We start from the raw sequence: 72,089 nt of genomic DNA, 5'->3' as shown, positions 1-72,089 counted from the left end.
TGGCCTTCAGGGCTTCTTACCATTCCTCTGAGGACAACGGGGCATCCAAAGCAGTCCAGTTGCTTGTAGATAAAGCGGTAGGGCTATATTTGCTAAGAAAGTCTCCTATCAGTTCCGAGCGAGCCCTGTTATCTGTAGGATTAGAATCATTCACGTTAAGATTAAATAGTTTGCTGTAAAAGCAGAGGAAATGTTGAGCAATATCCTAATTTTTGGAGTGGGTTATCCCAGATCCATCAATCACATGATGGACTGTGGAGGCGAGGGTACGTTTTTGTGTAAACCTGGCTAAGGCCGCGTACACACGGGCGGACTGTTCGCCCAACCTTGTCCGCTGAACAGTGTTTGGGCGGACAGTCCGCTCGTGTGTGGGCTTTCAGCGGACAGTTTCAGCGGACAGTTGGACGGACAAAGTCTTTCGGAAATTCCGAAAAACTGTCCGCTGAAACTGTGTTTGAGCGAACAGTCCGCCCGTGTGTGGGCCTGTCCGCTGTACTTTCGAAATGAGCGGACTGTTCCCGCTCGGAAAGTCCGCCCATTTCGAGCGCGTGTACAGGTAGGCGGGGCCCGCGAAGGAGACGTCGCGGGCTCCGCCGCCTGGAATGGGCTTAAAGGGGAACCCCAACGCCGAAAAAAATCGGCGTGGGGGTTCCCCCCAAGTCCACACCAGACCCTTGTCCGAGCACGCTACCCGGCCGGCCAGGAAAGGGGGGCGAGCGAGCGCGCCCCCCCTCCTGAGCCGTACCAGGCCGCGTGCCCTCAACATGGGGGGTGCCTTGGGGAAGGGGGGGGCCGCGCGGCCCCCCCACCCCAAAGCACCTTGTCCCCATGTTGATGAGGACAAGGGCCTCTTCCCGACAACCCTGGCCGTTGGTTGTCGGGGTCTGCGGGCGGGGGGCTTATCGGAATCCGGGAGCCCCCTTTAAGAAGGGGGCCCCCGGATACCGGCCCCCCACCCTATGTGAATGAGTATGGGGTACAATGTACCCCTACCCATTCACCTGTGAAATAAAGTACAAATAAAAACACAACACAGGGGGAAAAAATATTTTATTGCACAGCCGGGGGTCTTCCGTCTTCGGGGGTCTTCTCGCCGGACTCCTCCGCTATGTGTGTGTAGCTCTTTTGCCAGCGGAGGAGTCCGGCTTTCTTCCTCCCCGCCGCCGGCCTCTTCTCCCGACTTCGGGGGTCTTGTCCCCCTCTTCGGTTCTTCTGCCGGGCCACCGCGCCTGGTCCGGTGGCCCGGTCTTCTGTCGCCGTCTTCCGTTCTTCTGTCGCCGCCTTCGGTTCTTCTGCCGGGCCACCGCGCCTTCTTGTAGCTCTTTTACAGGCGGTGGCCCGGTCTTCTGTCGCCGTCGCCGCCTTCCGTTCTTGTTCTTCTTCTTGTTCTTCTTGTTCTTCTCCAGGCGATGTTGACTCGACGAGCTCTCCGGCCGGAATGCCGGGGACGCGCTGTGCGGTCACTTATATAGTGACAATGGGGCGGGGGTCACATGGTATATGTCACATGGGTTGGTCACATGGGTTGATGTCACATGGGGACTATGACATCGTAAGGGGGCGGGGTCACCATGTGACATCAACCCATGTGACATATACCATGTGACCCCGCCCCATTGTCACTATATAAGTCACAGCGCAGGGCGGCTCTGGCATTCCGGCCGGAGGGAGCGACGTGTCAACATCGCCTGGAGAAGAACAAGAAGAACAAGAAGAAGAACACGAACGGAAGGCGGCGACGGCGACAGAAGACCGGGCCACCGCCTGTAAAAGAGCTACAAGAAGGCGCGGTGGCCCGGCAGAAGAACCGAAGGCGGCGACAGAAGAACGGAAGACGGCGACAGAAGACCGGGCCACCGGACCAGGCGCGGTGGCCCGGCAGAAGAACCGAAGAGGGGGACAAGACCCCCGAAGTCGGGAGAAGAGGCCGGCGGCGGGGAGGAAGAAAGCCGGACTCCTCCGCTGGCAAAAGAGCTACACACACATAGCGGAGGAGTCCGGCGAGAAGACCCCCGAAGACGGAAGACCCCCGGCTGTGCAATAAAATATTTTTTCCCCCTGTGTTGTGTTTTTATTTGTACTTTATTTCACAGGTGAATGGGTAGGGGTACATTGTACCCCATACTCATTCACATAGGGTGGGGGGCCGGTATCCGGGGGCCCCCTTCTTAAAGGGGGCTCCCGGATTCCGATAAGCCCCCCGCCCGCAGACCCCGACAACCAACGGCCAGGGTTGTCGGGAAGAGGCCCTTGTCCTCATCAACATGGGGACAAGGTGCTTTGGGGTGGGGGGGCCGCGCGGCCCCCCCTTCCCCAAGGCACCCCCCCATGTTGAGGGCACGCGGCCTGGTACGGCTCAGGAGGGGGGGGCGCGCTCGCTCGCCCCCCTTTCCTGGCCGGCCGGGTAGCGTGCTCGGACAAGGGTCTGGTGTGGACTTGGGGGGAACCCCCACGCCGATTTTTTTCGGCGTTGGGGTTCCCCTTTAAGCCCATTCCAGGCGGCGGAGCCCGCGACGTCTCCTTCGCGGGCCCCGCCTACCTGTACACGCGCTCGAAATGGGCGGATTTGCCTCCTCCTTACGTGGGCGAGTCCGTTCATTTCAAAAGTTGAGCGAACTGTTTGCCCAACCTTGTTCGTCAAACAGTCCGCTCGTGTGTGGGCAAGTCCGCTCATGCAAATTTTGAGCGGACTGTTTGACAAACTGTTTGCCGAACAAGGTTGGGCGAACAGTCCGCGCGTGTGTACGCGGCCTAAGAGTCTCCCAGGCTTGTTGCCTTGCTCATAAAACAATTTTTGCAATAGTACGTGATGTCTCCTTGCCCTTTTAAAGAGTTCTTCTAACAAAAGTGATTGTGTATCCGCTAATTCTTTTGCTAATTGGGTAGCTAGGGAACATTTATGCTGATCTTCCAGTTTAGTTATCTTGTCCGAAAAGGTCAACACTAAAGCTTGGTGTTCCTTTTTTTCCTAGCCGCTATAGCAAGCAGGTGTCCCCGTACCACGCACTTATGTGCCTCCCATTGAGTCATGGGAGATACATCTGGCGTGTCATTATGGTTAAAGTAATCACGGAGTTTCTGTCTGATGGTTTCCGCATCTCCAAGATTGGCCAGAAGGGAAGCATCTAATCTCAAGAGCTTAGTAGACATCTCCCTCTAAAGGGAATCGTAAGGTTCACGCAGTATGATTTAGTTTGTTCCGCTGATGAGAGGCAAAACAGAAGCTCTAGGTGGCAGAGCCCTCTGTCTGTTATTAAAGCAGGAGTCCGCCGGGACTCCACGGTTTTTTTTTTTTTTAAAGCCAGCAGCTACAAATACTGCAGCTGCTGACTTTTAAAATAGTGACACTTACCTGTCCAGCGCGCCAGCGATGTCGGCACACGAAGCCGATCTCTTGATCGTCTCTCGGGTGCTGCCGCCGCCATCTTGGGTATGGGAATCAGGAAGTGGAGCCTTTCGGCTTCATTTCCCGGTTCCCTACTGCGCATGTGCGAGTCGCGCTGCACAATAAGGATGGACCCGCTGCCTCTGGGATCTGTGTGTTTCCCAGCAGGCAGCGGGGGACTTTCGGAAAGGGGCGTAATCTACGCCCCTTTCTGCAGAGAGCTATCCCGGAAGTGGGTGCAGATACCTGTACTGTACAGGTACCTGCACCCCCCTCCCCCCTGAAAGGTGCCAATTGTGGCGCCGGAGGGGGGGAGGGTTCCGATGAGCGGAAGGTCCACTTTAGGATGGACCTCCGCTTTAACCGGTGCAACCAGAAATGTGTGGACTGCAATAGGGACAACCAAAACGCATGTAAAGTAATAATAGTAAGATTTATTAAAAGGATAAGTCATAAACAATAAAGCAAACCAGCAAACAACCACTGTGACACACAATAATAGCTCTCTAAACCAAACGTGACTACAGAAGTAAGATATAATCATAATTGTAATCAAGCCAGGGTCATACACGAGAGATCAATCAGATAAAACAGGGAGCAGGATGAGACAAAGAGAGGACAACAGGAGGAAGGAATAAGTCTGCAAGACAGGGGTCCAGGGATGGTCCAGGGATGGATGCAGGGTTCAGAAATACAGGACACAAGGTACAGATTCAGAATTCAGGAATACTGGTCTCAGAATAGCAAACACAGGTCAGGGCTCAAGGAAAATACCAATGCAAATGTGTGAGCATCTGCCGGGTATATACAGTGCCTTGCGAAAGTATTTGGCCCCCTTGAACTTTTCAACCTTTTGCCACATTTCAGGCTTCAAACATAAAGATATAACATTTTTATTTTTTGTGAAGAATCACGAACAAGTGGGACACAATTGTGAAGTGGAACGAAATCTATTGGATTTTTGAAACTTTTTTAACTAATAAAAAAATGAAAAGTGGGGCGTGCAAAATTATTCGGCCCCCTTGCGTTAATACTTTGTAGAGCCACCTTTTGCTGCGATTACAGCTGTAAGTCGCTTGGGGTATGTCTCTATCAGTTTTGCACATTGAGAGACTGTAATTCTTCCCCATTTTTCCTTGCAAAACAGCTCAAGCTCAGTGAGGTTGGATGGAGAGCGTTTGTGAACAGCAGTTTTCAGCTCTTTCCACAGATTCTCGATTGGATTCAGGTCTGGACTTTGACTTGGCCATTCTAACACCTGGATACGTTTATTTGTGAACCATTCCTTTGTAGATTTTGCTGTATGTTGGGGATCATTGTCTTGTTGGAAGATAAATCTCCGTCCCAGTTTCAGGTCTTTTGCAGACTCCAACAAGTTTTCATCCAGAATGGTCCTGTATTTGGCTCCATCTTCCCCTCAATTTTAACCATCTTCCCTGTCCTTGCTAAAGAAAAGCAGGCCCAAACCATGATGCTGCCACCACCATGTTTGACAGTGGGGATGGTGTGTTGAGGGTGATGAGCTGTGTTGCTTTTACGCCAAACATATTGTTTTGCATTGTGGGCAAAAAGTTCGATTTTGGTTTCATCTGACCAGAGCACCTTCTTCCACATGTTTGGTGTGTCTCCCAGGTGGCTTGTGGCAAACTTTAGATGAGACTTTTTATGGATATCTTTGAGAAATGGCTTTCTTCTTGCCACTCTTCCATAAAGGCCAGATTTGTGCAGTGTATGACTGATTGTTGTCCTATGGACAGACTCTCCCACCTCAGCTGTAGTTCTCTGCAGTTCATCCAGAGTGATCATGGGCCTCTTGGCTGCATCAGTCTTCTCCTTGTCTGAGCTGAAAGTTTAGAGGGACGGCCAGGTCTTGGTAGATTTGCAGTGGTCTGATACTCCTTCCATTTAAAAATGATCACTTGCACAGTGCTCCTTGGGATGTTTAAAGCTTGGGAAATCTTTTTGTATCCAAATCCGGCTTTAAACTTCTCCACAACAGTATTACGGACCTGCCTGGTGTGTTCCTTGGTCTTCATGATGCTCTCAGCGCTTTCAACAGAACCCTGAGACTATCACAGAGCAGGTGCATTTATACAGAGACTTGATTACACACAGGTGGATTCTATTTATCACCATCAGTCATTTAGGACAACATTGGATCATTCAGAGATCCTCGCTGAACTTCTGGAGTGAGTTTGCTGCACTGAAAGTAAAAGGGGCCGAATAATTTTGCACGCACCACTTTTCAGTTTTTTATTTGCTAAAAAAGTTTAAAATATCCAATCGATTTCGTTCCACTTCACAATTGTGTCCCACTTGTTGGTGATTCTTCACAAAAAATTAAAATTTTATATCTTCATGTTTGAAGCCTGAAATGTGGCAAAAGGTTGAAAAGTTCAAGGGGGCCGAATACTTTCGCAAGGCACTGTATACACACCTCCTGCAATCAGTCTCAGGTGAGCTGATTGCAGAAGATGATGTTGGCTCCAGACTGCTGGGAGACACCAGTAGATCTGACAGCGCCACCAGCAGGTGAATCCTTTCCTGACATGCCATGTCCCGCTACAAAATAAATGAATGCTTGCTTTTAAATTTAATGCCACTTTAATTGAAGAAAAAATGTTAGTTGAAAACATTAGAGTGGTTGGGGTGGTATGGTATACTCCAAAAATGCTGCTCAGTAACAGGTGGACACGCTTTCCTAGGCTAAACTTCTTTGAACAGTCCAAAAATGGTGAGCAGTGGTGTTCATAATAAATCCCCTTGTTTTTGACCTGCACCATATGGAGCCTCTCCATTTTTTTCTTATTTGCATCCCGGTTTGACTGAGCCTATTCCTTCACCTACCGCTGGCCTTCAGACATCTCTCCCATTGGGTGATGATCCCATTTTTCCTGGAGATTTAGCCGAATCCTGGGATTTTGGCTACATCTATACTGCTGATGTGTGGACCTACCCCGTTTGGAGTAACCATCTTCCAGGTTCCAACCATATTTGAGTCGGTACAACTCTTAATTTCGAGGTGTTCGGCCTATACAGGCCTGACTGACCCACTGCCGCTGGCAAATGGGTACACCTTATCTGGTAAGAGTACCCATCTACATCTTTTTAAACCAGAAGAGCTTCCTGTTCTAACAGTCCCACAGACAGATTCACTTTATTGTACCATCAGCATCTTTATAGAGGACTCACAAGTCATTTATTTGATGGGCACACTTCTTAGGAAAGAAAAAAGAAAGTGGGCTGCGCTAAAAAAATGTGATAAAGTATTCAATCTATAAAGTAATACCTTAAACATAAGAAATGTGAAAAACAGAAAAAGTTATTGATAATCTCCCAATACTGAAAAATGTGCAAAAAACAATTCATATATGAATACTTTCCCCAAACTAAAAAAGTAAAAATGTGCAAAAAATTATTTAATAAATGATTTCCCCAATATTGCAAAGGAAAATTATACAAATAGACATATAAAAATGTGCAAAAATTTCATACACATATAAACATAAACCCAAATACCTAATCTGAACACATATACCCAAATATGCGTGAAGGATAAATGAATAAGTGAACAAAATAAATGAATGAGTCCGTCAACTTAAATCATAATTAGTCCATAGCAACTGTCTTAAAAAGTCCAATAGAAATACGTCCCAAAGAAAAATAATAATAATTCCCACAGTGAAGACAATGGTGAAATAAATCCAAAAAACAGATTGCGCACTTACATCAAGCCAATGTAAAACAGCTAGTATCAATCGAGCCGGCCGGACTCGATAAACGCCCGATACTTCCGGGACATCTGCGTGAGCGGTGACGTCAGTGCGTTGCTCCTCCATCCTACGCGTTTTGTCACTAACAGGACGTTGTCACAGAGACGAAAGGTCCTGTTAATGAGGATGCGTGCAGGGAGGAGGAGCGACGCACTGACATCACCGCTCACGCAGATGTCCCGGAAGTATCGGGCGTTTATCAAGTCCGGCCGGCTCGATTGATACTAGCTGTTTTACATTGGCTTGATGTAAGTGTTCAATCTGTTTTTATTTACTATGAAACTTTATGGTTTTACACTATGGCGAGTTCTATTTTTTATATACGCTGACGCTTGGGATCTATGCTTGGTCTGAACTGGGGGAGACTGATCGCATCATTCCGTTGTTCCAAGTACCCAGGCTGGAGGAGACAGCCATCTGTGCTTTTTGGTTCTCTAACAAGGAACCATTAGCTTCCGGTAAGAGGCAGTGTGTACTGTGGTGGAGGCGTTCACAACCCACGTTTTTTGGATTTATTTCACCACTTTCTTCACTGTGGGAATTATTATTATTATTTTTCTTTGGGACTTATTTCTATTGGACTTTTTAACACAGTTTCTATGGACTAATTATGATTTAAGTTGATGGACTCATTCATTTCTTTTCTTCACTTATTCATTTATCGTTCATGCATATTTGGGTATATGTGTTCAGATTAGGTATTTGGGTTTATGTTTATATGTGTATGAAATTTTTGCACATTTTTATATGTCTATTTGTATAATTTTCCTTTGCAATATTGGGGAAATCATTTATTGATTAATTTTTTGCACATTTTTCCTTTTTTCGTTTGGGGAAAGTATTCATATATGAATTGTTTTTTTGCACATTTTTCAGTATTGGGAGATTATCAATAACTTTTTCTGTTTTTCACATTTCTTATGTTTAAGGTATTACTTTATAGATTGAATACTTTATCACATTTTTTAGCGCAGCCCACTTTCTTTTTTCTTTTCTGTGAATGTAGTATAACATTTGGGCATTGCTGCTTGTTTTGGTTTTGTTTTACTTGATTTGGCTAGCGCAATTTTTTCTTTTTTATACACTTCTTAGGAAGTTTATTCATTTTGTGTATTTTCATTAGAATCTTATCCTCACCAATTTGCCTTTTTTTGCATGTGTGAATATTGTATGTGTATTTTGCATGTTTGCATTATATGTCCACACACTAACAAATTCAGTTCACCACTGTTGTATTGTTTTATATTTAGCGCTACACTTTGTTTTACACATATAAACCAGGGATAAAAGGGGAAAGGCCAGGACTGAGACCATGTAAGAGCTGTCTCAGTGAGGAAGAGCTATACTGGCACTTATCACCCAAAAAGTAAAACAGCACACACTCACCAAGATCATGGGATCAGTTCAGTACTTACAATATCATAGGACACATAGCTGAACACTTCCCAGTTTCCACCGGACACTCTTCATTTAGAGAGAGAGGTTAATATTCATGATGCCGCAAGGCAGCTACCCACTTTTCAGCTTTCACCAGGAACTCTTCAATGAGTTCTCCAGACCAGATACTTAGGTGAACTCACTTAATTAGCTCTAAACATACTTAGGAATAGGCCCCCAGCTCTGCTATAGCTAGGACCTCGAACATCAGAAAATTCTATCAGAACTGCCTCAAAGGGGTAGAAGCACCTGAGGCTGTGGAACTTCTCCAACAGTACAAGAACATGGCTGCTCTAGACCCCAGGCTTTTTATGTTCTCTCCAGCCACCTACTGAGCACACCTCCTCAAGGATTGGCCAAAGCACAATAATATTCAAGCTCCCCATTTGACTCTCCCAGCCCCTATGTTCCAGAAGGCAGGTGGAAATAGTCAAACCTGAAACCTATGAGATCCAGAACAGACCAAAGAAATCAATAACTGATCCAATAAATACATAGGGGCCAAACAGAACTAAAATGTAGTAACGTAGTAGCGTCTGATCTGAATTACTTGTGAAGAGAGTGAGATTGTGCTCCTACAGTGAATGGGAATGAGGAATGTAGTGTAAACATTCATCATGTTGGGTAGTGAAGAGAGAGAAGTAAAGGGAAGGGGGAACAGCCAGCTTATGAGAGGAGGCAGTGTTGGTCAGGAGATGGAGGTTCTGTAGCAAGGGTCAACTGGTGGCTGTGTGGTTTGCACTTCTGAGCTGCAGGTTTCCTGCCTTAAGGTCTGCTGCAAAACAGAACTGTCCTAGGGACTTGGTCTGGACCATGGTGTGCAAGGCCTTACAAACTATACAGCAGCTTCTCTCCATGTTTTTGGGTTAGGGTTATTTAGAGAGTAAAGTGTGTGGGGAAACATGTGTAAAAGAGCTGGTAGAGAGAAACTGCACTTAACACAGTATTTCTCAAAATGTCTCTGTAGTTGGTGCAGGAACAGGTGTCACTAGTAAGTGAAAGTAAAGCAAATCTGGTTCGAGCCGTGTGGAAATATGGCCTCCGGTGGTGAGGGCACTAACTCACACATGTGACAATACCATCATGCCAACACTCTGTGAAAGTAATTATAAAAGTTCATAGTGTGCAATTTCCCCATGCCTTACGTGGTAATTCTTTTACTGAATCAAATCAACATCATATACACATCTCCAACTCTAGCAGGCTCCTGCATGACAGCATTGTTGAAGCCATAGACCTTGTAACTTGTGTCACCTAACATTAGAGTGAAATTCAAGCATATTACAAAATACACACATCAGATCTTATGATACAGCAGAAATTTTCTGATGTGTGTCTAACCAGCCAGTAGACTTAAATACATTTTGTGGTGACAAGCTATCATCAGTGCTAGGGTGTCACACTATATTCATACCTGACAAGAAATTTGGAATTCTGTTCTGCCAGACAGACATACCTGTATGCCTTCTAGACAAGGTCCACGTTTACATTAAAGCAGTAATAACGTTTTTTTTATTTATACCTACAGGTACAGTGCATCCGGAAAGTATTCACAGCGCTTCACTTTCTCCACATTTTGTTATATTACAGCCTTATTCCAAAATGGATTAAATTCATTATTTTCTTCAAAATGCTACAAACAATACCCCATAATGACAAGATGAAAGAAGTTTGTGTAAAATCTTTGCAAATTTATTAAAAATAGAGAAAAGAAAAGAAAAATCACATGTACATAAGTATTCACAGCCTTTGCTCAATACCTTGTTGAAGCACCCTTTGCACCAATTCTTTTTGAGTATGATGCTACAAGCTTGGCACACCTATTTTTGTAAGTTTCTCTCATTCTTTTTTGCAGGACCTCTCAAGCTCCTTCAGGTGGAATGAGGAGCTTCGGTGCACAGCCATTTTCAGATCTCTCCAGAGATGTTCAATCGGGTTCAAGTCTGGGCTCTGGCTGGGCCACTCAAGGACATTCACAGAGTTGTCCCATAGCCATTCCTTTGTTATCTTGGCTTTGTGTTTAGGGTCGTTGTCCTGTTGGAAGATGAAGCTTCACCCCAGTCTGAGATTCAGAGCACTTTGGAGCAGGTTTTCATCAAGGATGTCTCTGCACATTGCTGCATTCATCTTTCCCTCGACCCTGATTAGTCTCCCAGTTCTTGTTGCTGAAAAACCTCCCCACAGCATGACGCTGCCACCACCATGCTTCATTGTAGGGATGGTATTGGCCAGGTTATAAGTGCTGCCTGTTTTTTTCCTGACATGACCCTTGCCATTTAGCCCAAATAGTTTTATATTTGTTTCAGCAGACCAGATTTAGTTTCTCGTGGTCTGAGGTTCCTTCAGGTGCCTTTTGGAGGTGGGCTGTCATGTTCCTTTTACTGAGGAGTGGATTCCTCTGGCCACTCTACCATAGAGGCCTGATTGGTGGAGTGCTGCAGGGGCGTTTGTTCTTCTGGAAGGTTCTCCTCTGTCCACAAAGAAATGCTGGAGCTCTGTTAGAGCTCCTGGCCTTAGTCCCTTCAGGTCTGGTATGGATTTTAAGGGGAACCCCGCACCAAAATGTAAAAAAGAAAATGGCGCGGGGGCCCCCCAAAAATCCATACCAGACCCTTATCAGAGCATGCAACCTGGAAAGCCGCAGGAAAAGATGGGGGAACGAGAGAGCACCCCCCTGAACAGTACCAGGCCACATGCCCTCAACATTGGGAGGGTGCTTTGAGGTAGCCCCTCAAAGCACCTTGTCCCCATGTCGATGGGGAGAAGGGCCTTATACCCACAACCCTTGCCCAGTGGTTGTGGGGGTCTGCGGGCGGGGGCTTATCTGAATCTGGAAGCCCCCTTTAACAAAGGGACCCTCAGATCCCACCCCCCAGTGTGAATTGGTAATGGGATACAACTGTACCCCTACCATTTCACACAAAAAGTGCCAAAAAAGTAAAAAAAACAAAAGACAGTTTTTGACAAGTTCTTTATTAAATTCTTCTTCTTTGCGCTTCTTCTTTCATCTTCTTCTTTCTTCTGGTCTTCCTTCGGTGTTGTTCTTCTTCATCTTCTTCTTCATTTTCTTCTTCATCTTCTTCTTCCTCCACTCTTCCTGTCCTGCATTTTGCTCCGGCTTCTTCACCGTGCCGTCTGCACGATCCGCCTCTGTGGGAGACTTCAGCAGTTTGACGCTCTGCTTCTTCTGACACTTCTTAAATAACGGAGGGCGGGGCCACCCGGTGACCCCACCCTCTTGATGCACAGGGACTTCCCTATGACTTTCCTGTGTTGTCAGAGGGGGCGGGGTCACTCGTTTACATAAACGGGTGACCCTGCCCTCCTCTGACATCATGGGATTTCTCCCATAGACTTTTAAAGGGTGTTCTGCGGCTTTCGAATTTGCTGTGAACACGCAAAATTGTTCGATGTTTGGCTAACTGGTGAATAGCCAACGTTTGAGTCGAACATGAGTTTAACTCGAACATAAAACTCATCCCTGGCTATGACATGCACTGTTAACTGTGGGGCCTTAAATAGACAGGTGTGTGTCTTTCCAAATCATGTCCAATCAACTGCATTTACCACAGGTGGACTCCAATCAAGTTGTAGAAACATCTCAAGGATGATCAGGCAAACAGGATGCACCTGAGCTTAATTTTGAGTGGCATGCCAAAGGCTGTGAATACTTATGTACATGGGATTTTTTGATTTTTGATTTTTATTAAATTTGCAACATTTTCAAACAAACTTCTTTCACATTGCCATTATGTGGTATTGTTTGTCGAATTTTGAGGAAATTTATGAATTTAATCCATCTTGGAATATGGCTGTAACATAACACAATGTGGGAAAAGTGATGCGATGTGAATACTTTCCAGATGCACTATTAATCTTTATTAAAGGCTTACCCGTAGGTACAGTAAATATCTCCTAAAATGTGCACTGCTTAGGAGATATTTGCTTTGGTAGAAGGCGGTGACATCACCGGTGCATGTGCACTGCGCTCTGAATGAATGGTGCTGTTTATTCAGAGCTCTGTGCTATGGCCATGACTTCCGCGAGCATGCAGTGATGTCAACGCAGCTTGGCCATGCAAACAGCCGAAGCCCCCAAACCTCACAAGAAGAACAGGTGAAGATGGAAGCCCCAGCAGCAGTGATAGAATGCCACTGGAGGGCTTTGGTTCAGTCTGTCATAATGTGCTAGTATGCGGTGCATACTAGTACAATATAACATTATCCTGCTGGGGCCCAATTTTGTTTTATTTTTTTTGCAGTTTACCACCGCTTTAAGGTCTCATGCACATTGGGTGTTTGCCCAGCTCTTCTGATTACCTATTCTCCTGGCAGGAGAAAAGTAGTGTTAAAAACAAGTTTAGGCATATTCAGCTGAACCAGATTATTCTGGCCGTTGAAATAAATGAATGCGCAGGCACTAAATGCGTCTAGCGATTAGGCATGTTTACATGCTTTTATGCTCGGTCGGCAATTTTTGTGCCGGAATACTCCTCTCCTGAACATGCAAATGGTGTTTTTTTTCTCTGCCTCTTATGTGCTTATGTGTGCAAGGACATATATGCTAACATGGAGGGGCATTCAGAGGCAGAAGAAAAATAGTCAAACATCTTTAAAAGTGGTGTTTTTGACGCCCAGTGTGCATGAGGCCTTTTACCACTGCAGTCAGAGCAATAGAGCTTGTGACTGTATATTTAAAGGGTAACTCCACTTTCATGGGGAAAAAAAAATTGCAAATAAAGAAAAAAATAATATAGCATATACAATTGGGACACAAATCATAATGTAGTTTAATAGTAATTAAAATGACTTTCCCTTTTCAATCTGTAGCCACTGTCATTTTCTGAGAATGCATTGCAATATGGCTACCTGGAATTGTTCTGTAAACAGAGTGTGTACTGAACACACCTCAGAAACATAATTTCCTGCTTGTGTGATTTTCCCAGAAGTCTGCCTATGATATAAGTCAGATTTCAGGCATCCCCTGCAACAAAAATTTCATTTTTGGTGAGCTACTCCCTGTAGGAACACATCTAAAGGGATGCAGACCCAGCAGACTTCTTCATTAGTGCTGTGCAGGTGCACACCTGATAATTATGAAACCACTCCCATTAGACCCATTCAGAACAAAGGCAGAGAGGAACACACAAGGATTTCTTCAGAATAACAAAAAGGTAGGATTATGCAACAAATGTTGTTATAATCCTTGCAATGTACATAGATCACCCAGAGGGTAATGTATTTTTCTCAACAAAAGTGGAGTTACACTTTAGGGAACAGCAGCATAATAATATGGTCACCTCTGTGCCCTCTTCTCCAATCAGCAAAATCCACTTGTTAGGTGTATTGCCCTTTGCAGTGCAGTAAAGCCCTATTGGCAAATGGCACCTCTTTTCAACCAGAGTGCCCAGGCACCCGGGGTGCTTTGAGGTTTCTTCTTGACAAAATACCTAAAAATTTCCCTGACATTGTATATAAGCTGGTGGGTGGATGTAACCTTCCTTTTAGTTACACATAGCCACTGGTTTTCATTGTGCACCATTAGAGTTTTCTAGCTGCCTAATGACAAATTACATCATCAGTTGATAAGGAGGATGTCAGTTGCCTGCATATCATCCTTGTTTGAGCATCCCTCGAGACTGTCCGTAGTTTTTAGAGGGTACCTTTAAGATTTTTAATAATTTTAAAGGGTGCCTTGACTGAAAAGTTTAAAGCGGGGTTCCACCCTAAAGTGGAACTTCCGCTCATCGGAACCCTCTCCCCCTGCGGTGTCACATTTGGCACCTTTCAGGGGAGAAGGGGTGCAGATACCTGTCTTAGACAGGTATTTGCACCCACCTCCGGGCATAGACTGTGGGAGTCTATGCCGTTTCCTGTCTGCTGGGACACACATGGGTCCCAGAGATAGCGCGGACCATTCCTAGTGCGCTGCGCGACTCGCGCATGCGCAGTAGGGAACGCTTCACTTCCTGATTCCCTCACCTAGAATGGCGGCGGCAGCAGCCGAGACCCGAGCGATCGATCGGTCTCGGCTGCCAACATCGCTGGACCCTGGGACAGGTGAGTGGCTATTTATTAAAAGTCAGCAGCTGTCGTATTTATAGCTGCTGGCTTTTAATAATTTTTTTTAGGTAGAATCCCTCTTTAAAAAACACAGGCATGGTTTTACCCTTTCTTCTCCCAGTAGGTTATTACCAACACAAGTTCCTGACTGTCTGCCGTCGTTATATGTCGGTACTTTGACGTTGAATACTGTTGTTAAAGTAACAGATAGCTACCATAACCCCAGTATTTTTAAAATAGTGGTCTGCTTTCAGATAAAAGTGATCACTTTTATCGGGGGCGGGAGAGGTGCCCACCCCCCTTCCGCTACGTCCCAGTCATCACCGCCGATTACCAGAGCCACCAGTAGCGAAGACGATCCGATTCTTTCCCCTCAGAGGCATGAAGTCAAGTGAGGGAATGATGGCCCCCACTCGACTCCATACCATTGGATGACGGAAGCGACATCAAAAGTCACTCCCGCCCAATGGTCTTAAAAGGGGAATTTATTTTTTATGAAAAGGACAATTTTTTTTATTTAATTGTTTTTATTGCATTTAAGTATAAATGTGACAACTGAGGTCTTTTTGACTCCAAATCTCATATTAAAGAGGCCCTGTCATGCTTTTTTTTTATTATTACATTTCTTGTAATAGGAATAAAAGTGATCTGATTTTTTTTTTAAAAGGGCCAGTGTAAAAATAAAAAGTAAAATAAATAAGATTTTTTTTAAAGTGCCCCATCCCACTGTGCTCGCATGCAGAAAACGAATGCATACGTAAGTCACCCTGTAAACAGTGTTCAAACCGCACATGTGAGGTATCGCCGCAATCATTCTAGCAAAAGACCTCCTCTGTAACTCAAAACTGGTAACCTGTATACATTTATAAACTTCACCTATGGAGATTTTTTAAGTTTGTAGCCATTCCACAAGCGGGCACAATTTTGAAGCATGGCATGTTGGGTATAAATTTACTCAGCGTAACATTATATTTCACAATATAAAAAAAAAAGTTGGGCTAACTTTACTGTTTTCTTTTTTTTTTATTAAAAAATTAATTTTTTCCCAAAAAATTGTGTTTGTAAGACTGCTGCGCAAATACGGTGTGACATAAAGTATTGAAACGACCGCCATTTTATTCTATAGGGTGTCTAAAAATATATATAATGTTTGGTGGTTCTAAGTAATTTTCTAGCAAAAAAAACCCTGATTTTAACTTGTAAACACCAAGTGTAAAAAATAGGCCGGTCCTTAAATGGTTGAAAAAATTGTATTTTATTATTTTTAATGGATCGAAACTGGAATCAATGAGGGGATTTTATATTTAACTACACTTAGAAAAACCATCACTGTGAAATGCATAGACCAGGATATTTTGTGATCTTTTAATTAATATATGCAGGGAAAATGTTAGAATAAGGCTGCAGAGGACACATGAATGGTGCACTGCTTTTACTGAGAACTTTCTCATGAGATTAAAATCTGCAGTATTTTATTAACACCAATTTAAAAACACTCATACACTGTGTGTCCAATGCTGCAGAGTGCTGTCAGACATATTAATGTGTTTCCTCGTCTCTCATTATATATCACTTTTAGTGCAGACACAGGAAGCGTCATGTGTCACTTGTTATAATACATTTCCCTTTCCCTGTTTCCTGGTCTTAACCTACTCTCTTCCTGTCAGCTTGTTAGACTTCTGCCTCTTGACTTGTACGTTGTACAGTATATTATTTTTGTCATGTCTGGTGCGTCTGCAATAATCCTGTGCATACTATGAACCACTTCTATTAATAGCCTCTTTGAATGCAATAAAACCTTATTATAAAAGGCTATGGTGGCTGTAAAACTGAGAAAACGAATTGGAAGTGTTGCTGCATATTTAATATGGGCTAACATGGAATCAAAGAGAATCTGATAAAACAACACTAATACCTAATTATAATTTTTGTGATATTCAACAAAAATCTTAAGTAAATTAATTTGGCCAGAGTTTGAATTATTTTTTGAGATAAGACTATTTTTTAACCACTTAAGGACCGGAAGGATTTACGCCCTTAATGACCAGGCCATTTTTTGCGATAAGGCACTGTGTCGCTTTAACTGACAATTGCTCGGTCGTGCAACGATGTACCCAAACAAAATTTATTTTGGTGGTATTTAATCACCTCTGCGGTTTTTATTTTTTGCGCTATAAACAAAAAAAGAACAACAATTAAAAAAAAAAAACAATATGTTTTACTTTTTGCTATAATAAATATCCAAAAAAAAAAAAAAAAAAATCTTCCTCAGTTTAGGCCAATATGTATTCTGCTACATATTTTTGGTAGAATAAATAGCAATAAGCGTATATTGATTGGTTTGCACAAAAGTTTTAGCATCTACATACTATGGGATAGATTTATGGCATTTTTATTAGTATTTTTATTTTTTTTACTAGTAATGGCGGTGATATGCGATTTTTAGCAGGACTGCAACAGATCGGACACTTTTTTGGGACCATTGACATTTATACAGCGATCAGACCTAAAAATAGCCACTGATTACTGTATAAATGTCACTGGCAGGGAAGGGGTTAACACTAGGGGCGATCAAGGGGTTAAATGTGTTCCCTTGGAGGTGTTTCTAACTGTATTGGGGCTGGGCTGACTGGAGGAGGAGAGGGATCATCTGTTCCTAATCACTAGGAAAAGACAATCTCTCTCTCCTCCCCTGACAGAAAGTGGATCTGTTTGTCTACATCAAGTCTGCCAGACCTGCTGGTTGGCTCCCATGCCCACAAATAGGCACACAGGCATGCCTCCAGCGCTGCGCATGTGCCCACAAATCGCTGTGTACGTGCTTGACATACAATGATGGCGATACGCGCAGGGGAGCCAACCTGCAACTGCGGCGAGTGTTCCGTAACTAGTTAATGATCACGGAGCAACATAGACAATAACATTTTATAGCAATACCCTGTGAAAAAACGGATTACAGATCGTTTCTACTTTTTAGATATTTTCAGTCTGGAGCTGTAGTGCTGCTATAGTTGCCACCTCGTCCCTTTGAACCCGAACACATATTAATTACACAGGTTCTGTGGCTGATTAAGGTGGTAATTAAACTCACTTGGTGCCTTATCTGCATTTTATTAACCTCAGAACCTGAGTCATTTAAAGGTGTTTGGGTTTAAAGGGATGAGGTAGCAACTCTAAGTGCTGCCCTTTTCTCTAAGTGCTGCCCCTTTCTATTACGTTTAGTTTTGGAGTGTTTGCTTTTTTTGCCAAGCTCTATGATTTAAATTAAAAGCCGACCTTCTATTCAAGAACCCCATACAGGTGCCATCCTGTTATGTGGCTTCCACTATGAGAAGGCATAAAGGAATGTTCCTGTAATGTTGCTAAATAGTAACAGGCCTCTGTATGGCACTTTCTCTGAATGACCCCTTGTCATACATGTTCAAGCTTTGCTGTATTTTAGAGTGCATTTTGGTGTCATGCTAATTAACACATTAAACATATTGAATATGTGCCAAAAGCTTTCAAAAATGTACATAAAAATTACGTTTTTCTTTTGAAGTGGGTAGGGTGTTGGGAGTCCAGGATGCTGTGTGTTATTCTATGAAGAGCTTGCCTTCCACGAAAATCAAATTGTCATCACTCAAATTCATGTCCCCTGTTAACCTAACCCTATCTGTTTCCACCAAAATGCTCTACATTGCTCTCCTTGCACTCTAATGCCGTGTACACACGGCCGTTTTTTCCGGCAGAGTTCCTACGGAGTTGCATACATATGATCACACCACAAGTCCGATCGTTTAGAACGCAGTGACATACAACACATACAGCGGGACTAGAAAGAGGAAGTTCAATAGCCAGTAGCCAATAGCTGCCCTTGCGTAGTTTTTGGTCCGTCAGAACAGCATACAGACAAACAGTTTTCCAGATAGGAATTGATTCCGTCGGTTTCTAGGTCCGTCAGACTTTTCGGGAAAAAAAAGCCTGCTGAAGCCCACACACGATCGCAATATCCGATGAAATGATTCCGTCTGACTTTTTCTGCCGGAAAGTCCGACCGTGTGTACATGGCATAAGTGGAGAGAAGCTCAATTCCAAAACTACAGAGGTAGTAGAGAGGATGGAGGTGATGCGGGGATCATGGGGGTGCACTAGGTACAGATTAGCACTGCAGCCATTGGCTGCATTTGCTGATTGAATGCTGGCTTTCCATCCAGTAGGACTGTTCAACAGAAGCTGGTCATCAGACTAGCTTCTGTTTAACAGAGAGAGAGGTATACTAAGTATACACAGACCAAAACTGCTGAACCACACAGTTTTCAGTCCATGTATACCCTGCTTTAGACAGTTATTACAGTCGTTCCCATTGGCAGATTTTCCCTCCAGTTTTGGCTTTGGATAAAATAAGTTAAAAAAATTTCTGTGTATCAACTAATATGGAAATGGATGCTTTTGTTTTGGATAATACATATCAATTTACAAAAAGCTATAGTCATATTCACAAGGGAGAGGGAGAACTAGGATAACTGTGTTCAATATCAGTCTTTATTTATGCGCGTCAAATCTCAGCAGAAATGATAAAATCCATATAATAGAAAACAGCTTTTCACACAGCTTGCTGAGTGATTAACACATATGTACTGCATCTATGAGGAGATACTGGGAATTTCATTGTTTGTTTTGAGATTTTCTTCTTGAGACAGTTAAAGGGCTCATGTTGACAGACATTCTTTGCCATTCAAAATCCATTCGTTTGAATGGCAAATGCAGCTTTTGACAGAAAAAGGCAGCATTTTACCTGCTTTGCCTGCAGTGCAACTGGAAGTGCACCTCAATAGGAAATTCTCTGTCCAAAGAAACGCGCAAAGCAAGTGAAAAAATAAACCTCTGAACTGCCGTGTATACTGCTCAATTAAAGTCAATAGGATTTTGCAGGCCCAAGTTTCATGTGCGTTCCAAAGGCATGTCAAGCGCGGGAAAAAAAAAACACTGATCGACATCAGCCCTATTCAACTTCAGCTTACAGATTTTACTGTATCTGCACATAAAGACAGTATATTCATTATATGTATTTACACATGCTAAGAACAATTACTAAAACATTAGTTCAGAGATTGGCAATTGTTATTGGTTGGCGTTGATTGGATTGGAATGATATTCATATTAAGTGTATGCAAACCAACAAACAATGAACTTCACCTATTTTCTCCCTTTTTGTCTTATTTCAGTGAAAGTGTTTTGTTTTATCTGTTTGATAAGTACAAAAAAAAATCTGTGTGAAAAATCCAGAGCTGTCCTATGTTCTGGACACACTTATACCACGTACACATGATTGGATTTTATGACAACAAATGTTCGATGGGAGCTTGTTGTCAGAAATTTCCGACAGAGTGTAAGCTCCATTGGACATTTTCCATCGGAATTTCCGACAAGCAAAATTTGAGATCTGGATCTCCGACAACAAAATCCGTTCTCGTAATCGCCGATCGTATGTACACAATTCCGACGCACAAAGTTCCAAGCATGCTCTGAATCATTTATGATACGGAAGTGCTTGGTCTGGTAAAACTAGCGTTCGTAATGGAGATAACACATTTGTCACGCTGCAAATTTTTAAATATTTTAATGCAGTGCATTCCCTTCTTCTTTATAATGCTAGAATAATGATGTTGTTTTGCTGCTGATATTCACACAGAGTTCTGAAAAAATGATTTCTTTATTATTTCTCGTGATCTCTTGAATAATATTAGTTATTTTTTCCATCAGATCTCTATAATAATGTTTTGTATTTATTTTTATAGAGATTTTTTTTTTTTTTTTATCAAGATCTGTTTTATTTATTTTTTTCTAGTGATCGCCATAATTTTTTTTTTTTTCGTTTTGTGTGTCAAGTTAACACAACACCATTATTACCTTTTTAAGTAGTTTTTAACATCAAGGAGGTTGGTTGGTGTCCCTTGTTAATTTGACATTGTATTTTTGAAATGTACCTGCCTACTATTATGGGTCATAACAAAATAAAGAGGAAGGCAACGCTGGATAAACTGGTGAAATTTGCAAAGCCTTTGTACCCTAGGGCACACATCAAAACTATTTTACAGGCAAAATTGGTTGCCTCAGGAGTGCATATAATAGTGAGCACAATCCAGTCCAGGAGTCCAAGAGATCAGGAACAGCAACAGATGACATATATGTCCCCATGCTGTGGTCATACAACAGCCTGCATCTTTTCCAAGACCAGACTGAACCCAGGCCATCACATTCTTGTCTTCCTTAGACAGTTCCTTCTAGGCTGTGGCTCTGGTGTTGGAGTTGTGGCAGGGGGTGGAGGGGGACGATGGTCGACTTTCTGGCTGCCACTTACCCCCGCCACCTCCTGGCTGAGGTTTTCCTGTGTATGAAAAAGGGAAATAGTTTTAGTTTTTTGGTCATCAATCACACACAATTTTGAGCTCATGACTGTTGCAAATTGAATGTTAACAAATATCATTTTGAGCTCAGCAGTTTTCATTCTTGTCCCAATCCTTTTTGTCCGCTACTGTCTATTGATATGTAAACCACTTTGTTAAATCAGCAATTAGTGATGAATAATATCTAGTTAACATCATTAATTTTACGACAAGGAATATTTTGAACAATGCTCTACCTGACTCAAGCTGGGCTCATCTTCCTGGGTGGAAGGCCCAGGTTGGACATTGAAAGCCTCAGCTGAGGTGGAAGGAAGCCTTGAAGGAAGAGTGGAGAGTGCTGGCCTGGGTTCACTCTGGTCTGACAGAAAATGCAGTCTGTCATAGTACCACAGCCTGGCTACATAAACGTCATCTGCTGCTCCTGATCTCTGGGAATTCTGGACCTTCTTTCGCTCCCTAAGATAAGTACTCCTCAGGCCACCAATTTTGGCCTTAAAATAGGTGATGTCTGCCGTGGGAATCATCAGCTTCACAAATTCAAGCAGTTTCTCCAGCGCTGCCTTCCTCTTTCTTAGCTTATTAAAAAACAGGTGGTTCACTTGCCACAGACAGGGCAGCTCCCTGAACATATCAATGAATATTGCTAGAAATTCCCTATCATTGAATGAATCCATTTTCTCTGCAAGACACAACACAAGACAAACCCTAATGTCAGGCTAAACTCTTCTAATCTTGTCCCAATATAGGCCTCAATCTATAAGCATTATAGGCCACGGATGCACCAAGTTCAAATTGTACCTTCGTTATTACGTTTGCTTCCGCTACTCCTTCCTCTGCTCACAGACCGTATGTATAACGTACGCATGTTATGCTTTATATACACTGTGCATGCGTGAAACTCCGCCCTGACGCTCTTTCTAGTCTATTCCCTGCCCCTTGTCTTTCAGTGGGAGAGCACATGGGGGGGACAGAGCAAGTGCACGCAGACAGCAGCAGCAAAAGGCCGGAGCCACAAACGTCCTGATCCCGGAGGAGATTTAAGGCCTCAAATATGTCCTTTATAAAGATGGTGGACATCCGGAAGAGGGCCGACTATGATGGGAAGCATGGACCTTACACAAACCCAAATGTGAGAAAGGCCAAGATCATGACTAAAGTTGTGAGAAGTCTGCACAGGAATTCTGGGGTACAACGATCCAAGGATCAATTGCGGAAATGCTGGGCAGACCTGAAATTGAGGGAGCACAATCAGTACAGAAAGAACCACAGAGTTCTTCAAAAAAGTAAGTAGTTGTTGTATGTTCCTATTATTATTATTATTATTATTATTATTGCTTGCATGCTGCTCCATGTGCTTTTCTTTAATGTTGTACAGTTTAAAATGGCAACTTTCAGGTTTGTAGGCACAGTAATCATACGTAGTAAACATTGTTCTTTTGTCCACTAATACAATGTTTTTGGCAGATGCAGGTTAACTTAATTTATGCCTATTTGTATTCAAAGAAGTTTAGTACATTGTTGTCTAGATGGGTTTGTAACTAGAATGAAATTCAAACTTGATTCAGTGTAAGGAGAAGACACTCAGCAGCTGTTTACACATCTGGATGCAGGAGCACCAGAACAATTTTTTTAGGGTGTCCCACACAGGTGCTCCAGTGTATACTAGGGGTATCTCTATGTGTGAAAATTTGTCAAAAAAGATAAGTATTCTAGCTTTATAAAGGGAAAAAAATAATTTCTTCAGCTTGGAACGCTGCCAAAAAAGACAATTGTACGACACTTCCAAGCAATGTTTCATATTACTATTTCTCGACTCAAATATCTGTGTGCTAAGTATACCTTTTTTTTTTATTCACATAGGGGAGAAAAGACTCGGGACATCTGAGGACACCAGGGACCCCCCACCTCCTAAAGAAAAGGAAATCGACAAACCACAACCAGAAGATGTAGAGGCAGGAGAGGTTTATGAAGTGAGCGAAATAGTGACCACAACAGGTGAGTGTCTGAGACCACAGCTTCAGGTAATAGATGGATGCCTGCATATTTATAATACATGGTGTGTTTTTTTATTTTAGGTGATGTGGATGTTGTGGAAGAAGAATCTCATTTCATAAGTGCAAGTGCATACATCCTCATTGGGGAGATCGTGGTGTGCAATTGTGATTTACAGAAGATCAAGGAAGACATCAAAGATGTGGAAAAAAAGACTCAAAAACATCATTGATGTTTTAGGCAGAATCTAAAACACCCCAAAATACTTCTATGTTGTTTGTATTTTTATTATTTACACACATTTTAAATATTTTTTAGAAAGCCACATTTTGAAGATGCACACAGTGGGGGTTATTTACTAAAGGTAAATCCACTTTGCACTGCAAGTGCACTTGAAAGTAAAGTCGCTGTAGATCCGAGGGGGACATGCAAGGAAAATAAAAAACAGCATTTTAGCTTGCACATGCTTGGATGATAAAATCAGCAGAGCTTCCACTCATTTCAGATCTACCCCTTAGATTTAGAGTGACTGCAATTTCAAGTGCATTTGTAGTGTGTCAACATGTGCTATCTGCCATCACGGAATATCAAGGCACGCGTTTTTGCGGTGCAACCCCTTCCTCGCAACTAAAGTGGATGAGAGGAAGGGGTTGTACCCCCAAAACTCGCACATTGATCCCCCAGGATGAGAGCTAGCAAATGTTGACATTAGGCATGGGATCAGGAGGGAAATCCCCATTTTGACTCTCAATTTGTGTGCATCTTCAAAATTTGGCTTTCACAGGAGTGACATCACCCCATCTGATGAAGGCAATATCAACACAGTTTGGACATACTAATGTCTGATAATGCGTTCACTTTGTCAAAGTTGAACTTTGTAAGTTCCTTAGTTGTGTATTGTTTCATGGTTTTAAACATGCCTGTTTTAACACAAAAAAGGCTATTTGTACTGTCAAAAACAAAAATTTTATTACTAAAATATGTTGGTTTGTTCAAAAACCCTTTTCTATCCCCAATATAACGACTTCACCCCGTTATGGCACAACAAGGTCCTACCTGAATTCTTGCAAATTCCTGATGTAGATTGCTGGTCCACCTATGGAATCTTCTATCTCCAACATTTACTTACCAATGGGACTCTAAAAACCTTCCACACACTCCAAGTGGAGTACAATCTTCCCAACCATATGTTTTTTAGATATCTGCAAGTCAAACATGCAATCCGCACTCAATTCCCGTTGTCCCCCCCTAAGCCCACTACAAATGTCGCTATGGCAATCATCAAAAACACTGATCCTCAAAAACTAATTTCAGCCTTCTACAATCTGCTTTCCACCCCAGTAGCAACTAAAATAGCTTATGGACTTAAACCTCGCTGGGAAAGGGCGGTGGGACCTATCGAGGACGGGGAATGGGAGGAAGCTCTGGAATGCTGTAAGACAGTTTCCCCAAAACTGTCGGACAGGCTGACTCAAATTTACATACTCCATCAAGCGTACCTTACCCCCCTCAGGGTTGCCAGGTACAGAGGCTCCCAGTCCTCCTTGTGCCAAATGTGCGGAAGGGAGACAGGAACATTCATTCACTTACTGTGGTCATGCCCCAAAGTACAGGGACTATGGACACAGATTGTAAGATTCCTCCATGACGAAATGGGCTCTCCAGCCACGCTGGACCCAAAAATGTGCCTTTTAGGACTCTTGCCAGACTCGACCGACAGGTACATGAAGACATTTCTGCACGAGACGTTATTCACAGCGCGAAAGACAATAGCTCGGAAATGGATGAGGACTTGTCCCCCGAGCATTGCAGAATGGAAAGCAGAAATAAACAACACCCTCCCCTACAAAAAATTTATATACACCAATAGGGGTTGTCCTGAGAAATACTACAAAATTTGGGACAGGTGGCTACAGGAGTCTAGCACTTGTTCATAGCCGGTCTATGCACAATACATAGTAATGTAAATGACAAGTAGATCCTCCGGCCTCTGGGTAGTGAAGTAGCCCAAACCACTGACACAAGGTACCTTTTGGCTTTAGTTATTTCATGCATAAAACGTGATGTGACATTGACGATTTGAGATGGTTATACAATTGTTATCTGAGGAGCTGTATGATCTGTAGCATTTTTGTAACTGTAATCTGTAACATGTATGCACTGTGAATCGAAATAAACCTGGTTGATTTAAAAAAAAAAAAAACCCTTTTCTAAAGCATATGTGGATGTGCAGAGAGTAAAAAGTTTTCTACTCCACAATGTGTGGCTTCTTCTTTCAATGCTCAATATCATTTTTTGGACTAAGTTGGTGTTTACACTGAAATATTTACTAAAGGCTAATCCACTTGCACTACAAGTGTTTCAAGTGCAGTTTCAAGTGCACTTTTGCAGTGAACATTTACAGTGCCTTGCGAAAGTATTCGGCCCCCTTGAACTTTTCAACCTTTTGCCACATTTCAGGCTTCAAACATAAAGATATAAAAATTTTATTTTTTGTGAAGAATCACCAACAAGTGGGACACAATTGTGAAGTGGAACGAAATCTATTGGATTTTTGAAACTTTTTTAACTAATAAAAAAATGAAAAGTGGGGCGTGCAAAATTATTCGGCCCCCTTGCGTTAATACTTTGTAGAGCCACCTTTTGCTGCGATTACAGCTGCAAGTCGCTTGGGGTATGTCTCTATCAGTTTTGCACATCGAAAAACTGAAATTCTTGAACATTCTTCCTTGCAAAACAGCTTGAGCTCAGTGAGGTTGGATGGAGAGCGTTTGTGAACAGCAGTTTTCAGCTCTTTCCACAGATTCTCGATTGGATTCAGGTCTGGACTTTGACTTGGCCATTCTAACACCTGGATACGTTTATTTGTGAACCATTCCTTTGTAGATTTTGCTGTATGTTTGGGATCATTGTCTTGTTGGAAGATAAATCTCCGTCCCAGTTTCAGGTCTTTTGCAGACTCCAACAGGTTTTCATCCAGAATGGTCCTGTATTTGGCTGCATCCATCTTCCCCTCAATTTTTAACCATCTTCCCTGTCCCTGCTGAAGAAAAGCAGGCCCAAACCATGATGCTGCCACCACCATGTTTGACAGTGGGGATGGTGTGTTGAGGGTGATGAGCTGTGTTGCTTTTACGCCAAACATATCGTTTTGCATTGTGGGCAAAAAGTTCGATTTTGGTTTCATCTGACCAGAGCACCTTCTTCCACATGTTTGGTGTGTCTCCCAGGTGGCTTGTGGAAAACTTTAGACGAGACTTTTATGGATATCTTTGAGAAATGGCTTTCTTCTAGCCACTCTTCCATAAAGGCCAGATTTGTGCAGTGTACGACTGATTGTTGTCCTATGGACAGACTCTCCCACCTCAGCTGTAGTTCTCTGCAGTTTATCCAGAGTGATCATGGGCCTCTTGGCTGCATCTCTGATCAGTCTTCTCCTTGTCCGAGCTGAAAGTTTAGAGGGACGGCCAGGTCTTGGTAGATTTGCAGTGGTCTGATACTCCTTCCATTTCAAAATGATCGCTTGCACAGTGCTCCTTGGGATGTTTAAAGCTTGGGAAATCTTTTTGTATCCAAATCCGGCTTTAAACTTCTCCACAACGGTATTATGGACCCTCTTGGTGTGTTCCTTGGTCTTCATGATGCTCTCAGCGCTTTCAACAGAACCCTGAGACTATCACAGAGCAGGTGCATTTATACAGAGACTTGATTACACACAGGTGCATTCTATTTATCACCATCAGTCTAGGACAACATTGGATCATTCAGAGATCCTCGCTGAACTTCTGGAGTGAGTTTGCTGCACTGAAAGTAAAGGGGCCGAATAATTTAGCACGCACCACTTTTCAGTTTTTTATTTGCTAAAAAATGTTTAAATTATCCAATAGATTTCGTTCCACTTCACAATTGTGTCCCACTTGTTGGTGATTCTTCACAAAAAATTAAAATTTTATATCTTTATGTTTGAAGCCTGAAATTTGGCAAAAGGTTGAAAAGTTCAAGGGGGCCGAATACTTTCGCAAGGCACTGTAAGTCAGTCAGAGCATCTGCATTTCACTAGGCTCCAATGGCCTTGCACTTGTCTCTTCAGGACAAAGACAAGGCGCGCCAGTATTAAAATATTAATTTAATAAGACAACACAAGCCAAATAGCTACTCATGAGGGAAAAGATTTCAAGCATATAAGTAAATGGTCCGGAGTTCAGGGTCACTCTGCGGTCCAAGCTGCTGTCCATGTGGTAAAGAGCTGGCTTAGTCACAGTCCACATGGATGGTATGCCACTGGATGGTAAAGTGGCGGTGAAGTGGTGGTAGAGCCTCTGTGGATGCCAGGGAAGGGTGAAAGCCAGTACGCTGCAGTTCTCTGTAGAAAACACGACAGCTGGAACCTGGAAGCGGAAGTGCGTGTCAGCATGGAATGCAAGCTACGTAGACCGGACGTGACGCTTTCCGGTGGCCAATCAGATGACGCGTTTTACAGTCTCGACTGTTTCATCAGATCTAGATAGATTGTGATGCTTTGCCAACTCCTGGCTTACACCTGGACAATCAAAACATTGTCCAAGAATTGGCAGGGTCTTACCCTCAAAGATGAATTACTGCCACTACTGCCTTCAAAATGTTCAAAAAGTTTCTTGGTGCCGTGCCAAATTTTAAAAATGGCAAACACCTAAACTGGAAGTGACAGCCAGTCACTGCAAATCTCAGATGTCTCTGGTGTTACACACTGATTGGTATGTGGAAGTAAACACCTGGCAGGCCGATTGACTCTAACTGGTCCTCATGCTTAACTATCACCATTTCCATGGACTCAATCTTGAACCTTTTGTTGTGTATGTACCCATTCGATTTCTTCAAACCCAGTCAGTAGGGGAAGCTCCTGAAGCCTTGTGTACTAGAAAGAATGGGGAGAAACCCCCAGATTTGTTCTTTTAGTGGCACCAGCACTATGGACTAGACATGTGCATTTGTTTTCATCCAAATGCATTTTCGTCCGAATTTCAGGTATTTTCGTTAGCCTTTTAACAAACGATAACGAAAGTGCAGAATTCGGAAAATGAAAGATTTGACATAAATCAATGCTTTATTTTCGTTTTTCATTGTGACAACAGTTCGATATCAATAGGAGATTCGACATGACGCTGACAATAACACTCTGTGTCTATGGAACCTGTGGTCGAATGTGCCTAACCTTAACTCTATTAGTCCAAGATTATTCTAAACAGAGAGAAAAGATTTGACAGAGAGAAAATATTCAACAGGGAGAAAAGATTTGTCAGAAAGAGAAAAGATTCGACATAGAGAGAAAAGATTGCTGCTGGAATTGGGTGGGGAAGTAAAATAAAAATAATGATGATGATGATGAATGTTATTGGCTGATTGTAAGTAAAGAGGAGGAGCAGTAAAATAGCTAGAACTAAGTACACATGTACAGCCAACTTACTTACGATTGCTAGCAGAGAGAGACACACACAATGAATCATTTCAGAACACAGTCAATCTTAGCTGGTCCATTTGTCAGAGAACCTGAATTATTTAGCAATTAAGCATAAGCACAGAAGCAGAACAATAGTGAAGCAAGCTACAATTCAACTTAACTTTTTCATAATAATCTGCTGCTATTGTGTAAGCCCTTGTACACACAGTCGGAGATTCCGACAACCAAATCTGTCGGATTTTGTCTGAAACTGTTGTATACACACGGTCGGACGAAGTTGTCGGAAATTCCGATCGTTCAAAACATGATGACGTTATTTCGTTACGACGGGACTACGTTCACGCTAGTAGCCAAAAAGCTTTGATGTAGAATTTGATCTGAGCATGCGTGGCACTTTGGCCGATCGGAATTCTCTACACGGATATTCCGACGGAAACAGTCCGATGCAGACCACACACAGTCGGAATATCCGACAAAACACTCCGATCGGACACATTCCGTCGGAATCTCAGATCGTGTGTACAAGGGTTTAGTGTTGTGAACCTGATAGTAATACTAGTGTTGCTAGTGTTGTGATAGCCTCAGAGGCTGCCTGTGTTGTGGGGGGGATTTATTATTATAGATCTTGTTACCTGTCTGATCAGTGATCACTATCACCAGTCCATTTTCTGTTTAAACTATATACATTCAACATGAACGACAAAGATTCGACAAAGCAGCGAAAAACATGCAAACGTCAAATCGTTGTCTTATTGTGTCTGTCGAAAGTTCTAAGAAGATTCGACAGAGCATCTAAACTATATGGAGTCCTACAGTTTGAACATTCGACAGACTTCAATGACAGATTCGACCTTAATTAATTTGGATTTTTGGACGAATGCAATTTTTAACGAAAAACAAAATAAATAAAAACAAATTTCGGGAGTAACTAAATAAATGTATTTTTCGGACGAAAACGAAATTCTGAAACAAAATATTTCAGTGTGCACATGTCTACTATGGACTTGTTGCAGTATAATTCTTATACGTAATCTTGCAGTAATTCTTTCTTCTTGAGATCTGTTGGTCATGAATGAAAGGATTTGGTGATTGTACTCCCAGCTAACTGTCTTTGATATTTGTCGCCCAAACCCTCCAAAAAAGGGAAGCTATCATGGCTCCCACTGGAAGACACTAGATGGGCTCACCTTCAAAAGACTTTCCAAATATCTAGCAGCCTGCTCTGGATTGGATTCCATTTACACAGGAAGTTTGACCCCCATCATTGTGATCTGGTAAATTCTGAACTGGTCTACATGATTTGACCTCCTGAACCCTTCTGAAGATCGACCAATTTGAGCAAAATGACGGCTGTTTCCTCTTCTTAGAATGTGACCACATTCTGGACATTTCTTCTGTCTGCAAGTCTGCAGGCCAGTTCACCACAATTTCTGAGTTGAAGAGGTTTTTCTGCATGCACACTTTTGAGGTGTTCAGGTGCTTTTTCAATGCATTTGCCAGGTTATAGATACGTTCCATAGAGAAAAAAATGCAACCTGTTCTTTAGTTGACTGACCTGGCACACATAGCACTGGAGTGATGTATGCCATTGGGATCCATGTTAAACACCGTTCATGCATTTTTGACTCATAAAAAATGCATTGGACTGCATAAAGTGTGAACCAGCCTTAAGTACATTTTTTCAACCCGTGGGATTCTTGAAAAGTATTAAAAGGCAAAGGCACTTGCACACCTTATGCTGGCAGGCCCTATCCACTTCTGAAAGTGCATTGCTTAAACATGCATCAGCCAGCTTCATTGGATAAAGCTTGGAGACCTTTACTATAAATTGGTCTTCTTATCACATCTCTCCCATTCTTCATCAATGAGCTTTTAACTATGTCATTAGCGGAAAAGAAGTTCTTCCTTTTTCACATTTGGAAATATCTGTGTGCATCTTGCCTGTTCCTTATCCATTGACATTTGAGGCAATCCATGCAAATGAATTGTCAATTTTTGCTACAGAGCTAAGCAAGGCATTTTCTATTGCATTTTCTATTGCATTTTCTATTGCGCTGATGTGGACACATGTGAGCCATTGCCACGTGAGCTGCTTGAGGAGCATGAAAGCCACCTTGTGTGGGAATGTGAGGAATGCATATTGTCCTGGACAGGGGATGACCAGTGGTGGGTCTTAAGCCCCGTACACACGAGCAGACTTTTCAACATCCAAAGTCCGACGGACTGATTCCGTCAGACTATTCGATCGTGTGTGGGCTGCAACGGACTTTTGATTCACCAAAGTCTGACGGACTTTAGAATATGGAACATGCTTCAAATTTTTCCGCCGGAACTCCGCCGGACCCGGTCCCTTCGAAAAATTTGCTCGTGTGTATGCTATTCCGACGGACTAAAACCGACGCTAGGGCAGCTATTGGCTACTGGCTATGAACTTCCTTATTCGAGTCCAGTCGTACGTCATCACGTTCAAATCCGTCGGAGTTTAGTGTGATTGTGTGTGGCCAAGTCCGCTCAGCCGAAAAGTCCGTCAGAACTCTGTCGGAACTCCGGCAGAACTCCGGCAGAACTCCTTCGGAAGTCTGTCGGACATAAGTCCTCTCGTGTGTACGGAGCTTTAGATTTTCTGGAGTGTTTGCGTTTAGGGCTTCTGCTCTTAAAATCATGCAAAACCATAATGTCCCATGCCGCCCCCTCGTACTCGTACCTTCACTATCTTCTGTGCCACTGACAGGTGTGGTGAGCTCATATGTGCAAAAAAATCTGGAAAAAACACATAATTCTGTCACAAAAAAACACACACACACGTACCTTGTCTCTTTAAGTCCCATCCATTTTTATTATTTACTTAATTAGCAGCAGGTGATGTCAGACAGCCTTCCAGAGGCAGACAGAATCTGAGACAAAACCAGTCAGACTATCTAACCCCCGGGAACACACAACACAGCAGGGGAGCAAACAGCAACACGTTTATACCACACAAGAGGAAACTGGCAGGACTGCAGAGAGAGGAGAGAAACCAATTCCTCTGCTGGCTCTAAGACTTTATTTTTTATTTTTTGTTATCTCCAAAAAAAACTGTGTGTGAAATATATTTGACATTACAGAGTCCAGAACATATGCATTCCATTTGGATAAAACATTGCATCAAACTGACATACAACATGGTGATAAATAATAGATTAGAACTGACTTCCCTCAGAGGCCAGTTATAGATACATAGAAGTATTAAGTTAGAACTAGACACCTCTACTGTCTGGAGGTTCTAAGACTGTTTAAGCTGCTGCTTGGTGACTGGCGGTCGCTACCCGACACTGCCCGTCTCCCTGCCCTCTGTGACATCATCCACCGCCGCTCTCAGACTGAAGACAAAGCCAGGAGAGCAGCAGACTGCCTATACAAGACAGGAAATCACCAATGGTGACATTGCAGAGCTTACTAATACCACACCTGTAAAATATTTGTGCTGTCTAAGCAACTTTGCCTGTGACACAAAGGATACCCAGTTTTAGGAGGCTTTACCGTCCAACATTCTGGGTCTTCCAACTCCACGAGAGGCTGAACATGGAGGGGTGGTGCGGTGGGGGGGATATCCTTGCTGTAAACAAAGTACTTACCACTACAATCCACAAAAAAAAAACATGTCAGTGGGGGAGGGGCTGTCTTTGATTCAGCTAAGAAAAGGTGGTCATGTGAGCGTCAGATGAGGTGTTTACCCATTGTGTGCTGATGCGAGGTATGGCGAATCAGATTGGAGGTAGGCGTGTGTAAAAGGACACAAATCTGTTTACATAGTTTCATAGAGGTGAATGGAGGGTCCGATTGGACTGATTGTGTGAAAGGGGCCTTTCACAATAATGCAGCGCAGTGCACCTGTGTATTTCCTATGGGTTAGCTACACTTTGCCCTAGACTTCTATTATATCCTGCTGGTGTGATGCACTTTCTGAAAGCACACCAAACCCACAGGTAATAACAGAAGTCTATGCCTCAGTGCAGGTAACCTGAAGGTGCACTGTACATGCGGATCAGTTTGAAAGCAGCCCAGTAACCACTGTGCAGATATACCCATATATACACTGCAATTTTAGTAATAAACTGACCTTTAATAACAGTCTTCCATTTAAGTATTGCCTGCTGTTGCTGTCCGTGGCAGAGTGCATTTGGTATCACTCCGCCTGTGGCAAGAGACGGCCCTGTACAGGAAGCATCAGCCTATACAGCTCTGCTCCACAGCTGCTTGCTTTGCTGACTTCATTAACATAGATGCTCTGGGATGGTGGGTCAGCAACCCATGATCTGGGCTTGCCAATCTGTCATCCCACAGAAGGAGGACACAGGCCACTGGCTGGGCACCCCTGAGATATATATATATATACTCCGCATCCAGGGTAGCCTATATCTACAGCAGTGGTCATTGACCCTGTCCTCAGGGCTCAGTAACAGGCCAGATTTGCAAGATAATGGAAATACATTACAGGTGATATCATTTGCTGCTCAGTGATTGCAGTATTCTAGTCTGCATCTCCCCAAGGTAATACATAAAACCTGGCCTGTTAGTGGGCCCTGAGGACAGGGTTGATGACCACCGATCTACAGGGCATTCTGTGGTGTACTGTTTCTATACTACAGTCTAGTATATATATATTGTTGTCCTATGGACAGACTCTCCCACCTCAGCTGTAGTTCTCTGCAGTTTATCCAGAGTGATCATGGGCCTCTTGGCTGCATCTCTGATCAGTCTTCTCCTTGTCCGAGCTGAAAGTTTAGAGGGACGGCCAGGTCTTGGTAGATTTGCAGTGGTCTGATACTCCTTCCATTTCAAAATGATCGCTTGCACAGTGCTCCTTGGGATGTTTAAAGCTTGGGAAATCTTTTTGTATCCAAATCCGGCTTTAAACTTCTCCACAACGGTATTATGGACCCTCTTGGTGTGTTCCTTGGTCTTCATGATGCTCTCAGCGCTTTCAACAGAACCCTGAGACTATCACAGAGCAGGTGCATTTATACAGAGACTTGATTACACACAGGTGCATTCTATTTATCACCATCAGTCTAGGACAACATTGGATCATTCAGAGATCCTCGCTGAACTTCTGGAGTGAGTTTGCTGCACTGAAAGTAAAGGGGCCGAATAATTTAGCACGCACCACTTTTCAGTTTTTTATTTGCTAAAAAATGTTTAAATTATCCAATAGATTTCGTTCCACTTCACAATTGTGTCCCACTTGTTGGTGATTCTTCACAAAAAATTAAAATTTTATATCTTTATGTTTGAAGCCTGAAATTTGGCAAAAGGTTGAAAAGTTCAAGGGGGCCGAATACTTTCGCAAGGCACTGTAAGTCAGTCAGAGCATCTGCATTTCACTAGGCTCCAATGGCCTTGCACTTGTCTCTTCAGGACAAAGACAAGGCGCGCCAGTATTAAAATATTAATTTAATAAGACAACACAAGCCAAATAGCTACTCATGAGGGAAAAGATTTCAAGCATATAAGTAAATGGTCCGGAGTTCAGGGTCACTCTGCGGTCCAAGCTGCTGTCCATGTGGTAAAGAGCTGGCTTAGTCACAGTCCACATGGATGGTATGCCACTGGATGGTAAAGTGGCGGTGAAGTGGTGGTAGAGCCTCTGTGGATGCCAGGGAAGGGTGAAAGCCAGTACGCTGCAGTTCTCTGTAGAAAACACGACAGCTGGAACCTGGAAGCGGAAGTGCGTGTCAGCATGGAATGCAAGCTACGTAGACCGGACGTGACGCTTTCCGGTGGCCAATCAGATGACGCGTTTTACAGTCTCGACTGTTTCATCAGATCTAGATAGATTGTGATGCTTTGCCAACTCCTGGCTTACACCTGGACAATCAAAACATTGTCCAAGAATTGGCAGGGTCTTACCCTCAAAGATGAATTACTGCCACTACTGCCTTCAAAATGTTCAAAAAGTTTCTTGGTGCCGTGCCAAATTTTAAAAATGGCAAACACCTAAACTGGAAGTGACAGCCAGTCACTGCAAATCTCAGATGTCTCTGGTGTTACACACTGATTGGTATGTGGAAGTAAACACCTGGCAGGCCGATTGACTCTAACTGGTCCTCATGCTTAACTATCACCATTTCCATGGACTCAATCTTGAACCTTTTGTTGTGTATGTACCCATTCGATTTCTTCAAACCCAGTCAGTAGGGGAAGCTCCTGAAGCCTTGTGTACTAGAAAGAATGGGGAGAAACCCCCAGATTTGTTCTTTTAGTGGCACCAGCACTATGGACTAGACATGTGCATTTGTTTTCATCCAAATGCATTTTCGTCCGAATTTCAGGTATTTTCGTTAGCCTTTTAACAAACGATAACGAAAGTGCAGAATTCGGAAAATGAAAGATTTGACATAAATCAATGCTTTATTTTCGTTTTTCATTGTGACAACAGTTCGATATCAATAGGAGATTCGACATGACGCTGACAATAACACTCTGTGTCTATGGAACCTGTGGTCGAATGTGCCTAACCTTAACTCTATTAGTCCAAGATTATTCTAAACAGAGAGAAAAGATTTGACAGAGAGAAAATATTCAACAGGGAGAAAAGATTTGTCAGAAAGAGAAAAGATTCGACATAGAGAGAAAAGATTGCTGCTGGAATTGGGTGGGGAAGTAAAATAAAAATAATGATGATGATGATGAATGTTATTGGCTGATTGTAAGTAAAGAGGAGGAGCAGTAAAATAGCTAGAACTAAGTACACATGTACAGCCAACTTACTTACGATTGCTAGCAGAGAGAGACACACACAATGAATCATTTCAGAACACAGTCAATCTTAGCTGGTCCATTTGTCAGAGAACCTGAATTATTTAGCAATTAAGCATAAGCACAGAAGCAGAACAATAGTGAAGCAAGCTACAATTCAACTTAACTTTTTCATAATAATCTGCTGCTATTGTGTAAGCCCTTGTACACACAGTCGGAGATTCCGACAACCAAATCTGTCGGATTTTGTCCGAAACTGTTGTATACACACGGTCGGACGAAGTTGTCGGAAATTCCGATCGTTCAAAACATGATGACGTTATTTCGTTACGACGGGACTACGTTCACGCTAGTAGCCAAAAAGCTTTGATGTAGAATTTGATCTGAGCATGCGTGGCACTTTGGCCGATCGGAATTCTCTACACGGATATTCCGACGGAAACAGTCCGATGCAGACCACACACAGTCGGAATATCCGACAAAACACTCCGATCGGACACATTCCGTCGGAATCTCAGATCGTGTGTACAAGGGTTTAGTGTTGTGAACCTGATAGTAATACTAGTGTTGCTAGTGTTGTGATAGCCTCAGAGGCTGCCTGTGTTGTGGGGGGGATTTATTATTATAGATCTTGTTACCTGTCTGATCAGTGATCACTATCACCAGTCCATTTTCTGTTTAAACTATATACATTCAACATGAACGACAAAGATTCGACAAAGCAGCGAAAAACATGCAAACGTCAAATCGTTGTCTTATTGTGTCTGTCGAAAGTTCTAAGAAGATTCGACAGAGCATCTAAACTATATGGAGTCCTACAGTTTGAACATTCGACAGACTTCAATGACAGATTCGACCTTAATTAATTTGGATTTTTGGACGAATGCAATTTTTAACGAAAAACAAAATAAATAAAAACAAATTTCGGGAGTAACTAAATAAATGTATTTTTCGGACGAAAACGAAATTCTGAAACAAAATATTTCAGTGTGCACATGTCTACTATGGACTTGTTGCAGTATAATTCTTATACGTAATCTTGCAGTAATTCTTTCTTCTTGAGATCTGTTGGTCATGAATGAAAGGATTTGGTGATTGTACTCCCAGCTAACTGTCTTTGATATTTGTCGCCCAAACCCTCCAAAAAAGGGAAGCTATCATGGCTCCCACTGGAAGACACTAGATGGGCTCACCTTCAAAAGACTTTCCAAATATCTAGCAGCCTGCTCTGGATTGGATTCCATTTACACAGGAAGTTTGACCCCCATCATTGTGATCTGGTAAATTCTGAACTGGTCTACATGATTTGACCTCCTGAACCCTTCTGAAGATCGACCAATTTGAGCAAAATGACGGCTGTTTCCTCTTCTTAGAATGTGACCACATTCTGGACATTTCTTCTGTCTGCAAGTCTGCAGGCCAGTTCACCACAATTTCTGAGTTGAAGAGGTTTTTCTGCATGCACACTTTTGAGGTGTTCAGGTGCTTTTTCAATGCATTTGCCAGGTTATAGATACGTTCCATAGAGAAAAAAATGCAACCTGTTCTTTAGTTGACTGACCTGGCACACATAGCACTGGAGTGATGTATGCCATTGGGATCCATGTTAAACACCGTTCATGCATTTTTGACTCATAAAAAATGCATTGGACTGCATAAAGTGTGAACCAGCCTTAAGTACATTTTTTCAACCCGTGGGATTCTTGAAAAGTATTAAAAGGCAAAGGCACTTGCACACCTTATGCTGGCAGGCCCTATCCACTTCTGAAAGTGCATTGCTTAAACATGCATCAGCCAGCTTCATTGGATAAAGCTTGGAGACCTTTACTATAAATTGGTCTTCTTATCACATCTCTCCCATTCTTCATCAATGAGCTTTTAACTATGTCATTAGCGGAAAAGAAGTTCTTCCTTTTTCACATTTGGAAATATCTGTGTGCATCTTGCCTGTTCCTTATCCATTGACATTTGAGGCAATCCATGCAAATGAATTGTCAATTTTTGCTACAGAGCTAAGCAAGGCATTTTCTATTGCATTTTCTATTGCGCTGATGTGGACACATGTGAGCCATTGCCACGTGAGCTGCTTGAGGAGCATGAAAGCCACCTTGTGTGGGAATGTGAGGAATGCATATTGTCCTGGACAGGGGATGACCAGTGGTGGGTCTTAAGCCCCGTACACACGAGCAGACTTTTCAACATCCAAAGTCCGACGGACTGATTCCGTAAGACTATTCGATCGTGTGTGGGCTGCAACGGACTTTTGATTCACCAAAGTCTGACGGACTTTAGAATATGGAACATGCTTCAAATTTTTCCGCCGGAACTCCGCCGGACCCGGTCCCTTCGAAAAATTTGCTCGTGTGTATGCTATTCCGACGGACTAAAACCGACGCTAGGGCAGCTATTGGCTACTGGCTATGAACTTCCTTATTCGAGTCCAGTCGTACGTCATCACGTTCAAATCCGTCGGAGTTTAGTGTGATTGTGTGTGGCCAAGTCCGCTCAGCCGAAAAGTCCGTCAGAACTCTGTCGGAACTCCGGCAGAACTCCGGCAGAACTCCTTCGGAAGTCTGTCGGACATAAGTCCTCTCGTGTGTACGGAGCTTTAGATTTTCTGGAGTGTTTGCGTTTAGGGCTTCTGCTCTTAAAATCATGCAAAACCATAATGTCCCATGCCGCCCCCTCGTACTCGTACCTTCACTATCTTCTGTGCCACTGACAGGTGTGGTGAGCTCATATGTGCAAAAAAATCTGGAAAAAACACATAATTCTGTCACAAAAAAACACACACACACGTACCTTGTCTCTTTAAGTCCCATCCATTTTTATTATTTACTTAATTAGCAGCAGGTGATGTCAGACAGCCTTCCAGAGGCAGACAGAATCTGAGACAAAACCAGTCAGACTATCTAACCCCCGGGAACACACAACACAGCAGGGGAGCAAACAGCAACACGTTTATACCACACAAGAGGAAACTGGCAGGACTGCAGAGAGAGGAGAGAAACCAATTCCTCTGCTGGCTCTAAGACTTTATTTTTTATTTTTTGTTATCTCCAAAAAAAACTGTGTGTGAAATATATTTGACATTACAGAGTCCAGAACATATGCATTCCATTTGGATAAAACATTGCATCAAACTGACATACAACATGGTGATAAATAATAGATTAGAACTGACTTCCCTCAGAGGCCAGTTATAGATACATAGAAGTATTAAGTTAGAACTAGACACCTCTACTGTCTGGAGGTTCTAAGACTGTTTAAGCTGCTGCTTGGTGACTGGCGGTCGCTACCCGACACTGCCCGTCTCCCTGCCCTCTGTGACATCATCCACCGCCGCTCTCAGACTGAAGACAAAGCCAGGAGAGCAGCAGACTGCCTATACAAGACAGGAAATCACCAATGGTGACATTGCAGAGCTTACTAATACCACACCTGTAAAATATTTGTGCTATCTAAGCAACTTTGCCTGTGACACAAAGGATACCCAGTTTTAGGAGGCTTTACCGTCCAACATTCTGGGTCTTCCAACTCCACGAGAGGCTGAACATGGAGGGGTGGTGCGGTGGGGGGGATATCCTTGCTGTAAACAAAGTACTTACCACTACAATCCACAAAAAAAAAACATGTCAGTGGGGGAGGGGCTGTCTTTGATTCAGCTAAGAAAAGGTGGTCATGTGAGCGTCAGATGAGGTGTTTACCCATTGTGTGCTGATGCGAGGTATGGCGAATCAGATTGGAGGTAGGCGTGTGTAAAAGGACACAAATCTGTTTACATAGTTTCATAGAGGTGAATGGAGGGTCCGATTGGACTGATTGTGTGAAAGGGGCCTTTCACAATAATGCAGCGCAGTGCACCTGTGTATTTCCTATGGGTTAGCTACACTTTGCCCTAGACTTCTATTATATCCTGCTGGTGTGATGCACTTTCTGAAAGCACACCAAACCCACAGGTAATAACAGAAGTCTATGCCTCAGTGCAGGTAACCTGAAGGTGCACTGTACATGCGGATCAGTTTGAAAGCAGCCCAGTAACCACTGTGCAGATATACCCATATATACACTGCAATTTTAGTAATAAACTGACCTTTAATAACAGTCTTCCATTTAAGTATTGCCTGCTGTTGCTGTCCGTGGCAGAGTGCATTTGGTATCACTCCGCCTGTGGCAAGAGACGGCCCTGTACAGGAAGCATCAGCCTATACAGCTCTGCTCCACAGCTGCTTGCTTTGCTGACTTCATTAACATAGATGCTCTGGGATGGTGGGTCAGCAACCCATGATCTGGGCTTGCCAATCTGTCATCCCACAGAAGGAGGACACAGGCCACTGGCTGGGCACCCCTGAGATATATATATATATACTCCGCATCCAGGGTAGCCTATATCTACAGCAGTGGTCATTGACCCTGTCCTCAGGGCTCAGTAACAGGCCAGATTTGCAAGATAATGGAAATACATTACAGGTGATATCATTTGCTGCTCAGTGATTGCAGTATTCTAGTCTGCATCTCCCCAAGGTAATACATAAAACCTGGCCTGTTAGTGGGCCCTGAGGACAGGGTTGATGACCACCGATCTACAGGGCATTCTGTGGTGTACTGTTTCTATACTACAGTCTAGTATATATATATATATATATATATATATATATATATATATATATATACACAGTGGTGTGAAAAAGTGTTTGCCCCCTTCCTCATTTCCTGTTCCTTTGCATGTTTGTCACACTTAAGTGTTTCGGAACATCAAACCAATTTAAACAATAGTCAAGGACAACACAAGTAAACACAAAATGCAATTTGTAAATTAAGGTGTTTATTATTAAAGGTGAAAAAAAATCCAAACCATCATGGCCCTGTGTGAAAACGTGATTGCCCCCTAAACCTAATAACTGGTTGGGCCACCCTTAGCAGCAACAACTGCAACCAAGCGTTTGCGATAACGTGCAATGAGGCTTTTACAGCATCCTGGAGGAATTTTGGCCCACTCATCTTTGCAGAATTGTCCTAATTCAGTTACATTAGAGGGTTTTCGAGCATGAACGGCCTTTTTAAGGTCATACCACAACATCTCAATAGGATTCAGGTCAGGAGTTTGGCTAGGCCACTCCAAAGTCTTCATTTTGTTTTTCTTCAGCCATTCGGTGGTGGACTTGCTGGTGTATTTAGGATCATTGTCCTGCTGCAGAACCCAAGTTCGTTTCAGCTTGAGTACACGAACAGATGGTCGGACATTCTCCTTCAGGATCTCTTGGTAGACAGCAGAATTCATAGTTCCTTTTATCACGGCAAGTCTTCCAGGTCCTGAAGCAGCAAAACAGCCCCAGACCATCACACCACCACCACCATATTTTACTGTTGGTATAATGTTCTTTTTATGAAATGCAGTGTTCCTTCTACGTCAGATATACTTGGACACACACCTTCCAAAGAGTTCCACTTTTGACTCATCGGTCCACAGAATGTTGTCCCAAAAGTCTTGGGGATCAAGATGTGTTGTGGAGAAATTGAGACGAGCTTTGATGTTCTTTTTGCTCAGCAGTGGTTTTCTCCTTGGAACTCTGCCATGCAGGCCATTTTTGCCCAGTCTTTTCCTGATGGTGGAGGCATGAACGCTGACCTTAACTGAGGCAAGTGAGGCCTGCAGTTCCTTGGACGTTGTTGTGGGGTCTTTTGTGACCTCTTGGATGAGTCGTCGCTGCGCTCTTGGGGTAATTTTGGGCGGCCGGCCACTCCTGGGAAGGTTCACCACTGTTCCATGTCTTCGCCATTTGTGGATAATGGCTCTCACTGTGGTTTGCTGGATTCCCAAAGCTTTGGAAATGGCTTTATAACCCTTTCCAGACTGATAGATCTCAATTACTTTCTTTCTCGATTGTTCCTGAATTTCTTTGGGTCTCGGCATGATGTGTAGCTTTTAAGGATCTTCTGGTGGACCTTACTGTGTCAAGCAGCTCCTATTTAAGTGATGCCTTGATTGTGAACAGGTGTGGCAATAATCAGGCCTGGGTGTGGCTAGAGAAATTGAACTCAGGTGTGGACAACCACAGTTATAGTATGTTTTAACAAGGGGGGCAATCACTTTTTCACACAGGGCCATGATGGTTTGGATTTTTTTTCACCTTTAATAATAAACACCTTCATTTACAAATTGCATTTTGTGTTTACTTGTGTTGTCCTTGACTATTGTTTAAATTGGTTTGATGTTCCGAAACACTTAAGTGTGACAAACATGCAAAGGAACAGGAAATGAGGAAGGGGGCAAACACTTTTTCACACCACTGTATATATACTCTGCATTCAGTGTAGCCTATATCTACACTGAATTTTGTTGTGCACAGTTGCTAATACAGTGCAGGCAGTGTACACAGTATCTGATACAGTGTGTAAAGTTTCTACTACATTTCTGGTGGTGTACAAAGTATATAATACAGTGTGTACAGTGTCTAATACACTTCTGGTGGTGTACACAGTATATAATACAGTGCAGCCATTGTAAAGATGCTAATGCAGTGCAGGCAGTGTACACAGTATTTGATACAGTGTGTACAGGTTCCAATAGACATCAGGCAGTGTATTAATATACATTTACAATCTAGTATATATCTAAATATATATATATATATATATATATATATATATATATATATATATATATATATATATATATATACTCTGCATTCAGTGTAGCCTATATCTACAGTGCATTCCGTGGTGTACTGTTTCTAATACACTTCAGGCAGTGTACACAGTATCTAATACAGTGTGTACAGTTTCTACTACACTTCTGGTGGTGTGCACAGTATATAATACAGTGCAGCTGTTTTACACTTTCTAACATACTTCAGGTGGTGTACACAGTATCTAATACAGTGTAGTGTGGCTAGTTAAAGGAATATTTTATTTTTAATGTTTCACTGTAAGCATTATTAAACTCCCTGCTCCCGAAAAAACAGCCATTTTTAAAACTTTTCTTTGCATTGATACATGTCCCCTGGGGCAGTCCCCAAACACTTTTTATGGCAATACTTGCATATAACCCTTTAAAATTGGCACTTTTGATTTTTTCACGTTTGTGTACCTTGCTTGACGGTGATCGAACAAATTTTTTGCCTGTTTGCATGTTTTGCTGTGAACCGACTCGGGGGAGGGTTCGGCTCATGCCTAGATAATGTGAACTTAAGGGGTAAGTTCCCCTTTACAGAAAGAATCTGTAAGGTGAACTTACATAGGACCCCCTCCTCACCCCCCTCCCAAGTCCCACTGACCTGCAGCACGGCAATCTCCTATTCTGAGCCCTGCTATAGCCACGTCATGAGTCCAGGGCTTAGAAATCCCTGGAGCCAACCAATCAGAACCCGCGTAGCCCATCCTGTCAGCGGGGAAGACGCATGAATGCCGAGGGAATTTCTAAGCCCCAGACCCGTGAGACAGCTATAGCGGGGCTCAGAACAGGAAATTGGCACACTCCAGGTCAGCATGACTTGGGGGCGGGTGAGGAAAGGGTCCTGTGTAAGTTCACCATGCTGATTTTTCTGTAAAGGTGAGCTTACACTTTAAAAGAGAAGTAAAGGATTACTTTTATTTGGAAATGTATACTTACCTAGGTGGATGCTGCATCTGTCCCCCGGTGCCTCTGCACTGAGAACCGATCAATCAAACATCACTAATCACTTGGTTTTCAGAGCTTTGTGAGCAGGCAGCTGCAGCCGGTCAGTCACAGCTCTCCTTCTCTGCTCCTCCTCGCTCACTGGAGCTATGGAGGGGGCAGAGCAGACCATCTTAGGCTCTCAGCGGCTAGCTGAGAGACTGAGCTGGAGTTGGGTATCACATCAGCAGAGAGCAGACTTCAGTCCGCTCTCTGCTGAAAACGGGTCACAGGAGTGCAAAACAAATTGCACTCCTGTGATTCATAGGAGAAGTACAGCCAAACAAACTTTGGATGGAATGCTCCTTTAATTCATGACCATCCAATTTAACCCTGTGTTAACCAAACTCAGTATAACCCAAAACTCACTACCTATCTAAACACTCTATATATAAAATAACAGTCCTTAACAACTTTCCACTGGCTTTATGCATATATATGCGTCCAAGTGTCAACATTTCTGTGCTGAGAGTGTGCGCCCTTCACGCTTCCAGCATGATTACCAGCGAGAGCTGGAACAGTCCCAATGCATTCCCTACCTTCCCATCATCCCTCCCTATACATGCCACTAAAATAAATATCTCCCCAACAACTGCCTTCATACATACCATCTGCACTTCCCTCCTGCATGCAATCATCCCCTACACACTCCTCTTCTGTACATACTGCCCACTGTCATACCCTCCACACCCCTCTCCTATACATCCTGCCCACTGTCATACCCTCCACACTCCTCTCCTTTACATACTGCCAACTGTCATACCCTCCACACACCTCTTCTGTACATACAGGAGAGGAGTATGGAGGGTATAACAGGGGGGCGGTATGTACAGGAGAGGAGTGTGGAGGGTATAACAGTGGGCAGTTAAATCTCCTATTGCCCAGGGGCCCCATGAGTTGTCAGTCCACTGTAACAAAGGCCAGCCTCCTAGACCGCCTCCTGTAATAGACGGAACACTGATTCATTGCAGTGAAATTGAATCAATCACCCTCAAGGAGCCTGCAATCCAAGGTCCCCATTCATATACTAGAGCCAATTTTGGACAGAAGCCAATTAACCTACCTGCATGTCTTTGGAGCGTGAGAGGAAACCCATGCAGGCACAGGGAGAACATGCAAACTCTAGGCAGTTAGTGTCATTGTTGGGATTTGAACCAGCGACCCTTTTTACAGCTAGGCTAGAGTGATAACCACTACACCACTATGCCGCCCTAAAATCATTTCCGCAGTCCCTGACCATCTCTTGTATCCTGTCTGCGGTCGCTGACCATCTCTTGTATCATGTCTGCAGTCTTTGACCATCTCCTGTAGTAGGTCTGCAGTCTCTTACCATCTCTTGTGCCATGTCTGCCGTCACTGACTATCTCTTGTATCATGTCTGCAGTCTCTTGACCATCTCTTGTACCATGTCTGCAGTCTCTGACTATCTCTTGTATCATGTCTGCTCTCTCTTACAATGTCTTGTGTAATGTCTGCAGTCTCTGACCATCTCTTGTATCATGTCTGCAGTCTCTGACAATCTCTTGTATCATGTCTGCAGTCTCTTACCATCTCTTGTGCCATGTCTGCAGTCTCTGACTATCTCTTGTATCATGTCTGCCGTCTCTTGACCATCTCTTGTATCATGTCTGCCATCTCTGACAATCTCTTGTGTCATGTCTGCAGTCTCTGCCCATCTCCTGTAACATGTCTGCAGTATGTCTGGGGGCTCTTTCTAACAGATTCTCTAACAGAAGCCTTCTCTGTGTCCACTAGGGAGACCCCCTTTCAGGTCCAATTAGAGTACTCTCTTCCTGTATTTTGTTTATTGTTAAAAGATCATGGGAGGATCCCAGGGTAATGAAGACTCTTTAGGGGATAATTTCTGTGTTTGAGTCATTGCCATAGAAACATTTTAAAGGGGAGGAGATAGTAAGATGACCACGCCCATGTGGGGGGCACCAGAAATATTTCTGCACCCAGGCGCCTGTGACTCTAGGATCGGCCCTGATTGAAGCACCATTGAAGTATCACAGAAGCATCATCGAAGCACCACCAAAGCATCACAGAAGCATCAAATACACATAAAAAAAACATGTTGTGTTTTGAAGAAAGTATAAATGAACAAGATATAATTTTCAGGATATATACTGTGTGTATATGTGATTCTCTCAAATCTTAAAACTAGCTATGCCAAGAATAAAGCTGAAGTGAAGGCCCCCTATGATATTTGCACATATCTCTGATAATATTCATATCAATTCCTGTGTCCCTGTGGAGCTTCTGAATTTCTGCCCCAGGCTGCACATAGGACCTGTATCCTGACTTAAGCTGGCCATAGCCGTTTCAATTTTCCTACCTGTAACCACGTGTTTCAGAAAAGAAAATAGCTTGATTCCCCACATCAACAGTCAGTGTTGATGGGGAAATCCCTCCCATGTTACTATTGTGTGTTTCCTGGCGGGAGCAGGTGTTGCTGTCCTTGCAGGAAGAACACACAGTGATTATTGTCTGGCAATAATTGCATGATAAATCCAACAGGCTGGTTGTACCCAAGTTGATCGATTGATCAACTTGGATACAATCAGCATACCCATACATGATTCAAATCTCAATCGGTCCTTACTGAACCACACGAGATTTTAACCACCTATGATCAACTTAAAGCAGTAGTAAACCGCCACTGAAACAAAAATTAACTGGGCCCCCCTGCAGGGTTAAAGTAGAAGTCCACCCTAAAGCTAAAATCCCTGCATCTACAGACATCTACGATCTAACACTAACCTATCTAGCCCTGTAAACACAAATCAGTATACATACCTTTTCTGAAGCCGCTCCGACCCGATCTTACGCTGAGCTGTCAGCCACAGCTTCGTTGTGTAGGTGGGTACAGAGGACACGTCCGACAACAGAAGCTCCATCGTAAGTCTATGGGTGGCGTCACTCCCCATTCATTTTACAGCCGTTGACGGGTGTGTCCTCTGCCTAGCTTCTGCCACTGGAGCCCGGATGTGGTCGGCTTTAAAAAAGGTATGTATACTGATTTTTTCCTTCCAGGGATAGATAGGTTAGTGTTAGGTCATGGATGTCTATAGATGCAGGGATTTTAGTGTTAGGCTGGACTTACACTTTAAGTCATAATGTAGTAGTATGCACTGCATACTAGCACACTATGACAGACTTACCTGTAAAGTGGATCCCTCCCGTGCAACACTGTCACAGATCCTCAGAGTTGCCATCTTCACCCGGTCTTCCTTCTGGGTTTGTGGGCTCAGGCTGTATGAATGGCTGCGGTGATGTCACTCCCATGCATGAGTGTAGGAGCCCTCGGCTTCGTTATGGAGCTCTGAAGGTGCGGTGTGGGTATGCTTTCCCTGCAGAGCGCATGCACAGGTGACGTCACTAGCAGCATCGCTTATGAATATCTCCTAGACTGTTAAAGTTTAGGAGATATTTCCTGTACCTACAGGTAAGCCTTTATATAGGCTAACCTGTAGGTACAAGTTCAAAAGGGGAGTTTACCTCCACTTTAAGGGAGCACTGAGCCCCAACCTTTTCTATTCAACAATCCAGAGCCTCCAGAAGTCACTTGTAGGAATGTGAATTTGACCTTGAGATTGACCTGAACTCGTCACTCACAGTTTTGAGAAAATTGGCAACTAATGCAATTGCTTATCACTGTAGCAACAAATAAACCCATCCCATTTTCATTGTTTTGTATTTTGATTACTTTGAGTTGCAGTTGTTTGGGTTCCATATTATTGTGTACTTACCTTTTGTGTTCACAGTGAATAGATTGAACAGTTCCTTTTAGGACTAACTTTTAGTGTGTTTCAACAACACACTAATTTACAGCAACAGCTTAATTTGTTGTTTTATTGGGATTGTATTTGTTTTATTTATTTCACATTTTCCTATTTATTTATTTTTTACTTACAATCCAGTTTGGTTAAAAAAAAAATAGCTTTGTGATTTATTTATTTTTAGGGGGGTTTGGGGTTTAGTGTTTAATGCTTGTAAGTTCCTTTTAGGACTACCCTTCAGTGTGTTATAACAACCCACCAATTTACAGCAACAGCTTAATTTGTTGTTTTATTGGAATTGTATTTTATTTCATTTCATTTCACATTTTCCTATTTCTTTCTTTACTTACAGTACAGTTCAGTTAAAAAAAAAAATATAGCTTTAGGAATTTTAATTTTAGCTGTGGGGTTTGGGGTTTAGTGTTTTATCTTTGTAGGTAAGTTTTTTTATTTTTGTTTATATCTTTTTAATCAGAAAAATATTTCTTTTTTTTTCCAGTACAAGTAAACAGGAGGAAAGATATAATTGTCATACTTATAAACAAGGTACAAGCAACATAAATATCTCAAATATACAGAAGATTGTTATTCTTCGGTGCAAGTAAACAACTCTCAACCTGTACCCTATACAGACCAAATTATATAGTGTAAGATAACCTGTGTACAAAAAAAAAAAAGAAACATTTCAGACATATTTCCATAGAACCCCAGAGACTAAGAGAGTAGTAAACCAGTAAACAAAAAGACAGTGAGTGACCTATTAAGACAAGGTTACCATTTTGTTCAAAGCCACCTCGGGGGCTTAGTAATCCCAAAAAGGGGTCCCATACCTGAAGCAGTCTATCTCTGACCAGTTGTGTGGGCACAAGCCCAGGGACATTCAAACATGGCTGCCACATGGAGTAAAATTTGTGAGAAACATTTTTATGTTGATATGTCAGCTTTTCACGTATGAACATATCAGTCACTCGTTTTACCCATTGCCGTCTGGTGGGTACCCAGGAGACAATCCAATATTGGGCAATCAATTTATGCGTGGTATACTGCAGCCTAAGAACCGCAGTATGAGCTTGTAGAGTTAGGGATTCTTCCCCCAGGGCACCCAGCAGACACACAAAAAGGGGTTCTTGGAAGCCAAACATATATAATTGTGAGATTAGGGCATCTCCAGATCATGTGAATAAGGTTACCATGATCACGTTCACATTTTGGACATAATGGGGTACTCCGTTTCCCTCATCTGTGCAGTTGAACTGGTGTCCTATAAACCCTGTGCAGGAAATATATATGTGAGAGCTTTTGAGATGCTGAGACTGAGACCATAGGGGCAGATGATAGACAAAGTTCCCACGTTTCACCATCAATAACGCCTATATCCTTCTCCCAACCCTTCCTACAAGGCAATTCAGCTGGGTTCTGAAGGGCATTAAGAAGAATAGAGTAGCCCCTAGAGATTATGCCTTTTTTATCCCCCTCCAAGAACCCCTCCCGAATCACTGGGTGGTCACTTGGATGGAGCTGGACAGACCTTGACTGTGATTGCAGGGCATGCCTTAGTTGTAGATATCTGTACAATTGGCCTCTGGAAAGGTCAAAAGGTTGACCCATTATATAATTAAGAAATATGGTGTATTCCTGGTTTTTCCAGTCCTGAAATCCCTCCAGTTTGAGCACTTTCGGATAATTCGAGTTTTGCCATAACGGGGTCTGAGCTAAGAACCTTTTATGCCCAGTCGTTTTTTAAGATGGGACCAGAGCATGCGTAATAGGACTATAGTCGGTACTGTACTGTCTAGATGCAGAAATCCTGCTTCCAGAAAAGCCAGAGCTGATGCATTTGCTCCTTGAGGAGCAATATGTTTACATATAGGATCAGCGGAATCTATGTGCCTTCAGCCCCCCAGTTGCTGCAGTTGAGCTGCAAGATAATAAACTCTAGCGTGTGGAATGCCCAAGCCACCTTGGTCCTTATCAAACTGTAGAGTATTTAAACTGATAAGTGCAGTTTTGTGCCATATCAGCTCCCTAAATTGAGAGTCTGTGTGGAGAAACCATTTACGAGGTATCCAAATGGAGCATTATGAAACATATATAAAAGCTGGGGGCCCATACCATTTTTATGAGATTAATTCTACCAACCACTGACAGTGGTAGCTTACGACAAGTGGTGCATTTGTCTCCTAGTTTATGAAGTAGTGGGATTAGGTTTAAATCTATATATTGAGAAGGATTAGGAGAAACCTAAATACCCAGTGAAACTGAGAAACAATATGCACCGATTGAGCACAAGCCGGTAAGGGGGCAGGCAAATCGTCTAATGGCATTAGGACCGATTTATTCCAGTTAATGGAAAAACCTGAGAGGACACAGAAGGCTACAATAAGGGATAAGAAGGTATATTTTACATCAATAGAAATTAGCTAGGGTCTTTTATATTTATTTTTTGTTTTATTTTTGGGTTCAGCAACACATCTTGCATACCAATGTGGCACAGATTAGTGCACAAAATCACCACATCCTCAATCCCCCTAGTCATAGCTGTTAATAAATTTTCTATCCTGTGTTGTACCACAGTGACAGGTACCATTTTTTTCACCTAGAAGGCCATCTCTGCATGTTTAAGGTTCGATTCACACCTATGCATTTTTAGTGCTTTTTGCAATTTGCAGATTTACACTACAGTCCATTTAACATGGTTTCCTATGGAACACGTTCTGTAGTGCAAATCTGCAAAATGCAAAAAGCACTAAAACTGCATAGGTGTGAATCCAGCCTAAGGTAATGTCTCCATGCTGCTGGACCAGACTTGGGTAGCGATGTTACATCTCTTTTACAGCACAATGAGTAAATTTGTAGGTGACTTAGTGGGGTGGAGGACAGAGCACATGCTGGAGCTTGTTGTGCCCCCTTGTGTCTTGCACCTTGGTGGTAGTGACAGCTCTTACCCCTTTCCCAATGGCCTTATCTAGTGACTTATCAGAACCACCAACCCGCTGTTCGTCCCTGGGTAGGAAAGGTTCACACGTGTGCCTTTCCTGGCACACATCCTGAACCTGATGTGTGTGATCAGCAAATGTTCACCTAGCCAAAATGCAGCACAAGCTACCTGCCAACCGCTAAATGTGCAATACACCCATGTGCTGGAACTCGACATTGACCATGCTGCAGGAGCTGCACCCACGGCCAAGGATCGTCCATGAGCATTTGTTAGAATAAAGGATGGTGACAGGCACTAGGTGCCTGGGGTTCTTTTCACTACATCATTTGAAGAGGTGGCCAGAATGGTGAGCCGCTATGAGTTGGGAGCAACATGACTCCCCTGTTCCTGCTGGAGCACATACTGTGTGATACATAGGGAAAATGGCGGACCTCATGTTGCCATCCTATAGGCAACCAAAAATGTTCCACTTGAAAGAGTTGCCGAAGAAGTGCCTTTTCGCTGCCTCTCTAGAGATTGACACGATCCCCATTCATAGCCAATGTGCCTCTAATCCTCAGGTTGCTGAAAGGAGGAGGAGAAAAGGAGGGGGGACATTTGTGTCAGTACAGGCGTATAGTATATGCGCCCCCCCCCCCCCGCTTCTCCTTTCTTAGTCCTCCTGCTGCCAGGAATACACAGAATCAGTTGGGTAGGAGAGAGAGAGAGTGTGCAAAGAGCTGGAGCTGGGTGGTGGAACAAGTTGGAGCTAACAGTCTTTTTTTTCACTTGGTGACCCTGCCAGAAATATATTTTCAATAAAAATTGGGCAAGAAGTTAAGATAAGCTTGAGATGAAAAACACTTTCAATTATAAACTTAACGGCCCAAAAGGGAGCAAATAATGGAAGTTTGTGGTTAGGGCTTACATATACTTTAATAGAGGTTTTAGTACATATCACTGTACTTCAATCAGCCTGCTGAAAGAAATATTTGGAATTTCAATAGAGCTTTATCGAGTGGTCACATTCAAACTGGACTTGTTCTGTAATGTTGAAGATGCTTCGTAGCTTGTGCGAGCCACTTTTTAGGTCCTAATGACTGCCAGGAGAACATAGCTTTCCTTCCCCCCATCTGTATAAGGCAGAAGATTTGTATGGGTTAGTTCACACTATGGGTCAGTTTCACTGTGCAGGTTGGGTCTATTCTGGCCAGCACTGTGGACAGCGGTGCCTTGTAGTTTTAAGAGAAGCAGACATGCTGGTGGTTTACTACATAGAATGCAAAGCTTTGCATTTACCTCATTCCTTCTGCAGAACACATTCCATAGGGAAAAATGGAATTTGTAAAATCTCCATACCAGAAACAGAAATAATCCTGCAATGAAGTTTACTCATATTATTGCCATCTATGTAGTACATCTGGGTGGGGGTATTATTCTTAAACAAAGCCTACATTTAATTATAAGCAAGTCACAATTAAATGTACTGCATATAAAATAAAGTCCAGAAATACTGTAAATGAGAACATGTAAAAAGAATAGCAGCAAAAATAAAGTACTGTGGGGAAAATCTCTGGATTGAAGGAAAAAATTGCAACAAAGGCTAATTTTATTTTATTAACGGGATATTCATTTTTTTCTCCTTATTTTTGACTGGTATTCTGTTTTATGTGTAGGTGGCAGGTACAGTTTAAATAGCAAACACTTCTATATATGTTTTTCTAATTTGCATTACAGAAGAACTACAGCCTCCCATTAAAAAATGGCACTTAAAGTGTATGAACAGCCAAAACTGTTTATTTTTGGATAAAATATTGAGGGGTTAAAACACCTGGCAGGTTATTTTTTGCTGTCTTTGTGTTATCGGGGAAATTCTTCTTCACTTCCTGTCCCAGATCTCCTAGATTGCTCCTAGATTGTGCATCACATAGTACCTGAATTTGGGCACTGTTGAAATTTTTTACAATATGTACATTGATAGATCTCCTTTAACTTCTTTATGACAGTAATATGCATATATGTGGAAGCAGGGCCTTATGCGCCACTGTGTTGTTCTTGGGGCACTTCATCTGCACCTCCAGATTTGTGACCAGCTGCCAACCATCTGAAGGCGATATCTCTCCGCTTGAAAAGTAACGGGGCCTGTAGGACATTTAGACCCCTTTTACACTGAGCCGTTTTTTCAGGTGCTAAAAATAGCGCCCACATAGCGCCTGAAAAAAGCCTCAGCTGCAAACCCAGTGTAGAAGCCTGAGTTCTTTCACACTGGGGCGCTGCGCTGGCAGGGCGTCACAAAAAGTCCTGCCATCAGCTTCTTTGCAGCGGTGCAGGAGCTCCTCCACCACTCCTGCCCATTGGAAACAATGGGGCAGCACTGCTATATCGCCAGTGAAGCGCTGCTGCAGCAGCGTTTTGCGGGCGGATTTAACCCCTTTTCGGCCGCTAGCAGGGGGTTAAAACCGCCCCACTAGGGGCCGAATAGCGCCTCTAAAACTATGGTAAAGCGGTGCTAAAAATAGTGCTGCTTTACCGCTGACGCCCAGGGCGGCACAGTGTGAAAGGGGTCATATGCCGCGTACACACGAGCGGACTGTATGGCGTACTTAGTCAGTCGAAACACATTTCAGCGGACAATCCGCTCGTGTGTGGGCTTCAGCGGGCTTTTTCAGCGTGCAGTCTGGCGTACTAAGTATTTCGGTTTTTTTGAAATTCTGTCCGTCGTACTTTGGTTTCAGCGGACAGTACGGTCGTCAGTATGCTAGTTCGACGGACTAAGAATGGCGCATGCCCAGAAAGGATTTACACGGCGGAAGGGTGCTTTGCTGTGTCTTGGACTTCCTATTTCTAGTCCCGACGTACGTGCTGTACACGTCATCGCGCAAGCTTTCGACGGACTGTTTGTGCATCCGTGTGTGGTCAAGTCCGTTCAGTGGAAAGTACGACGGACTGTCCGTCGGATTGTATGACGAACTAAGTATGCCATACAGTCCGCTCGTGTGTACGCGGCATTAGAGTTTAGAATGTTCTACTATCTGATCCAAAAGTTGTGATAGTGGCACTTAGTTGCTTGGAAAGGCAATAGTTTGCACAGCTTCAAGCTACTGATACTTACTTCACACCCTGAGGGCTTTCTCTTTTGGACCTCTGAGTACAGAAGTTTTTCTGTTTTTTATTTCCTTTTTTGCTTTGATTTTCTTTTTGTCCATGTTGTCATCTCTTTTATATTGTATTATTCACTGTATTCCTGTATACAGCTTTGATTTATCCTAACCAGAACAAAGGGTCATAATTGTATTACCCAATTGTTTCCTTCTTCCTGTATTGGAGTTTGATGTTTCTACAAAAAGGTATATGTCATGCACATGTTGTGCTGTATAAGCTGTATTGTACTTATTTTATATACTCAATAAAAACACAGTATAAAAACAAAACAAAAAAACATCTGATGCCAGTAGGAAGAGCCCCTGATGATGTCAGAACTGTGATGCTAATCACAGTGTCACATGATCGGGATCCCACTCCTACCAGTCTCAGGTGTCACATCCCACTTAAAGGATGCTGCAAAAGGGGTTAAAATGGGTACAAAGCCAGAAAAGCAACTATGAAAATTCTGTCATATGAAGTATCACAGTTAACTTGATTCTTTTTCCATCCCCCTATATGCCCATTCCGAAAGGACACATGGGATTTGTTCTCTCCTAAAAAATAATCAATATAGTTTAATAGGTATGAAACATAAAGGTTAAAGCATTGATTATACTGTATAAAACATTAATGACAATAATAATCTTTAAAAGCAATATTCTATACTTCAAGCTGCGCACTTACAGTACAATATAGAACAACTATTTGGCACATTGAAGTTTTTTGGTATGTGCAGTATGTCAGCCATGAAATCCTCTATACATTTTGGCAGTGAGAAGATTGCTTTTTGTTCTTGCTCCTTACAATGTTCACTTTTAGCGGTCCAAGTAAAACATAATTGGAATTTCATTAGAGGCAAAAAAATATTATTGTTCAGACCCAAGTCCCGCACTGTTTTTCTCTTTGAGTAAAGCTTGTTTCAAATAGGTAAAACATTGACAGGAATATACAAATTCTAAAAAATAAAAAAAAAATAAAAAATGAAAAAATACTCTAATCCTCAGTTTGAGACAGGAAAGTGGAAAAAAAAAAGTTTTGGGTGGTATGACCTTACATGAGCCTCGATGTGAGTTTTGTTCTGTGGTCTTCTATAAAACTGGGTTACAAACTGGCAGTATGCCTTGTACTTGTGGTCAAATGTATCTCTACCATATAAATTCACAAACAATTTTTTATTTTTATTTTTTTTATGGGAAAAAGTAGTATTATACTGTCATTTTACAACATACCAAAACAAAGCAATGCCTCCTTTACATATTGTGTTATAAAGAAACACATTTCTAACTTTAGGACAATAAATATCTCTTTTTAGCTTTATTTGTATTTGGGAAGAGTGTGTTTATTTTACAAGCAGAACATATTTATGTAGTGCAAAAAAAAATTTGAATTGTTAAAATGCTTAAAAGGGTGTACAGCCTCTGACTTCTTATGACTTAAATTAAAGTGGAATTCCAACTTACACCTAACTAGCCTTAAAATGATTATAAACATCACACATGAAATATGAACAAAGCATACCCCACTATAGTGCCTCAACCCAAAGCACTTCTGTCTGTTGCTTTGTTCCTCAGCTATCAGCTTGAGTCACTTCTGACAAGTTTTCCTGACAACAAGAGAAGAAAGACAAGGGAGGGATCTCTATCTGATTGACAGCCTCAGCCCTGTTCCTATGTGCTGTGTGAAGGAGGTGTGTACAATCAGATAGAGACAGGGCCGGATTGGCCTACCGGGATATCGGGACATTTTCCGGTAGCCTGCCTGCCCTGGGGCTGCTTTGAGCTATGCTGTGGCTGCAGTATAGCTCAAAGCGGAGTCACGCTGTGTCACGGAGCTCAGTGTGACTGTGAAATGTTCGGCCTAGCTGTTACAAAGGTCCTGCCCTCCTCCTAGACCAGCTTGTGTGATAGACGCAGTGTTCTGTCTATCACATGAGCAGATCTAGGAGGGGGGCCGGACTTTTGTAATTGCCCTCCTCCTAGACCTGCGAAAATTTCCAACTGAGCTCCATGTCACCGAGGGAGATGTGCGCTGTGCATAATCCACTGGCACAGGCATGGACTGGTGAGGCGGTAATGTTTGGCACGGTAAGGTGGCAGTGATGGGCACAGTATAGCTGCAATGATGGGCATGGTGAGGTGGCAATGATGGGCACGGTGAGGTGGCAATGATGGGCATGGTGAGGTGGCAGTGATGGGCATGGTGAGGCAGCAATGATGGACACGGTGAGGTGGCAGTGATGGACACGGTAAGGCGGCAGTGATGGGCACAGTATAGCTGCAATGCTGGGCATGGTGAGGTGGCAATGCTGGACACGGTGAGGTGGCAATGATGGGCACGGTGAGGCGGCAATGATGGGCATGGTAAGGCGGCAGTGATGGGCACAGTAAGGCTGCAATTATGGGCATGGTGGGGTGGCAGTTATGGGCATGGTGAGGCTGCAATGCTGGGCACGGTGAGGTGGCAATGATGAGCATGGTAAGGCAGCAATGATGGGCATGGTAAGGCAGCAGTGATGGGCACAGTATAGATGCAATGATGGGCATGTTGAGGTGGCAATGATGGGCATGGTGAGGCAGCAATGATGGACACGGTGAGGTGGCAGTGATGAGCACGGTAAGGAGGCAGTGATGGGCACAGTATAGCTGCAATTTTGGGCACGGTGAAGCGGCAATGATGGGCACGGTGAGGCAGCAATGATGGGCATGGTAAGGTTGCAGTGATGGGCACCGTAAGGCTGCAATGATGAGCATGGTGAGACGGCAATGATGGGCACGGTGAGACTGCAATGATGGGCACAGTGAAGTGGCAATGATGGGCATGGTAAGGCGGCAGTGATGGGCACGGTAAGGCAGCAGTGATGGGCTCAGTATTGCAACAATAATGGGCATGTTGAGGTGGCAATGATGGGCATGATGAGGTGGCAATGATGGCCACGTTGAGGTGGCAGTGATGGGCACAGTGAGGCGGCAATGATGGACACTGAGAGGTGGCAGTGATGGGCACAGTGTAGCTGCAATTTTGGGCATGGTGAAGCAGCAATGATGGGCACGGTGAGGTGGCAATGATGGGCATGGTAAGGTTGCAGTGATGGGCACAGTAAGGCTGCAATGATGAGAATGGTGAGACGGCAATGATGGGCACGGTGAGACTGCAATGATGGGCACAGTGAGGTGGCAATGATGGGAATGGTAGGGCGGCAGTGATGGGCACGGTAAGGCAGCAGTGATGGGCCCAGTATAGCAGCAATGATGGGCATGTTGAGGTGGCAATGATGGGCATGTTGAGGTGGCAATGATAGGCACAGTGAGGTGGCAATGATGGATATGGTGAGGTGGCAGTGATGGGCATGGTAAGGCGGCAGTGATGGGCACGGTAAGACGGCAGTGATGGGCACAGTATAGCTGCAATGATGGGCACGGTCAGGTGGCAATGATGGGCACGGTAAGGCGGCAGTGATGGGCATGGTAAGGCAGCAGTGATGGGCACAATATAGCTGCAATGATGGGCATGGTGAGGCGGCAATGCTGGGCAAGGTGAGGCGCAATGATGGGCACAGTGAGGCGACAATGATGGGCACAGTGAGGTGGCAATGATGGGCTTGGTATGGCGGCAGTGATGGGCATGGTAAGGCAGCAGTGATGGGCACAGTATAGCTGCAATGATGGGCATGGTGAGGTGGCAATGATGGGCACGGTGAGGCTGCAACGGTGGGCACGGTGAGGTGCCAATGATGGGTATGGTAATGTGCCAGTGATGGGCACAGTAAGGCAGCAGTGATGGGCATGGTAAGGCAGCAGTGATGGGCACAGTATACCTGCAATGATGGGCACGGGGAGGCGGCAATGATGGGCATGGTGAGGCCTGGTAATGATGGACACAGTAAGGCGGCAGTAATGGACACAGTAAGGCTGCAATGATGGGCATGGTGAGGTGGCAATTATGGGTACGATGAGGTGGCAATGATGGGCATGGTAAGGCGGCAGTGATGGGCACAGTAAGGCTGCAATGATAGGTATGGTGAGGTGGCAATTGTGGGCATGGTGAGGCGGCAATGATGGGTACGGTGAGGCGGCAATGATGGGCACGGTGAGGCTGCAATGATGGGCACGGTGAGGCTGCAATGATGGGCACGGTGAGGCTGCAATGATGGGTACGGTGAGGCTGCAATGATGGGTACAGTGAGGCTGCAATGATGGGTACAGTGAGGCTGCATGGATGGGCACAGTGAGGCTGCATGGATGGGCACAGTGAGGCTGTATGGATGGGCACAGTGAGGCCACATTTTATGGGCACTGATGAGGCTGCATTGATCTCTTGTATCATTTCTGCAGATTCTTACCATCTTTAGTATCATGCCCACAACCTCTGACCATCTCTTGTCTTATATCATGTCTGCAGTCTCTGAGGGAGTCTGGGGAGGAATCAAGAATGGGAGCACTGCCAGGATGGGGGTCATAGGAGAAGTCAGTTGTGTGTGAACTGTGGAGAGGAGACTATAGGAAAACCAGAGCCACCAAGCTGGACCCAACTGACTGATCCCTGCATGGTGCACCTGAGAGGAGGTCAGTGACAGCACCGCTAGGCCAATCTGAGGGGAGTCACTGATGTAAGGGGGGGGTGAATACAATAATGTAAGGGGGCACTGATATAAAGGTTCCCCCTCATATCAATACCCCACCCCCCCTTACCCTAGTGTATTCTTTCTGCGAAAGGTGGTCACCAGAGTGAACCCCCCACCCACATTCCCAGTTGTCCCCCTTGAAGATTGCTCCACTTCTACTACTTTTAACTGAAATTTGCTTTTATATATATATATATATATATATACATATTTCTTGATCATACATCACTGGAGACAGGAGCTCATTACATAGTGGGTTATATAGTCACCTCTGGTGATTGGACACTGGTTGACCCCAATTAAGGAGAATTCCTCCCCTATATAACCCCTCCCATATGGGAGGCACCTCAGTTTTTTCGCCAGTGTCTATGGTGGTTGGTCACGTAAAATATGTGCTATGAAGAAAGCTCTGTGCAGGTCCCTGCGGGCGCCTAAGGGCTACAACAAACCGGATCCATATCTCGGGCCGATATTTGACTCCCAAGATGGTATGGTACCCGGGCCTCGTCAGCCGAAGAAACAAGGTTTGGCCTGTAAGTCCTCTCCTATTGGAAGACTGGGCTCTGGGAAAACCAGACTTGGTGTACTGTTTACACAGAGCGCACGAAAGTTTCTGGCAGAGTCTTTTACATGGTCCAGGTAGGAGGCTCTTCTGAGAAAGATCCCCAGATAAACCTGAAGGTTGGCACAACTCTGCCCGTCGTGATGGGTGAAGGCTGGAATTTGTCTGTTTCAGAAATTCCTGCGGGGAGGACAGGTAAGAGAAGTTAATCCTATATATATAATTATATGATGGATTTCTTCATTTGAGTAGTTGTATGTCTTACCTGGTTTCCATCACTAGAGGGAGTAAGAGCAGCCTGATGCATACTTACATGCCTTTCAGTACACACGCTCAGTGAAGCCTGGTTCTCCAGAGGTCTCACGTCTCCACTGCAGTCCCTGCCACAACAAGGTAATACAGGGGTCCCTCATAGTCTGGGGGTCCCACGCAGCTCTAATGAGACTCCTTTTCCCCCCCTGGATTCCGGTGGTCCTCGTGCATGCGCACCGCGCGCGTTCCCAGGCTAATGGAGGAGGAGGGAAGTGTGGTTGTGAGCCGTGCACGGCGCTGTACTGCGCAGGCGCCAGGCGGCAATTTTAAAAGCCCAGAGCGTCAGGGGGCTGTAAGTGAGAGACACAGGAGCTGTGGGCAGTAAGCATCCCGGGGGATTGGATCCAGGCAAACCTTAGACACCTACTCAGCATCAGGTTGTGCAGTATTAAGCATATATATGTTATTGTGAGACTTTTAGCACAACAGTGATTGCACTTTGTACTAGTACCTCTGCTTTTAGGACTATGTCTCCTCGCAAGAGGGTCTCAGGGGGAGGTAACAAGGGCACTGGTAAATCACCGCCTAGGTCCAGGGGTTCTAAGAATGCCTGTAAGTTACCACCCCCCCTGCAAGACTGTAGCCAGCCTCACAGAACGAGCCAGTGCCCCTGTCAGGTTTTGCAGCCTCTCCTAATGTCCCAGCCCTGGTATATAAACAGAAGAAAAAACAGCGCCAATCTAAGTGCAGTATTGTTGAATCAAAGACATTTAATTTGTGAAGTTATGCACTCACACTCTACCAGAATGTTTCAGGCACATCATGTATCTAGAGGGCATCGCAGGGCTCTCGAGGAGAAGCGGTAACTCGTTCGGCTGTATCTCTCGTCCGGTGGCGCCGGTGGTTCCCAGCGTCGCACGGCTTGGTGTAACAGCGTCAGGGAGGTCCGTTCGTCCGTTCGTTGTTATGTTGAGGGGCGCACTGCGATGACGTTTCGTTGTGGTTTACGTTGCACGCGTTCGGAGCATGCATGCTCCTTCATCAGGCATCTGGGTTACTATGTTTGGAGTGGTTTAAATAGGGAAAGGGGGCAGTTCTAATTAGTCGTTTAGGTTCCACCTTATGGGGCGGAGCTGTTCCGACCAAAGCATGGTGTTGATTGCTCATGTGTTGCAGGCTGGTTGTATGTGATTATTGTGTGTGTGTCCATCAATGTATGTGGATACAAGTTGGATAGTGTGGACAAGATGTGGGAAAAAGTGATAAGAGTTGGAACTTTTTTATTTATTTAATTGTTTTAAAAATTGTTTTAAAAAATTATGAAAATACTTGTTAAAGGTATAAAATAGAAGTGGATTTTGCAAGAATTAAAAGAAGGTTGTTAAAAATTGAAAAAATACATAGAAAATACATATAAAGAATATATATATATATATAAAAAAGAAATTTTTTATATATAAAAAATATATATAAAAAATATATAAAGAATCAATAAAAATAGAGGTAAAAATAAGGATAAAATTACAATAGGAATAAAAATAACAATAAAAAAACAATAAAAATAAAAATAAAAATAAAGATAAAAATAAAAATAGAACTAGGAATAAAAATAAAATTAAAATGAAAAAGGGGCAAAAAATTGTTAATTAAATTGCTGAAGGTATATTTCTATGGTGGGTATTATGACATAACATGGTGAGAGACATGTATATTGATAGGATTTGTTATTGTGAGAATTTGGTACTGTAAAATACAATAAAATGGTGTTAAAATGAGACGTGGATGTTAGAGCAGAACATACACATACATATATATATATATATATATATATATATATATATATATATATACATACACATACACACACATACACACATACATACACATATATATATATATATATATATATATATATATATATATACATACATACATACATACATACATACATACATACATACATACGCATGCACACGCACTCGTACGTGTGTGAACCCACTTATAGTGGGATCAGAAAAAGGCGCGTGGATACTGATTTGTGGAGGTGAGGGCGGGGGGGGGGGGGGGGGAGGGGGGGCGGGGGCGGCTAAGCAATTTTAAGTCTCATTAAAAAATCTCATGGAAAAAGTGTGATGGGTAAAAATTAGACAACTGAGTTGATTTCTATGTCCTCGTTGAGGCCTCCAGGCGTGAGGGTGTCTAACGTATATATCCAAAAAGTTTCCCTCTCGCAGAGACGTTTGAAACGTTCTGCGAGGGGGAAGGATCCAGGTATCTGTTCAAGTGCAACGTAAACCACAACGAAACGTCATCGCAGTGCGCCCCTCAACATAACAACGAACGGACGAACGGACCTCCCTGACGCTGTTACACCAAGCCGTGCGACGCTGGGAACCACCGGCGCCACCGGACGAGAGATACAGCCGAACGAGTTACCGCTTCTCCTCGAGAGCCCTGCGATGCCCTCTAGATACATGATGTGCCTGAAACATTCTGGTAGAGTGTGAGTGCATAACTTCACAAATTAAATGTCTTTGATTCAACAATACTGCACTTAGATTGGCGCTGTTTTTTCTTCTGTTTATATGTCTTTTACAAGGTACCTTCTATCCTTGAACATGCTGCCTACCTGCCTGTGCTAAAGAAATCATCCCCTTTCTATGCCTATTTTCCACAACCAGTAACTGTGGACTATAATTTGTGATCCTGCCAGCTATCCATTACTTCTGCTGCATTTACTGACATACACAGCAAGGATTGCAAAACTCTGTGATAAGCAGACTTGACATCCCTAAATCCGCCACACCAATTTATCAACTTCAGTGTTTTTTTTCCCCCAAACCTTTTTCCCCTCCCCCATAAAAAAACCCCTCTTTTTTCCTTCCTCACTCCCCCCATCCAGGACATATATAATCCAGCAGCACAACGCACAAAAAAACATTTTTTTCTTACTCTGTACTTTCACTAGAAGTTTGTGCCTGCAGCTCTGCTTTATGGACAAAAAAACATACACACATGCGCCCACGTGTGTATACACATACCACTCACATCAGAAGAGTTACACAAGCGCATCGACCTGCCCAGATACTCCCATAACAATACCACATACACACATCCACATCCCCCTCCCCTAACAATCAATCAATTTGTTGTTTTTATTATATATATATATCTTTTATATTTTTTTATATATCTCTTTTATCTTTTATCCACTATTATTATTATTTTGTATATATATATTTTTTATATATATTTTTTTATATATATTTTTTATACTTCTCATTATTATTCTTTCCAATTTTTCCAGTTTTCCCTCCCTTTTTTTTTTTTTTTTTTCTACAATGGACATGCTTCAATCAGTAGAGCATTCCAAATACGTTTTTTTAGATGAATTATTTTCGCAATTCCCAAAAGACTTTTTCAAGGTACATTTCAAAATAGGAGAGAATGTATATATGAAATTATGCACACTATTTAGAAAAATTGAGGATTCAATCATAACACTTAATCACCAAAAATGGGAGTTTTTTCTTGAAAACTACCTTTCCTCCAAAATTACCCCGAGGGGCCTCAGAATAAAAACTAGATGTGCCTTCCTCTCACCCGATCTCCAAACCGAATGGGAACATATCTCTGAATTTTGTTCCCAAAAATGGATAAACATCATTTTGAAACAGCGTGACCTCAAAAGCACGTCTCTTTCAGAAAAACAAAAAAATCAGATACTAAACCTCACTAAGGAGACACCAAACCTTCCCAGCACATGGCTAGATCTACTAAAGAAAAAAACAAAATTAGATGAAGATAAACTAATTAAGGCAAAACTCCAAAAAATGAGACGAGATGTGGATGACTACAACAACAAAAGGGTCTTCCAATGGAAAACCAATAACTCTGCTCCAGTGCCTCTAATGCAGATCCAATTTCCACCGTCCTTTCGGCCCTTCAAAACCCACCACCCTCCTATACTTCCCTCCCAATATCCCTCCCAACATCCATACTCAAAACACACCAACCAACCAACACAACACATATCGTCCTACAATCCAGAACCCATAAGGGAGAACAGCCCCCACACCTCACAACCAAAACCTAAACGGTATAGAAAACCAAAAAGAAATATAGAAACCCTACAAAATAGAAAATATACCACTACTCCTATTGACAGTGCAATTAATAACAAACCAACAAACACCCCCAACCAACACAAAAATAGTAATAAAACTAATGCCAATAGAGGTGATAATACCCCTCCAGGACACACAAAAAAGAGTAATCAGGCTACCTCCAATACAACCACTCCGGATGTTCCTGTAAAACAGTCTCTCCAAAGCACACATGATACTAACATTCCAATGGGTCAATATAAAACCTATTCACAAATAGTCCAAAATTGCCCTCTCGAGTTTCCCACACAGACAGACGACCAGTCTTTTTTAGTCCTAACCCCTCAACCTGCACAAAAAAGAAAACTAGAAGAGGCAGAAGAGGGGGGAGAAGAAACAAAACCCAAAGAAAAGTTTGCCAAACTATAAAAATCTACAACCTTTCTTCACATACCCTGGTCCCAGATGAAATCTCTCTACTTAATAAAGGACTCAACTTCGCACCCACCAGCCAGCCCAACCCTTTCACTTTATTTGTGGATCTAAACAAATTTATACGTAATCTCACAGTGAAACGCTTTTTCAATATCAAATCCAATAAGGAAAATCCCAACAATACCACAATACCCAGTATGTACAATACCTCTCCTTTATGTACAAAAAATATATACCAAGATGATCCCTGCCTAGCCATTTTGGAAGAATTATACAATATGAATGAAGACCCCGCCGTCACCACCATTAGTCTCTCAGACACTTCTTGCATTTATTATCAACCAGATTCCCCCCCAATAAAACACACTTCTCTTAGGCCAAAATCCATCTTCAACCCCAGCCAGGCAAAAGGCCCTTACATACAAGGTTTCTACCAGGTTGTGTATGCAGATATCAAACGACTTTGTAAATTAAGGCCACCCCCCTCCCCCCTGCATCACCACAGGAACAACCTCACCCCACAAGAAGCCAGGGCTCTCCAAAGTCTAGCAAAAAATAACTCTATTGTCATCAAAACAGCAGACAAAGGAGGTGGCATAGTAATCCAGAATTCGGAAGACTATCTAAATGAGGCCAACAGACTACTCTCCGATAACAACACATACAAGCCCTTAAAAAGTGACCCGCTCCCCCTCTTCTCTATAGAAGCTGAAGCACTCATAAAACGAGCCCTTGGAGATAATATTATTACAAAAGCAGAAGCTTCCTTTCTATCCAAAACATATTATAACACTCCCTATTTCTATCACCTTCCCAAAATACATAAAAATTCAGAGAATCCCCCGGGGAGACCAATTGTTGCCGCAATGGAAAGTATAACCAGCCCCTTTTCTATCTACATTGACCATTTCCTGCAACCACTGGCACAGAATCTCCAAACTTACATACGAGATGGTACACACCTACTAGAGATCCTAAAAACCTACTCCTGGGAGCCCACCTACCAATGGGTGTCCTTAGATGTCAATTCCCTCTATACTTCAATTCCCCATGCTGTTGGCCTTCAGGCAGTAAAACACTTCTTAGCCCTAGACCCATCCCTAAAAACTGCACAAGCAGAGTTTATCTTAGATTCCACAAAGTTCTGCCTCACCCACAACTACTTCTCCTTCAATAAAAAATTCTACTTACAAACCCAAGGGACAGCTATGGGTGCCAATTTTGCACCTAGCTATGCAAACCTGACAATGGGCTTCTGGGAAACTCTTTACATTTGGAACAACAATCCATATACAGAGCATATTATATACATAGGTCGCTATATAGATGATATTATCATCATATGGGACAACACCGGACCACCCATAGACCACTTCGTCTCACACTGTAACGCTAATGATCTAGGCCTATCTTTCACTTTTGAATCCAGTCCAGATACCTTACCCTTTTTAGATCTTGAACTCTGTCATATCAATAAAACCATCTTCGCAAGAAACCACATAAAACCCACTGCAGGAAATTCATATTTACACTTCCAAAGTTGCCACCACCCAAGGTGGATCACCAATATCCCAAAGAGTCAATTTAATCGTTTAAAACAAAATTGTACTCACAACTCAGATTATATCGAGCAGGGCACTCTGTTTAAAAGAAAATTTGAAGACAAAGGCTATCCCCCCACCCTAGTAGATGAAGCCTTCACCAAATTCCTGGACACCCAGCCAGTAACACACCCGGTCACACCCCAACCACATGAAACCACACCGAACAAACCGACTGTCCATTCCCAAACTCACAGCACCAGATTCATTACTCAATATCACTCCCAACACAAAAAAATGGAAAAAATCTTCAAAAACCATTGGAGTATCCTTCTAGAAGACCCTCTGTTAAAAACCTCCATAACAGATACCCCCAAGATAACATATCGTAGAGCATGCAACATAAAAAGTTTTATCGCCCCGAGCAAATTAAAAACCGATAACAAACCAAAGCCACTCAGGACATTCCTCACCCTGAAGGGCATGTACCAATGCAAGAAACAAAAATGTCTCACCTGTAAATTTGTCCAACACCGCCAAAAATCTTTTACGACAAAGGGCAACACATACCAACTAAAAGAGTTCTACAACTGCTCCTCTGAGTTTGTAATATATGTATAAGGGAATACTTATTAAGGTTACCAAAAGATATACGGTACTAGGTTAAAGGTCTAAGATAATATGCTTAGGCGTGCATTTCACTAAGTTCAGAATTAAGATGCAAGATGTTGACATATTAGGATGCATCTGTCTGCGGTAAGAGGTACAAAGCTAAGATAGGACTGGTTACGCAAGAATATGGTCAGTCAGCAGATGTTGAAATGACGAAATAACTATCAGAAGACTGTATTTCACCTTTGACTTAGATAATGTCATGAGTTTAAGAAAAATGTCGATGTATGTATGAATTACCTGATTGGTTAAACCACAGGGCTGTCCTTCTGCTCAAACTAAATAAAACTGTTGTGTGTGCTTCAATAGGCACATTCATTATTCACGTACAATAGTGTGTATGTGTAATGTTTTGTCCACCGGTGAAAGGGACCTCCGCCCTTCAATCCTAGCCTAGGCTACCAGGGGTTACTTACAGAAGACGAGCAACCTAACAGTTTTGGTACCAGCAAAGTGGGGTTCGTCTCGTCTTGCGACAGGTAAGTCACTTTACTCTTTTTTACCTGATTGGTGAATGGTGTAAACACTTACTCTGTCCGGGCGGCCGCTACGAACTTAGTTTAAAATTAAAAGAAGTAACTGTGCCTTCGCGGTGGACTAGGCTGGTCCCTCGGGAGGTTAAAAGGGCTCGCAAGGAATTTATAGGTTTAGGGGAGTCCGACTAGGTTGGTCTGACTTAAAACTATTGGTGATAGTATTTTTAACACGGGAAGTAGTAGATTACGCCCGTGACAAAGGGATTGGTGGAGTGGACGCCCATTTGAATTTTTTTTAAAAAAAAAAGTGCACTATAAATTGATAAATGTATTGCAATACGGTTATGTCATGTCTTAAAGTATATTAAGAATATGTCTGTTTCTCTCTAGGTACGTGTGTAAGTATATAGAGTATAAGTTTTAATATAGAGTATAAGGAAAATAATTGTTGTTGTTTAAATGAGTGCAGAATATGAGGAGCCCTCTTGTAGTGACATAGCATCCGCCTGCCCCCATTGCACGTTAGGTCTACTCTTCCTAAGAATAGATGACAAGTGGATTTTACTGACCACCAGACCAGGGGGGTTCTCTTGCAGACTTGGTGTAAGAGGGGTATATCCCGCCACCAGGAAAGATTTACCCTTCATCGTATATTAAGGGTAAATCTTCATAGTTTTATATAAGTCCATCTGCCCCAAAAAAGATCAGGGATCCTACTCCCAGACCAGAGACCGGATTGTTGGACAAACCGGGTGTTATCACCTGTGTCCTGCCACTAGACACACACTGCCCAGACTACTAGATGGGGAATACTGCAGCAACCCAAGCCATGGCCACCCCATCACCCTATGAATTTGTCAGTAATATGATCCCTGGCCCCCAGGTAGAACCATTTTGGACACAAGTCCGAGAAAGGTGTCAGCAATTGGGGATACATGACCCAGGGCCATATGGTCCTTGTACTAAGGAAGACTGGCAAGAAGTCAGTAAAATTTGTCAGGTACATAAGCATTCTTATCCTCCCTGCAAAGGGGCTGACCCACAATACATGAAGGATTGTTTCTGTGCATGGAACAAATGCCTTGGAAAATATAGGCAATTGTGGACAGCAAGGACATTGGAAATCCCAGTGCCCTTATAGGACTGGACAGATTAGAGCAAGAGGCAGAGGCAGGGGATTTAACCCCCAGACCCGCCCACAGTATCCCCGTTATCTGCCATACCAGAACCCTCGTCAACCACTACCCCAATATCCTACACAGCCACAAATAATGCACCGAGGGAAACTCTGTTGGTATTAATGGGACACCTGTCACCCATCCCATCACTCCACCACTGACTGTAGCCACTCCAGAAGGACAGAAATTATGTACCCAAACTTTTGCCGTCTTGTCCTCATGCCCTGTGCCCCTTATGGGACGGGACCTCTTGGCACAACTGTGTATTACCATTAAGTTTAATAAAGAAGGTTCCCTTACCGCTAGTTCACCATTATGTGACTTACATGGCCCTAAGCGACATGCACACAGAGGGTTCCCAAAAAGACATGCACACAGGAGTTTCTTTCTAATGATACCTTCCTCCCTTGACCATCACACAATTTGGGCAGAAAACAAAGGTAGTGTGGGCTTTATTAATTGCACACCATATGCACCCCAAATGCGGTCAGATGCAGGGATACAATATCAAAAACAGTATCCCCTACCCCCAGAGAAAGTCCAAGGCATCTCCCCTCAAATTAATGATTACATATCAAAAGGTATCCTGAGACCAATCATCAGTCCCTGGAACACGCCCATTTACCCCGTAAAAAAGGCCAGTGGCGAGTGGAGACTCGTCCAAGACCTCAGAGCAGTAAACAAACAAGTGATTCCCCTCCCACCCCTAGTCTCAGACATCACTTATTTTTTCATGCATACCGGCAGACTCTCTATGCTACACAGTAATTGATTTAGCGAATGCTTTCTTTAGCATTCCCATTGCAGAGGAAGCCCAACCTATGTTTGCTTTCTCCTGGGCCGGGGGCCAACTAACCTGGCAAGGGTATGTAGACAGTCCAGCCGCCTTCTCTATGGTACTCAACGAGACTGTCAAGTCTTGGACTTCTGAGCGTGGGTCGGTACTAATACAGTATGTGGACGACCTGCTCCTGTGCAGTCGAACTGCTGAAGATTGTGCGGTCGATTCAACATCACTGTTACAACACCTAGCTCACGCCGGGCATCTAGCCTCAAGGAAGAAAATACAATGGTGCCAGCCACAGGTAGAATACCTAGGGTGCATTCTAAAGGAAGGGACAAGGCTAGTGTCCCCCAAACGTGCCGCAGCCCTTCGAGCTCTCAGTCCCCCAAAAGACAAGGCCGCCCTACTCTCATTTTTGGGTGCAATTGTATATTGCCGCCAATGGATCCCTGACTGTTCTCATTATGATAGTATCCTAAGAGAGGCTACTGGCTCGACAGCCCCTAAATTAATAGATTGGACTGAAGACAGACTACAAGCTTTTCAAGCTCTATTAAACAGTCTGTCAAATGCTCCCGCCCTGGGATTGGTAGACTATGGTAAAGCTTTTCAACTATACTGTGTAGTCTCGGGGACCTCTTTTGCCGCGGTTTTGACACAACAGCATGGAACAGGCTACCGCCCTGTCTCCTACCTATCTAAAAAAAAAAAAACTCCCCATCCAAGTACAGGGAATGCCATTCTGTCTCCAAAATCTTGCTGCCTGTGCAATGGCTGTACAAGATGCAAACAAATTAGTGCTAGGTCACCCATTGACTCTCTATACCACTCATTCAGTCACGCATCTTATTCAGAACATGAATACCCAACATATGACCTCGCAAAGACTTAGTGGTTATGAGATAACACTGATGAACACTGATAACCTCACACTCAAATATGTGCCTGCCAGCAACCCCGCTGTGCGCCTTTTGCATTCCATGTTGCGTTTACCACATGACCCAGACATTATACATGACTGTTCGGAAAAGGTTGCTGCTATTACCAGTCCCAGACTGGATCTCACTGACACCCCTATCTCAGGTGCAGAGGATGTTTTCGTTGACGGTAGCTGCTCACGTCCCTCTGACTCCACCTTTTTAACCGGTTATGCAGTTGTTCAACTACCAGACATCGTACTGGAGGCAAAATCATTACCTCCTTCTTCAGCCCAGGTAGCAGAGTTAGAAGCCCTCACTAGGGCCTGCATTCTATTCACCGGTAAAGAGGTGAACGTCTACACAGACAGTAGATATGCTTTTGGAGTGGTGCATGATTTTGGTGTGATATGGGCCAATAGAGGTTTTAAAACAGCAGACAACAAAATAATTGCCAACTCCACACAGATTAGTGCTCTCCTCCAAGCCATTCTTCTTCCAAAAAAGGTAGCCATAATTAAAGTAAAGGCACACTCCTCTGACAGCAGTCGTGTTTCAAAAGGGAATGCTTTTGCTGACAGAGAAGCTAAAAGAGCTGCTGCCTTTTCCCCTAACCCACCTGCCCCCACAACAATGTTTTTCAAGGAACACTTCGCAAGCACCTAACTTTAAAAAACTGTCATAGCACAGATGCAATCAATGGCCACAGAAGATGATGTCCATTTTTGGACAAAGGAAGGATTGACCAAAGACCCTGAAGGTCTTTGGTCAAAAGAGGGGAAGATCCACATGCAAGAACAAAACTATCACCCTTTGAGGTCCTCATGGGAATCCCCGCAAACATAGAATTACCCCCATTAGACCAAGACACTGATATTGACATTTATTCCCAACAGGAAATGTACGTGAAAAATCTGGTAAGTATGCTCCACGAAATAAACGAACAAGTTTCTGTCACCTTTTTTCCCTCTTCCCACAGAACCAACGCATCCCTTCATCCCTGGGGATAAAGTGCTGATCAAACAATTAGCACAAAGAAAGAGTATCGGACCGGCTTTCTCAGGACCATGGAAGGTGGAAAAGGTATCCAGGACCGCAGTGTTAACAGACCTAGGAAACACCTGGATCCACGCCAGCCGTCTTAAAAAGTGTCCCCAGCTTCCCTCGACTCCAGAGCCCCTGGCAGTGACAGAGCAGCAACTCCCAAGAACAAGATCTACAAGAAGTTCAGAGAGGCATAGAACAAATTTCCCTGGAAGATCCCACACCCCCTCAAAAGGACAAAACAGAGCCAACAACTGCCGGGATGAGAAACGAAGAAGAAGAACAGAACTCTTAGATAACAAATAATCAGAACTTTAAAAAACAAAGATGCTTTCTCCATCAGTGTCAGGGAAGGCCTTGTGCCTCTTATGCTGTATTACCCTAGTAGTGTTCCTACCAACCTGGTTGATAGCTAACTGTATATATCATCCAGAAGACTTAGGTCTATTAAAAGGGATATGTGGACCACCTAAGATGAATAATACCCCCGGCCAAAGACATAGTAGAAGTATTGTACCCGTTAATAGTGATGGCCGAACGGTTCGCCCGGCGGTCGTTTCGCGGCGAATTTCCGACTTTCGCCGTCCGCGGGTTCGAACGCCTTTTTCCGTCGTTCGCCCCGGCGGACTTACGTGTTTAATGTATACAAGAACTTTAACCTTTCGTGACACGTTTATCATGTGTTACAGGACAACCAATTGAGACATGACAGCTCATGGACACTTGGACATTCCCCCTAACCTATAAATACACCCGATCCGGTGGCCATTTTACATTCTTTCTTCTGTCACTGTAGGGAAAGGATCCTGTGTGGAGTAGGGACAGAGAAAACGCTAGCTATTTGGTACACAAAAGTTCTTTTCAGGACTGGTATAGGTGTTAGGTCAGCAGCCTGAGTTTCTTTTGTCAGTTTAGATAAAGGGACAGAGCGCTGTATGCTGCTATTTTAGGGACAGCTCAGCCAGATTAGTCTTTCTTCATCATCATCATCATCATCATCATTAGCTGTTACTATCAGGTCCACAAAAGAGCTGTTCCAGCTAATCGTTCCAGCCTACTCTTTTTTGCCAATTTGTATAGGGACAGGCAGGAAGCAGTGTGTCAGGCAGTGAGGATAATTTTAAAGACTTGCTGTTACTATTAGTTCCACAAAGGTTCTTTTCAGGACTGGTATCAGTGGTACGGTAATAGGCTTGTACACGTATAATATTCTTTCTTCCAAATATAGAAAGAATATTATACTTGACTGCTGCCCTTCTGCTGCAGTCTGCTAATCATTCACAACTCACTTGTTCCACAAAGCTCTTTATCAGGACTGGTAACTTGGTCTGTCTAGGGTGCTACGGTACATAGGCTTGGGTGCGGTACAGTCTGCTGTTCTGTAAGGACCGCTATCGGTCCACAATACATAGGGTTGCCGTGCACTACTGCTGACCGCTGCCCTATACTGCAGCAGTCCTTCATTGGTATAGGGACTGACGTACAGTCTGCTAATCACTAACACACAACCTGCTTGGTCCACAAAAGTTCTTATAAGGACTGGTAACTTGGTATAGGGTGCTACGGTACATAGGCCTGAGTGCGTTACAGTCTGCTGTTCTGTAAGGACCGCTATCGGTCCACAATACATAGGGTTGCCGTGCACTACTGCTGACCGCTGCCCTATACTGCAGCAGTCCTTCATTGGTATAGGGACTGACGTACAGTCTGCTAATCACTAACACACAACCTGCTTGGTCCACAAAAGTTCTTATAAGGACTGGTAACTTGGTATAGGGTGCTACGGTACATAGGCCTGAGTGCGTTACAGTCTGCTGTTCTGTAAGGACCGCTATCGGTCCACAATACATAGGGTTGCCGTGCACTACTGCTGACCGCTGCCCTATACTGCAGCAGTCCTTCATTGGTATAGGGACTGACGTACAGTCTGCTAATCACTAACACACAACCTGCTTGGTCCACAAAAGTTCTTATAAGGACTGGTAACTTGGTATAGGGTGCTACGGTACATAGGCCTGAGTGCGTTACAGTCTGCTGTTCTGTAAGGACCGCTATCGGTCCACAATACATAGGGTTGCCGTGCACTACTGCTGACCGCTGCCCTATACTGCAGCAGTCCTTCAGCGGTATAGGGACTGACGCACAGTCTGCTAAACACTAACACACAACCTGCTTGGTCCACAAAAGTTTTTATAAGGACTGGTAACTTGGTATAGGGTGCTACGGTACATAGGCCTGAGTGCAGTACAGTCTGCTGTTCTGTAAGGACCGCTATCGGTCCACAATACATAGGGTTGCCGTGCACTACTGCTGACCGCTGCCCTATACTGCAGCAGTCCTTCATTGGTATAGGGACTGACGTACAGTCTGCTAATCACTAACACACAACCTGCTTGGTCCACAAAAGTTCTTATAAGGACTGGTAACTTGGTATAGGGTGCTACGGTACATAGGCCTGAGTGCGTTACAGTCTGCTGTTCTGTAAGGACCGCTATCGGTCCACAATACATAGGGTTGCCGTGCACTACTGCTGACCGCTGCCCTATACTGCAGCAGTCCTTCATTGGTATAGGGACTGACGTACAGTCTGCTAATCACTAACACACAACCTGCTTGGTCCACAAAAGTTCTTATAAGGACTGGTAACTTGGTATAGGGTGCTACGGTACATAGGCCTGAGTGCGTTACAGTCTGCTGTTCTGTAAGGACCGCTATCGGTCCACAATACATAGGGTTGCCGTGCACTACTGCTGACCGCTGCCCTATACTGCAGCAGTCCTTCATTGGT

This window comes from Lithobates pipiens, unplaced genomic scaffold (genome assembly GCF_037356315.1).
Source record: "Lithobates pipiens isolate NorthernLeopardFrog02 unplaced genomic scaffold, aLitPip1_a1.2 Scaffold_8, whole genome shotgun sequence".
NCBI lineage: Eukaryota > Metazoa > Chordata > Amphibia > Anura > Ranidae > Lithobates > Lithobates pipiens.
This window is presented reverse-complemented; position numbering follows the sequence as displayed.